The 72,089-nt window shown below is 43.5% G+C and overlaps 2 protein-coding genes across 4 annotated transcripts; both read left to right on the forward strand.

The window, feature by feature from the left end:
- The first annotated feature begins 10,515 nt into the window (after positions 1 to 10,515).
- Positions 10,516 to 22,850, forward strand: LOC126533762 (doenitin-1-like). Its single transcript, XM_050180956.3, has 5 exons — positions 10,516 to 10,699; positions 12,452 to 12,631; positions 16,412 to 16,543; positions 20,215 to 20,397; positions 22,730 to 22,850. The coding sequence occupies exons 1-5, from the start codon at positions 10,639 to 10,641 to the stop codon at positions 22,762 to 22,764; spliced, it is 591 nt and encodes a 196-aa protein (XP_050036913.3). The 5' UTR covers positions 10,516 to 10,638; the 3' UTR covers positions 22,765 to 22,850.
- A 5,363-nt stretch (positions 22,851 to 28,213) lies between these two features.
- Positions 28,214 to 58,646, forward strand: LOC126534904 (uncharacterized). Of its 3 annotated transcripts, none has more exons than XM_072289122.1 (11): positions 28,214 to 28,598; positions 32,951 to 33,136; positions 36,886 to 36,996; positions 38,106 to 38,216; positions 40,532 to 40,708; positions 42,847 to 43,026; positions 45,503 to 45,634; positions 48,326 to 48,454; positions 54,231 to 54,410; positions 56,387 to 56,566; positions 58,492 to 58,646. In XM_072289122.1, the coding sequence occupies exons 1-11, from the start codon at positions 28,538 to 28,540 to the stop codon at positions 58,524 to 58,526; spliced, it is 1,482 nt and encodes a 493-aa protein (XP_072145223.1). In that variant the 5' UTR covers positions 28,214 to 28,537; the 3' UTR covers positions 58,527 to 58,646. The 3 variants fall into 3 exon arrangements, with proteins under 3 accessions (XP_072145223.1, XP_072145222.1, XP_072145224.1); XM_072289121.1 differs by having other exon boundaries at positions 28,215 to 28,598; positions 54,225 to 54,410; XM_072289123.1 differs by having other exon boundaries at positions 28,215 to 28,598; positions 48,326 to 48,439; positions 54,225 to 54,410.
- Positions 58,647 to 72,089: the final 13,443 nt, after the last annotated feature.

Consider the following 72,089-nt stretch of genomic DNA (forward strand, 5'->3'; position numbering starts at 1 on the left):
CACGACAGAATATTCGTTAATGTTGCACCGAGACGGGGTAATAGCAATATTTACAGGGTATGCATATACAAGGAGAATGCGGAGCACGATACCACAGGACAGAGCAATACATCTGATAGGGGGCCAGCGTCACACTATCTTCCTCTTCTGCTCACAACGTCTTTTCATTTGGGCATAGACTAGTCTGGTGCAGAATCATTGTGATTTGTGATAGAGTCAAGTTATTCCTAAAGAAAAGTTTTCGTGGAACGAAAAACTCGCACAATAAAAAAATTACTTCTTTCCGCATATTGCGTCTCTAGTAAAAAAAAAAAAAATTCGCATCGCTTGGAGCCTACCGTAATACCCTTTTCTGATAGCGGTATATACTTATGAACACACCGGCCACGATGGCATCGTGGTTACCGCGTTGTGCTGCTGAATTCCATGTGAGCATCAAAGGTGCAGCGGTGGCGTAGAGGTAGAACACCCGCCTCGCGTGCAAGAGGTCCGTGGTTCGAATCCCGGTGCGGCGCAATTTTCCACCGGATAAAAAAAATCCGCGTGTTGATAAATTTGCATAAACAGGCCTGGAGTGTGGCCTGAACCCGGTGACCAGAACCGGTAACGCACTCCCTCACCAGAGCAGGATTGGCCACCCTGGTGCAGTACTTGGCCACAACCTCCTATATGAACACAACAATCAAACCCCGGCCCTCAGTCCCCAGCAGCTGCGAAGCAACTGACCACGCCGGCGGTCAGACCTGCGACGCTGCAGAGGGTGCTAAGAATCGCTGGCTCCGGACAGGCCGCCATTGGAATATGAACCTGGCAACGTTTAACGCTAGAACGTTATCTAGTGAGGCGAGTCTAGCAGTGCAGAGGGCAGTAAATGGGATATAATAGGGCTCAGTGAAGTTGGGAGGCCAAAAGAAGCATATACAGTGCTCAGAAGCGGGCACGTCCTGTGCTACCGGGGCTTAGCGGAGAGACGAGAACTAGGAGTCGGATTCCTGATTAATAAGAATATAGCTGGTAACATACAGGAACTCTATAGCATTAACGAGAGGGTGGCATGTCTTGTTCTGAAACCTAATAAGAGGTACAAAATGAAGGTTGTACAGGTCTACGCTCCTACATCCAGTCATGATGACCAGGAAGTCGAAAGCTTCTATGAAGACGTGGAATCGGCGATGGGTAGAGTGAAAACAAAATACACTATACTAAGAAACCAATCAATGAGTTAGCGGTAAGAGGTAAACTAGAGGAATTCCGGATCAAGCTACAGAACAGGTATTCGGCTTTAACCCAGGAAGAAGACCATAGTGTTGAAGCAATGAACGACAATCTTATGGGCATCATTAAGGAGTGTGCAATAGAAGTCGGCGGTAACTCTGTTAGACAGGATACCAGTAAGCTATCGCAGGAGACGAAAGATCTGATCAAGAAACGCCAATGTATCAAAGCCTCTAACCCTACAGCTAGAATAGAACTGGCAGAACTTTCGAAGTTAATCAAAAGGCGCAAGACAGCTCACATAAGGAAGTATAATATGGATAGAATTGAACAAGCTCTCAAGAACGGAGGAAGCCTAAAAGCAGAGAAGAAGAAACTAGGAATTGGCAAGAATCAGATGTATGCGTTAAGAGACAAAGCCGGCCATATCATTACTAATATGGATGAGATAGTTCAAGTGGCTGAAGAGTTCTATAGAGGTTTATACAGTACGAGTGGAACCCACGATCATAATGCAAGAGAGAATAGTCTAGAGGAATTAGAAATCCCACAAGTAACGCCGGAAGAAGTGAGGAAAGCCTTGGGAGCTATGCAAAGCGGGAAGGCAGCTGGGGAGGATCAGGTAACAGCAGATTTGTTGAAGGACGGTGGGCAGATTGTTCTAGAAAAACTGGCCACACTGTATACACAATGCCTCATGACCTCGAGCGTACCGGAATCTTGGAAGAACGCTAACATAATCCTAATCCATAAGAAAGGGGACGCCAAGGACTTGAAAAATTATAGACCGATCAGCTTACTGTCCGTTGCCTACAAAGAATTTACTAAGGTAATTGCAAATAGAATCAGGAACACCTTAGACTTCCGTCAACCAAAGGACCAGGCAGGATTCCGTAAAGGCTACTCAACAATAGATCATATTCACACTATCAATCAGGTGACAGAAAAATGTGCGGAATATAACCAACCATTATATATAGCTTTCATTGATTATGAGAAAGCGTTTGATTCAGTCGAATCAAACGCTTTCATCAAACGTTTTCAGCAGTCATGGAGGCATTGCGGAATCAGGGTGTAGACGAGCCATACGTAAAAATACTGAAAGATATCTATAGCGGCTCCACAGCCACTGTAGCCCTCCATAAAGAAAGCAACAAAATCCCTATAAAGAAAGGCGTCAGGCAGGGAGATACGATCTCTCCAATGCTATTCACAGCATGTTTACAGGAGGTATTCAGAGACCTGGATTGGGAGGAATTGGGGATAAGAGTAAATGGAGAATACCTTAGTAACTTGCGCTTCGCTGATGATATTGCCTTGCTTAGTAACTCAGGGGACCAACTGCAATGCATGCTCACTGACCTGGAGAGGCAGAGCAGAAGGGTGGGACTAAAAATTAATCTGCAGAAAACTAAAGTAATGTTTAACAGTCTCAGAAGGGAACAGCAGTTTACGATAGGTAGCGAGGCACTGGAAGTGGTAAGGGAATACATCTACTTAGGACAGGTAGTGACTGCTGATCCGGATCATGAGAGTGAAATAATCAGAAGAATAAGAATGGGCTGCGGTGCGTTTGGCAGGCATTCTGATATCAAGAACAGCAGGTTGCCATTATCCCTCAAGAGAAAAGTTTATAACAGCTGTGTCGTACCAGTACTCACGTACGGGGCAGAAACCTGGAGGCTTACGAAAAGGGTTCTACTTAAATTGAGGACGACGCAACGAGCTATGGAAAGAAGAATGATAGGTGTAACATTAAGGGATAAGAAAAGAGCAGATTGGGTGAGGGAACAAACGCGCGTTAATGACATCTTAGTTGAAATGAAGAAAAAGAAATTGGCATGGGCAGGACATGTAATGAGAAGGGAAGATAACCGATGGTCATTAAGGGTTACGGACTGGATTCCGAGGGAAGGGAACCGTAGCAGGGGGCGACAGAAAATTTGGTGGGCAGATGAGATTAGGAAGTTTGGAGGGTCAACATGGCCAATATTAGTACATGACCGGGGCAGTTGGAGAAGTATGGGAGAGGCATTTGCCCTGCAGTGGGCATAACCAGGCTGATGATGATGATGATGATGATCAAAGTCCTTATTTGGACGTCCAGCATACAAACGACAACGACCCTGAGTGGTGTAGGTGAAAAACCACACAAAGCGCTCCATTGCGTAAAACTATTCCCATCTGCTTTTATTCCAATGTGGCACCAAATTTACGCAATCGCCGACGGAAGCATCGGGTGGTGAGGCGACGCGTTGTTTGAGCACCTCAACGAAATCGCTTGAAGGTGGTCAATTTTCTGCGCTTTTAAAGCGAATAACATTGCCTACCCTGAGAGGTTGTTCTTATTTTATTGGTTTATAATAGGGAATGAATACTCTGAAATGGAGAGGGTATCGGTGGGGCTGAGTTAGTGCAGTGAAAGTGGATGACCGCGCGAGGTGGGTGGTGCAGGCGTCTGCGATTGGCCGGCTTCGCTTTACTCAGCTTGCCGTGGCTGGTGGAAAATCGCGGCGGCGTGCAACGGAAGTATAAGAGTGCCACTAAAATGGATCCTCAGCTAAGAACAGTTCTTAGTGTGATGTTGTATGCGTGTCCAAATGGCTTGACAACATTATACTGCTCCGGCAATGATGAGTAATACGCGAAAATAAATCCATTCGTCCCCGCAGCTACCAGTAGCCAGTGGCAGAATGATCAGAGCGCAGCGATCCTCTATGCACTTCAAAACGGGCAAGTCTTGGGCTATTCGGAATGAAAGCTCGTTGTTTTTTCGGCGTAATAATGCATCTTTAATGCGTTCACGTCACTTGGAGGTGGTGAGTTTTTGCGGGTTTGTGACGGCGTGTTAGCAACAGACAAAGTAGGCGCAACCTGAAAACACTTTAACCAATTGCCGAAGCGAATGGTGAGAAAGGCGTAGAACGGAAAGGATATGTTTTTTTAGTTTTATCTCTCCAATTGAGCATAATCAGTGTGCACACGTAATATAAGATGCGGAATTTTCCCGGTTTTCGTAAGGTTGAGTGACAGACAGGCTAAGTAGGGGTGCCCCCAAAATGCTTAACCAATCGTGGAGGGCTGATTGCAGAAACTGAATAAAAACAGTTTGAAATAGCTTGATGTTATAGCGCAAAAGGTCTGGCCGAGAGCTACACGCCTTTTGGAAGCAGAGACAGCAGCCTCCAGAAGGCTTTGGCTGCCGCTTCCTTGATAAATAAAGGTCTTGCAATGACTAATTTCACCATGGCCTTGCGCGAAAAAAAAAAGGTTAGAACTTCTAAGAAAACAGAAAAAGAAAGGAAAGGAAACAGTCGTGAGAACAGATGCGGGCATGATTCCGGTCACATTGGTTACATTTTGCTGGCAGCGAAATGAAGAAAGCTTGTGTACTTAGGTTTAAGTGTTCGTTAAACAAATTCGTAAACCCCCGAAGTCAAAATTTATCCGGAGTCCCACAGTGTGACGTGCATCATAATGAGGTTGAACTTTGTAAAGAAACGCAGCCCCCCCCCCCCCCCCCCCACGCCCCACTGTTCTAATAATTTCTCTTTCCCTCTTTATTTACTGTTAAAACTGTGCTCATTTTTGGTACTTTTATGTTTTAACGTTGAACTTCATACGTAATTTCAAAACATGTCTGTCGCAGCCTACCGCGACGCATAACTTTTGTCTAGGTTATTAGCGTTTTAAATGAAAGGATAACAAAAGTATCTATACCTTAAGTTTTTGACAACTCGTATGTGACACTTCCAATAAGCATGTACCTCAGGAAATATGTATGTAAGAAATAATTTTCTTATAAGTGGTGAGACAAAGAGAAAACCTAAATACTCAAAATTCTTCGTAGTTCGCATCTAAGGAAGTTTATATCACTCAGAAACGGTAAGTTTAGGGGCCTGAATATCAGCCATAGCAATGCCTATGCTATGTGGGAAATCTATGGCTCCACAAATGCGAAAACAGGTAAGCGCCTAGTGTGCATGGAATGTTTGCGTTTTATTTATTGCGGCAAGCACGTGGTCCTGTTCTTGCTGAATTGTTTAGGCTCTCAAAACAATTATTGTAGGGTTCTAGAGCATCCAGAACCTTCCTATTTAGTTATGCTGCTTCGTCAGCTTGTCGGTGGAAGCAATCTGATCTAGTCGTGCGTCTTGAACAGGTGCTGGTGATTTAACGTGCTTTCTACAGCGCTTGTACAATACTGTGGCGTTATGTGTTGTGCGCTGTTGGGCTGTTATGAATAAAAGCATTCGCTCCGGCGGTGCTAAAAAAAATAAAATATTACATTGCTAATCAAGTTTCAGCCAAAAGCCGGTTTCAGATCTATTTAATGTCCTTGTGCGAGTGAAAACTCGACACAATGTGAGTTGTGTGATTTTCGTCACCATCACTGCGCCCATTCAAGGCATACTAATGGTAGCGCAATTGCGCGCAAAGAGTCGGATGAAGGAACAGAGCCCGATGAAAGTGCATAGGGCCTTCAGTAACGTCGATTTTGGGAACTGACGACTGCGCAAAGTTCTGGGGGGTTGGGGAGGACACTGTCCTATGGATAGAACATGGCCTAAAAAGTGAATTTACGCGCAACAATATGGCACTTCTTGGCATCCGTGTGGAGGTCTGCATTCTTTAGGTACATTGAACTTGATGGAGACGGGTGAGAGGAGTCGCGAAATTCAAGAGAAAAGGCGACAATGTCATCAAGAAAACTAAAGCAGATGTTGCAATTTATACCACGAACGATATCGTCTCTCACGCGCTAAAATGGTAATTGCATTGCAGAGACGAAACCGCATGATGGTAAGCTCTTTTAACTCATCATGTTTCACGAGCAAAGTCCTAGGCAATCACCCAGCGACATAGTAGCATGTCTGTAGCCAGACCACAGCTCAAACGACGAGAGATGCTCAGCGGCTTGTAAGCGATCGACGGTACCAAGCGTACCTAGTAAGGGAAAGACAACCATCCACGTAGTTTGTGTAAAACGATGGTAACCAAAACAGAATCGATTGCAGATATGTTTGTTTCCCACCAGCACAAGTAGGGACCACAACGAAATATGGGACCGCTGAATGACATTCCTCCATCTGCTCATTGATAAACCGCCAATCTGCTCTTGTAACACGATACGGGCATTGTCCCAGCCGAAGCTGTGAACAGCATTGCATGATAGCCTCCACTACAGCGACAATATTGTGTCGGATGGTGTCAGCAGGGCCCAAGGTTTGTGCGGTACAACCGAAGGATCTGCGGAACTGTTCGTGAAAGAAAGGTGCTGCTCGCACTTTTCTGGGCAAAGGTTGGCATCAATGCAAGCATTATTGACTTCGGCTGCAACTGGTGGGAACATGCTTAGTGACGCAATGGCGTTTAGTGTGGGAGCTCTAAATGATCGAGGCACTCCCACTGACTGAGGAAAGCTTATTGACACAAATGAGGAACTCATGACGAAGGAGAGTGAGCGGGTAGGCAAACGAGCACGTAAACTAGCAATGCTATCGCACAAGAAGCTACGTCAAGAACGGCAAATGGAATTGTAAGTTTGCGCTCAATAAACAATGATAACGGAATCGACACAACAGGATTATTGACCACAGGTGGACAAGACAAAGCCACACGCGTCGCACTTTATGAAGGGATCTCAAAATCGGTGGCAACAACAATCTTTTGTGAGGCACCCGCGGTATCCGGCATTGTTTTGCAGAGGCGCGACAGTGTCAGTTATGCACTGACGCCGTCAATGATAGGGCTATGATCTAAAAGAAGTCCTACCGTAGTATTTCGCAGTGAAATTCAAAAGGCAGCGTAACAACTTTGATGGTGTAGCGAATGTTCTGGATAACGAATATAGAGGTGCGCGAAGCCTGCAGTTTGATCGAACTAGTGCTGGCAGACCAATGTGCAGGACAAGAAAGAGACGTGGGGACGTTCCTGAATTCTCAAAAATAGGCCTCACAATGCATGAAACTGCTGCGCCCATGTCAAAAAGTGGAAGTGTAGCAGCTCCTTCGACCTGTATGTCCCTATTGTTTCTACAGCTGGCACAGATGTCACAAGTTAGGCTTACTGGAAATTATTGCAGAATAAATCTGTTGGAAAGAAAGCTCCTAAATTGAATGAGCCCAACACGTCTTACATCTATTAATGCGACAGCGTTACGGGCCCCATGTCTCAAAAATCCAATGTTCACATGGGAAGTCGCGTGGTGAAATATTGTTCCGACCAACAGCCACGGAGGCTAGCCGAGTGGTGCAGAGGCGTTACTGAAATAATTGAATTTCTCGAAGTAGCATGCGTGAGAAAAATCGTGAAGTAATCTAAACACACTCTATAGACAGCTTAGTGTCGGATTATAATTTGAGTATGCGAGAAAGCAATCCTGTTTCGCGGAACCTCAAACAACAAACTGCTTTTCCACCATTTCAACCAATCATAGGGCAGCCATGCCCTCCATGATTTGCTGGCGCCAATCTCGGAGACCACGGAAAAGAAAAAAAGTGAAAGTGAACGTTAACTGGTTATCTGCAATACGTGAGAAAAAAAAAGCCCGCACCTATAATATTTTGGAGCCGCATAAAATTATTAGGCAGGAAGGCTGGAACAATACAACATAGCCTGTAGATGAAGATGCAAACAAACTGGAAGGGGACGCGGCACTAAATTACGATAAAAAAATAGCAGCCGAATCTTTGCAAGACAATGACGATGTTGTATTTGAGGAAAAACTGGGCATGAAAGAGCACCAGATGAAAAAGGAGCTGGTGCTGACAAATTTCAACTAGAAGAAAGCCGAACAGAAAATTCCGAAGACCACAGTCACAGGACTAGACGAGCTTCTCGTTAGGATGATTAACGAACTAGGACCAAAAGGTAAGGAAGCTCTGTGGAAAACAGTAGAAAGCAGTCCAAAAGATATACGAATACCATACAGATGGTGACAAAGTAGAATTAATTTATTTTACGAGGTAAGGCGTAGAAAGGTAGAATTCAGTCGTATAGACCGTTGACCAGCACATCGGTAATAAGCAGGTTAGCAATGCAGGCAATTAAGTTAAAGCTGCAAGCATGGGCAAAGAATAATGTAATCTTGGGAGAATTTCTGTATCACTTCAGAATAGGTAGGCGTTTGGATGATAGTATATTTCTCCTTACTCAGTCTATTTCAATATAACGAGTAGAAATATAGCCGTTATATGTGGCCGTTTTAGACATTTAGGAGCATATGACAACGTTGACCGCTACATATTGTGGGATATTCTGGAGAACGAAAGCTTAGGCGACGGTTGTCTGTAGCTTTTGAGAGAGATTTAGCTGGAAAATACCGTTTGCGTTGAATGGGAAGGTATGGGCAGCGAGGAGAAAGTTGATGTCAACAAGGAACTGAGGCAGGGGTGCCCTTGATCCCCACGGCTGTTAATGATGTATATGATGAGCATGAAAAGGGCGCTAGAAGGAAGCAATATTGGGTTTAATATATCAGACCGGCGCTTACAGTAGTAGAGCAGAACTTGGAGGTTTGTTATATGGGGATGACATTGTGTTGCTAGCTGACAAGCAAAGTGATATGCAACGTCTGGCTAATATCTGTGCAAAGAAAGGCGAGAATGTCGGTGTGAAAGTAAGCGTTAAAAAATCAGGTGTAATGATATTGAATGAAGTTACCGGATAGCGACAATACAGGCTCAGGAAATACATCGCGTCAAAGAATATAGATACCTTGGTATATGGATAAACGAAGGCAATAGATATATGGAAACACAGGAAGAAAAAACAATAACAGTAAAGGGGAAGAGAAATGTGTCATTAATAAAACCCAGATCGCTATTGGGATACAATAGATACAAGGTGCTCCGGAGTATTTGGAAAAGTGTAATGGTTCCATAACTAACATGTGGAAGTGCGGTTTTTTGCTTGAAATCAGGGGAACAATCAGGACTCGATGGCTACCAAAGGTAAGTGGGACGCCTTGTACTCGGCGCTCACAGGCAGACTACAAATGAAGCTCTGCAGGGTGAGATGGGCTGGACCAGTTGTGAAGTGAGGGAAGCTCACAGTAAAATTATTATGAAGTAGAACTGGGCACTATGGAAGAAAGTAAATGGGTTGGGAGAGTGTTCAGGTATTTGTACAGGAATAACATCGATTCACAGTGGAGGAAAAGAACTAGGAAGCTTACCAGCCAGTATGCGACCTGTGTGGTGAGCAACAGAGCATCAAAGAACGTCAAGCGGAAGGTCAGGGAGCCTGAGATAATCTCATGGGAGGCGGCAATAGAAAAGAAACCTGCCATGAATAACTACATAAGAAAAAATTCAGGAAAGAAATTATTTATGATTGATTGAGTAAAGCTTGTTACTTTTCGAGGCAAGATCAGGATGCATGAGAACACGCGCCTATAAAGCGAGATCTAAGAAGGAAGAAGAAGCATGTATTTGCGCCGGTAAAGTTAGGGAAGCAATAGAGAATGCTTCATTAGAATGTGAAGATATCTGCCCAGTGGTTGATTCCGGAATCACTGGCCACCTTGAAGCCCTTGTGTTCAGCGAGAGCCAGGGGAAAGTAAACAGGTCCTCAATAGATATTAGTAAGAGGTGGTATGAATATTGGTAGAAGAAAAGCAGGGAAACGACAAACTACGGAGGCGTAGAAAAACAAATTTCACAATAGGTGCTCACAAACTTTGGGTATGAAAATTAATCAAGGATTTCTTTTCCTTTTCTTATTTTCTTTATTTTCACACAGGTAGAACATTAGGTAATCAAATAGCAAGAGCTTGGCGGCACAACCCACCGCTCCGTTCCAAAGGGGACGCTCATAACATCCGTCCGTCCGTTTGTCCGTCCGTCCGTCCGTCCGTCCATCCGTCCGTCCGTCCGTCCGTCCGTCCGTCCGTCCGTCCGTCCGTCCGTCCGTCCGTCCGTCCATCCATCCAGCGTTTCTCTGCCAGCATTACGGTTACATAAGCTGCAGTTGCCGGGAGGCGTGAGAAGCAGTCAGAGATCTTTGAATTTTATCGGGTTCCAATCTTCAAGGCGAAGCTTAAGCGTCCACACAATTTTCTTAGTGACACGTTTAAGTCAGTGGTTTTCTTACTACTGTTGATTAACGACGTGTACATTATTAAATCAAGTTGAATAATATATGGTAGAACAATAGAACAAGCTGCGAGGGCTCTTCGTTCTAAACGTACTGTACGCGTTAGCCCATGCATCACTGCTTTCTTAGCTCTTAGTAATACACCTGGTTTAGGCTCTTCTATGAGTAAGCTGCGTTTCAGGGCTGCAAGGAAGAGGCGCACCGCGATAGTATTGTTTCGCTGCGAAACCTTCGAATACAATGCTTCTCGACTAACACACTCAAGTGTAAACCAGAGAGGAATCGGCTATTTTAGAGACCCCTGAGGGTGGCGAGTGGTCTGAAATGCGGGTTCTGCTGTGCCCTCTTGTGACCTGCATTAGCGTCTGCATCTTTCCTGCTGAAGGTAAGGTGTTGCACTTAAACTGCAAGAAAACCAAAACTTCCCGTCATTCATAGCGCTTTATTTCTTTTCCAGTGGGCCGTCCCAATATTCAGAATGCTTATTTGTAAGATTCTACCAAAATAAACTCTTTCATGCCCTAATGAAACTAAAAAAGTTGAATTGTGAAGTTTTACGTGCCAAAACCAAGATGATGATCATGAGGCACGTCGTAGTAGGGGACTTTGGAATAATTTCGACCACCTACATTTTTTAACTTGCGCGGAGTGCATGGAACACGGGCGCTTTTGCATTTGGCCTTCATCGAAATGCGACCGCCAAAGCCGGTGTTTGATTCTCCGTCCTCGTGCTTAGTAAGGCAACGCCAAATGCCATAGGGACCAACGGCGGGTCTAAAAAAACAGTCTATTTTCATCATAATAGCAAGGCAGCAGATTATGTAGGTGGATATTGAGCATACTTGAAACATCGCCTGCATTCTGGCATTTTTCATGAACTATATGACCTTATTGTATTACGCGCTATAATTTCGGTGTCAACGAGCTGCGAAAATACTGTCTAGCTGCGCTAAACTGCAAAATTCTGAATTTCAAAGGTGAATCATTTTCGTTTCAATACGGTGCCAAGGTGACCGCAAGGTCACGCTCAAGGGCGCGATGACGTTTTGTCTCCCAAAAATGTGGGCCGATAACGGAGATAGTGAGGTGTAAAAGGGGCGAACGCGGCCCGACTGGACGCTACCAGACATAATGCGAACTCCGCGTTTAGTGCGTAATAGGGCGACCCGCGGCGGCAGGCGATGCAAATGAGCGCACACATGAGCTCCAACACAAGCATGCCGTCGCTCTCACGCTGTCGTCGCCATTTCGGCATCGCTATTTTATTGCCTTCATGATATTGTTTTCATTCTTCCATTGCCATACCATCGTCATCTTTCCATCGTTTTTGTTCTGTTGCTGCCTCTGCGGTCTTCAATTGCCGACATCACGCAGCCTTCGAGCCGTCGTCCTCATGCTTTCGTTATTATTCCATCGTCCTTATGTTTTTTTCGTACATGTTGTCGTTATCGCAGAGTCACACATAGCCGAACCAACGCAAGTCTCAGGATTGCAACTACAGATGACAAGTAAACTAGACCTCCTAAATATGGCGTGTGGCTACATTGCTCGAATGGTAATCGCATTAGAATGGACTGTCATCGAGAGATCAGTTCTACCGTAACCTTTACTTCCCTTTTTTTTTACCCGCATTTACATCGCACTTTGTCAATTTTACATATACGTCTAATTTCTTAAAAAAAAATACTTTTTGTGTTAGGCACATCAAAGGCACATCATTACAGGCTTGACTGAAAGGCGCCTGATAAAGCTGCCAATTTGAATACTTAAACGTGCATATATTTCACGCTAAAGCAGTGCTTTGGGAACTTGCCACTATTGAAGGCACATTCTTTCAGGAAAAGATAACACAGAAATTAACTACGAGGAGTACGTCACAATATGGAAATTGTGGCTTTAAAAGACAGCAGTATGGGTTTTGAAACAAAGTCTGCATTGATTATAGCTAGTGAAAGCTTGTGAAGCCGACAGAATTGTAGTATTGCTGTATGGAGATGCTTATAGTGCAAGTGCGAGTTGCTTCGTAGAAGCCATGTTCCAAGCGCTTTTAGTCCTTCGTACCATGCTATTACTGTGTCAGTGGCAAGTTTGTCTGTAAGCTTGTACGCCATCAAAGTGCAACTTCTTTTTATTCTAGCCAGGAAAGGGTCAATCACGGATAGGTGCTCTAACCACCCGGAACCAGGCGATTGCACAAGCAGGCTGAAGTGGTACTTTGACACCTCCTTAAAGAGATGTGAGCCCTTCATGTATGGGGATTGTCCAGGGAACATGGAATTTTTCGCAAGTTTCAAAGAGTGCACGGATACGTGTAAAAGTAAGTTCAGTTTTAAATGTTTTTTGTGGCGTGGATATTGATCACGATTTGTGCTATTCATGAAGTATCCGTACTGCGCTAGTGAAAAGGGGGCTGGAACCAAATAAGCAATTACGTTTTGTCTACTTTCTCTGATGGCACGTCGTTTGAGAACGCCCCCTTCAATCGGCGGATGTATATTGCGTACTGCTTCAGCGAACATCAGACACATGCGATCACGAGTGCCAACGCATTAATTTACGCGCATGCAGACTTACGATTTTTATCTTACACATATTTCTCCTTTGTCATGGCTCAGGCACGCATATTCTGCGCCGCCTTTGCTCGATGCTTGAGCGCATGTGTGAGTTACAAGAGAAAACTATAGGGACATAGGGACTGTGTCTAGGTACCACGCAGGAGCATACGTTTTGTTCCGTTCATCCCTATCCGATGGCAATGCGCATGAGACGAGGACCAGCGCTTAACATCCGCCCAAACAGGACCACAGCGGCCGACACAAAGTCCATAATGTTGAAGCATCAAATGCAACAAATTCTATTAGCAACGTGCCATTATTCATTGGTCAGCGGCCGCTAAAGGGATTTTTACCTAATAAAACGGAAATGTGCATATTCTAATGAAGGGGCTAAGTGACGGAAATTTTAAGGGACACATTTTCATAATAAGAGTAGGCCGCATTATTTACACATTTGTATCTTTGATACCTGTATGCTTTCAATTATGAGGAACTCGCAGCCGCTTAAGCTGTGTAATGCTACAGGCGCATATTTAGAACGATGCCAATTATTTCAGCCCCCTCGATGCGTTTCCCATAAAACCAATGCTCGAATAAAGAAAAACGATGGCAGAAAAATTGCGTAAGCTGCGGTTCACCCCGCAATAGCTCATGCAACAAACGGACACTGTCATGAATTATTATATGCCAATCATATTTCGTCAGACTATAGCTACGCCTTAGCAGTAACCGAAGACAAGACAAAAAAATAGCACGTACACAGAAATATTGGAAAGCACAATCGCGTAATCGAAGTTACACGTCTTAAGTTCCTGCCCTTGCATTAGAATCGACGCTGACGATGAGCCACAAAACACATTATTCCATGGGACTTGCACAAACAAATACAAAGCCTATTTAAAACAGAGCTTCTATTTTGCCATATTTCTGTGTAGTATGAAGAGAAGTAGAATCGATTCCACAAAAAGAAATGTCCAAATTTTGTTCTTCTAACTGCGTTTCTTAGTGTGTACCTCGTATGTAGATAAAATGTGGTATCACTAAAAAAACGGTAAGAACATTCTGGGCTTTAAAGAGAACAGCTAGAGTACGTGATGGCTCGAGGGCTTTTACCAAGCAAGGTGAATTGCGACCCGACAGATACATCTCAAACAAGCGAGGCATGGTGCTAAATTATTATATGCACCACATTATTTTTAAAGATTTCATGCTGTAATCCCATGAATTTTACTGCAACTTGCAGTCTTCTAATTTGTGCTAACGTTGCTGTTGGCGCTGCTTAGTGGGCTGATGCGCCACTGCTTTTATTCCAACCTCAGTTATTCTTCGAATGACTGCAATCTTAACTAAGGAAATTTGTATGATTTGACTTCCAACAGAGGCTGTCGGCGCAAGTTTCATTATATCAAAGAGCATTTTCCGGCAAATTTCATGTTTTATGAAACCAAGTCACTATCTCCGTTTGTATTGCCGTAATGCTCTATAAGATACGTTCCATAAGACTACTGTATATGGCATGTAGGGTGCAACTGAACTGTAAGGATACTATTGTGGCGTAAAAAACTGTAGGGCTACGACGAAAGCGCTCCTTCCTCACTCAGCTTTGCGCCACCACCATAGCTTTCGAGGTTAGTCTCTATGCGGCTCAGCTGCGAGAGCGATCCCCCCGCCCTATGTCTGCCTGCGAGATGCCGAGGGCAAACCCACAATGTGAATTCATTTGCACCCTAACGGCTGGTTTGTGCCTATAACTCGCACTCTTACTTGCTGCGGTGCACTGGTGCGAGTTATAGGCAAAGTTCCACCCTGATGCGGCCTTGAAGGTGTAGATCGGTTTACAGTACTGGTGAAAGAGGCAAGCCAGCTAGGTGCGCAACCTACGTCTGTCCCACATACACCACAATATACCAGCTCTCACAGGGAGGGGTGCCAGCCTATATATATATATCAGGCGCTTTCCCGGGCACTGCCGCCTCACAAACAACAAGGAGGGTCATCAGCTCACGCAAGCAGCGTATTATTTCGTGGCGTCCAAATACCTCAGAGAAGCGGACGATGCCCGAGCCGCCTGATGTCCCAACCATTAGGCCACAATTACACCTGTTGTTCTACAGTGCCAAATCCATCTAAGTCGTTGGGATTATCAGCGCACGTTGATCATCATGACGGTTTTCATACTATGACATAAGCCCACAACCGGAGACCGACCACGAAGTGGCCGATACATTTGAAAACAAAATAATAGGAAGAAGCAAAGACATAAAATCAATATAATACTTGTAACAATGCGTAGCCCGGGCGCCCGAGAGCTCATACGCGCACGCGTGTTTCCTTTGCGGCAGAGACGTAGAACGGAAACGAGCTAATTTATCGCATTTCCTTACCCGCTCAACGAAAGTTTCGCTTTACGTAGAGTACTCAACGCACATTGGAAGTGCAGGTATTTTTTCGCTACAACTTTAGTCATGGCATATGAGCCACGGTTATGTGCTGCTCTACAAGAGAACCTCATTCACGCCTAATTCGGTTAATGAATATGTGCCACTGGGAATGTGGCTATGTTAATTCAGTCTATTTGACCTATTCATTTCTTGCTTTTCGCGTAATTTTCGATATATGAATAGAGAATCTTCATCCGATTAATAAGCCTGTTTTAATAACTAACATCACGTTCAACAGCATAGAAGCCCTATAAAGGTATGTGTTGAGTTTGAACTTCAAATGCATCACGTATTTCGTAACCAGTTCTGCAAAGAGGGCATGAGTCATATGTTCGATAGGCAACAACAACGACGCCAAGTTTGGTCGCAGGGTATGTTCAACTCGGCATGGGCCGGTCACTAGCGACAAAAAATGCCTTTAGAACTTCTTCGGTGCGGGACAGAATCGAACCCGTCTCATATATTAACGCAAACTTGCTTGAACAAATATCTAGACACGCGCCATTATCTCACATCGCGGCGGCTGCACTAAGTTGGCGCAGCTTGACCACAAAGAAGCGCTCCAGAAAAGTTCAACTGCACTACATGTCTCATGCATGATGCTATTCGATAGTAGCTGTACGGTGGGTTGCTGCGTTGCTTCACTGCTGATTGTACTAACACCGAAAGCCTTCCTCAGGAAATTGCTACTGTCTTCGTTATTAGTGATAGTTGTACGACTCCATCAGAAGACTCACCGAAAGGGAACTGTTCGACACTTGATTATTTCTATTCATTTTGAAAGAGGTCCTTTACATAGTGACAATGCTATTCATACTTTAGCTTAATCGTAGAAGAAGCTATGTTTAATTGTAGGTTTCCCCTTGTACAAGACTGCAGATACCCAACCCGAATCTCGGATAGTTCCCCACACTGGGTGTATGCATGCTTGTTCGTGTAAACACTACAATTAACATACGAAGAAGTTTTTGTATGTGTTTTTACGACTGAACGTAGATTAATTATTCTTATTGGCTTAGGAATGATGTAATTCATGCAGTGATTGATACTCGTATTTTTTTGAGGGACATTGATTCAGTTCTAGAATGAATTTTTTCGCAGGCAGACCTAAGGAGCCCGCCAGTACGGGGAAATACAAGGGCCACAAACATAGTTTACAACCGGATACGTCCAGCCGGCGCCAAAGACAACAAACTAATGGAGAAACAAATCAACGCAAAGAAGGTAGTACCAGTAAGTAACAGCTCAGATGCCAATGTCAGAAAGATGGGAGATAACTACCGTGAAAAAAAAATTAATTCGCTTATAATACCTCGAGCATTGCTGACCTTACAATTTTTGAAGTTGCAACACTATAGAAAGGAATTTTTTTTACATATACCTGTTATGTTGTTCGAAAATAAGAAAAGATTGTATTATAAGGAAACTTGGGGGGGGGGGGCAATAAAACGATCAGACTACGGATGGATATATGATGTTTAATGGCGCGAGGGCCAGGTGTGTCCAAACAGCGCCATGCTAGTGTTAATGAGTTGCAGTGGACTTATGTGTTCTGTGATCCTAGTGTGACGTGGCTGTAAAGGGGGTGAAAGAGTTGATGTAAATTCCGTAAAACCTACGTGTAGTAAAGTTATGGGAATGACTACTGACGTGTACTATGAACATTAGAATGCCGAGCTAAAGAATGATGCAATATATAAAATCTTTGGGGGGCTAAAATTGACTAGAGCACTACTGCCTCACCAGAGCCCTTGCAATCCAAGGGCCCAGATGCATGTGCTATACAAGGAAAACTATCGTAGCAGCATCCTCTGGAAAGAGGATGCGCAACGAAAGTAATGGGCTTGTGACATGGAGGACAACGTCTTTCAAAAGGGCGAGGACTGCTTCGGTCTTAAAAAGCGGTTCGTCACCAAGAAACATACCAGGATGCAGGGGAATACAATGGCGGTATGCAAAATTGAAATGTTTCCTCCTGTCTCTTTCGGCTTCCTGGCACTCCAGGAAGACATGAAGGGCGGTCAGCCGGTCGCCACATCTGCTACAGGTTGGAGGCTCGGTACCGGTCAAGAGAAAGTTATGAGTGCCATATGTGTGTCCTATTCTCAGTCTAGTGAATAGGACATCTGTTCATCGTGTTTTCATAGTTGGGTGCCAGAAACCTAGCTTCGGCTTAATTAGGTGAAGCTTATTACTCGTTTCAGCGTCCCACAAGCGTTGCCAGTGGCTTCGTAGTTTGTTTCTTAGGAAAGGCTTCATGTTTATGGCAGGGACAGCAGCAGAACGAATACCTTGCGATGCTGAAAAATATGATATAAAGAACCCAGGAAAGGGGAGATGCTGGAAGAGTAGGATGGTAGGAGAAGTGGGAAAGTCCAAATATTTTACGAGCGTCTCCGCAGTGCAGTAGAGCAAATCTGTCACAAGTAGAGCTGGACTACATGTAATTTCGATTTTAGTATTTGGCCACCTGTGAGATAATCCCTGATCCAAGCAGGCGAACAAGAGTAATGCACACAACATTTGTTTGAATGACTGTTAAAACATCCAACGCAACGCCGGCCTCTATTGGGATGACGGTTTATTTCGCGCATTCTTAAACTGTTACATATTTTGTTCGGTCACATTTATGTTGCAACTTTCGGACATATAAACATGGGCATGTCCCTGGTCCCTAAATATGGGTCACCCTATTATTATTGCATAGCTCATCTCACTTGGCCGAGGAATGTACATCGTTTTTGTAGTTTTCTTTCCCCGCTTACTTCTCGCTTTGCTAAAAATTTGCATGAGAGATCTTTATTCGCAAAAGGCTTTGATGAGATATCCACAATATATTACTTATCTAAAGTTTGTGTAACAGTGCTCGTTTCTTATTGAGTATCACTGTGATGTCATTACCATTGCATTTTAATTTTTGTCCGCGGCGAGACAGAGCTAGGAAAAAAAATCGTCAATGTTATTTGGATTGTTTTTCCTAGTAAAAGTATTGTAACCATCAAAAGATATTACATTAAAATAGAGGTAAAAGACCATGATATATCATGGACCATTATAGTTCACCTGCTTTCCTTTTTTCGCAAAACCACGAATAGGCATTGCATATGTGATGCCTTTTTCTAATAATAACGGTGTTACACTGCTAGAGAATGCCCTGAATATTAAGTCAAATGTTAACTCAAATGTTAAAAGACCAATGCTAGAGTATGTAAGTTTGCCTCGCTTTTGCTGGCTCCCTGTGTTTTTCCTGATGCCTGTGGTTTCTGTCTTGTAGTAGTTATATACGTGGTCTAATGTTCTTGTTTGTGACGTCATTGTTGTTACGTAAGTACTATAGGTGCGATTTCCCATTGCTCGTATAGTTGTAGGACTGTTGGTTTATGCAGGCAAATTTTTGCTGTTCCGTGTATATTTAAAATATTGCCCTAGCTTTCTGTGAGGCAGGGAAGCACAACACGGATAAAAGGCACCTAAAACACAACAAATAACCGTTTTAATAAAGACTGCCTGTTGTGAATTGAAATCTCCTTGCGACCGCAGAATAGTGCAGCTCAAGATGTGGTGATTATTTAAAAAGACAAAGCGCAGTCTCCCACTTTTGATTGTCGGTATCAAGGTCAGGTTCCTTTAAGCATAAAACACCAAGAAGGGAGTCATTTGAACTTTGACGCGTATACAGACGCACTGTTCCTGCAAATATCTCCAATCCTGAAAGAGTCACAGTTAGCACGCCAAGGGGGCTGGTATTACCAGGTCCGAAACAGTGGCGCATGACTGGTGTGCATAAAAGGATTGTTGCAGCAGCGCGTAGACGGAGGAAGTGGTGGAAAAAAATAAGCAAAAGCTAAACGCAAGCAACATGCCGGCGAGCATAGTAAACGATTGAGAGCGTCTTTTAGGGAAAATTTTTGTATCAGCATGAGACAAGAGGCTCATCTGGGCTTAAGCGAAACAAACAGAGTATCAATGGGCACTTACGGAATCACAGGCACATGGTGTTCGGTGACAAACATTTGCTTTATTTGCGGAAGTGGCGAGCCAGCGAATGTGGGAACAGATACTTCGAAGGATTTACGCGATGTTAAATATCTTTATTATGACGCAGCGAGGGTGTACTCTGTTACTATAGGCTGGTTTAAGATATGATATTGTTGAGGTCCATTATATCTAGACATGTCAAGCCACAAACAGACCTATCCCGTTGATATTTCTCGAATGCTGTGGAAGATACCTTGCCGTTGAATCGGTACAAATTTTAAATTTCAGAAATGCTGTCATCTGTTGAATAATGATCCCTGCAGTGTCTTTACGCAAGAGAGCTAAAGATAAGCTTTTGTGTTGCGAGCAAATACCCCGCATTTTTGGGACCTTCGCGGAGTGTACTCTGCTCTCACGCAGTAGTGAAGGTGAAGACCGCAGCAAAACTGTGAATGACCAAACATGCGTTTTTACTGCGCGAACCTGCGCTCTCAAAAGCAAGTTACTCTCAAGGAACAACGGTAGCGGTGAACACTGTCGGCGATCGTCGACAATCTGGACTGCCGGTCAAGCCCAGCTGCTTTTATGCCCGAGTCACTGAAGTTTGCAGCGTTATAGCTGGTGACCCCGTGTCTTCCAGAAAGTACCAAACAATTCAAGTCGCGCACTCGATCAAATTACACAAGCTTCGGTGATAACAGACAACGCACAGAACCATCGATAAGATTCCAGTAAGTCCCAATCATGCAGGTACGTCTTGCGCTGAGCGACAAATTGAAGTTGTTAGTCGGTGAAATGCAGTGCCCGAGAAAAGGATAAACAAGCGCACGTGTCACTACATTACTGTTGCTTTGCGAGAAGGTTTGTGTACAGTATATTAGAAGTAAAAGTGGGTGCTTGTTTTCTTTTTATTTATTGCATCTTAGGCAGACATCCTCCAGTCAGAGGGACCTGCTTCACGAGACCACGAAAAGGGAGGTGCAATGATAATAGCGAGAAGTGGTGGTACAATGGCGGCTTCTGGACATGCCAGCCAGTGAAAAAGGGACACTGCCCAAACCATGGAACATTTTTTAACAGCTGCGAGGAATGCATGCAGAAGTGCAGAAGTAAGTGCGGGTGATGCCCATTTGGCACTCTAGCCATGCAGATAACTGTTGTGTACAAGTATATCAAGATTTACACCAAGAAAATTGCCCGTGCTGCCCACCTGTGCTCTAACTTCGTTGTCACCTGCCAACTTTTGAGTAAACCGGTTCTTATTTGGTATAGCGAGGCAGCCTCAAGCTGTCTTCAGTACCTTTGTGGCGCTCGTGATTTCAAACATGGTCATCGTCATTTGAAGCGGCTGCTACAGCTGCTGCTGTTGCTTCATATTATTTATGTTTTTCTTTAAATTTGGGAGCAATAGTAAACTCGAATGAAGCAGAGGCAGGACTTTTACAGCGCTGTGCATGAGGAACTATAAAATACAACTAATTTGGCCAATTTAAGCTATTGACATAGTTAGAGCAATCACAATTTAATTAAAATCAACCAACTTTTGAAACACAGCTATCTATGATTACGGCTTTTGCTAAATTGTCATGCCCTTGTTATAAATCCACGTGACCTTTATGTTAATATATTGAAATTGTACACTTCATATGCACTGATAGATTCATTTCTGATACACTAGAATTATTGTATAAGCCGCAGAGTGGCGGCATTTGTAAAATTCGTGCTACACTATATTTGGCCAGCAATACTCGAAACTTCTAGTAAAGCGTCGACGCGCGATATCAAAACGATGCCTTTGTATGTATAATACTTCACTTCTTTTCTGTGAGCAACACAATTTTATTAAGTCACTTCTGCCTTGGTCTGTAATAGAGAATTTCTGTGTATCACATTTGCAATAATTACTAACTCCATGTTGGACTCGTAATAAATCTTATTCTTTAGCACGCTTGTGCTTTATATATTGTATTTTAGCCACCTGTTAGACACTAAAGCAGTGTGTGAATTCATGGCGTAACTCGGACGTTTGGAAGCAGTGCGGCTGGATTATTACGTTATGTCGTGCGAAGGCACAATAGGTGGGCTGTTCTTTTTTTCAGAGACTAGAGGAAACCTAGATGGTACTTGCAGTCGAGACGTAGGAGCAAACGCTCGTTATACACTCACGCGCTGAAAAGAAAAGGAAGCGAACATTGTAGCGTTCTTTTTCCTAGAAGGTATATACATCCTGCCCTATTTGACTGCAACGAGTTTCGACGACATCGACGCCAATGAAAGCTGGCTGAGCAGGTGTTTTAGGCATTTTCAGCGCACAAAACACACTCAATCGAGCATGTGCCACAGCAGACGTGTGTAATCGTACACTGCAGGCACACGGGCGAAATCTTTCGCGAGACGAATCCACTGTGGTTGAACAAGGAATGCCGCTGTGGCAAGCATTTAGATAATGAAATAAGTTGTTTTGCATTTTGTGCAAAGACGGGTCCTCCGAAATGCCAATTCCTTTTTGCACGCTTCATCCATTTCTGATTTATTCAGCCCTTTTTAGCCAATAGCAGGTTTCCCACAAGTTTCCTTTTCATAACAAAATACAGCGGCCTCCCTCTGTAGATTCCCCCCACCCTTCACTTTTATTTTGAACAGTCTGACCGCCTCCTAATTGGCACTCTGACTTACTCTCATCCCCAACACCGCGTGGAGAGTGAGGGAGGGTTAGCTACCTGTAGGCAAAAACACCGTTATAGACAGTGCATGTCTGCTTATTCTTTTACGTTTCTACCTTAGGTGTTAGGTCGCACTGCTTACACAGAATCAGAAATTCAACTCACATTCCCATCAAAAGGAGTTTCTACCGTGACGAAGACAGTTCCCTTCTCGAAACATTCCCTACTGTGACATTCCTTGTTCGACCACAGTTATTCAATCTTCCTGTGAATATATTTCGTTTCGTGTAGCAAAACCTTCATTTTCAGACTTAGTATGCCACCTTTCCATGTATATATATATACATATACCAACATGGGAATTTTCTCACATTGGTTTCTTCAATTTTCAGGAATGCACTAAAATTGCTTAGAATTACAGAAAGCTGAGACAGTTGGTAAGGATTCATTATGCAAAAAAGAAGTGAGGCGTGCAGACAGGACACAAGAGTAGAGAAGTGGACAACACGAACGCCGACTATCAACTGAAGGGAGCACTGAGGCGAAAAAAGAAAGAAGACACAAAACTCATCTACGCGTGCCAGATGAGTTTTGTGTCTTCTTTCTTTTTTCGCCTCAGTGCTCCCTTCAGTTGATAGTCGGCGTTCGTGTTGTCCACTTCTCTACTCTTGTGTCCTGTCTGCGCGCCTCACTTCTTTTTTTGCAGAATGAAATTGCTTCTCAGTTGAGTTTGTCTATTATCGCCATACCTTTCATTTCAAGTATACCAAATTTACAGGAACCATGGCCCACATCTGCAAGCACCGGACCTGAATCTGCGCTGCACGACAAAAATTTCGGTGTGGTTTACCCTGCACTGAACTGCGTAGTGTGCGAAATAAAGAAAACAATCGAAATTATGTACATGGTAAAGGAAAAGTGGGTGCACCTAAATATTTGTCATTTTGTCGAGCCTATTAATGAACCAACAAACGTGAATTAAAAAGGAAAGTCTCATTGCAGCAACGCTTCTGAAGACCGCATTTGAAATTACACATCATTCCAGGGACATGGAACTGGAATTCGTTCTCCACATGGGAACAGAGGATGCCTATATTTATATATTTATTACAGGGCAAAATTATCTCACGGTAAGCTTATTTGAAACATTCATGAGGAATTCGTTGCTTACCTTCTGATGTGGCATTGATGCTATTTTCAAGAACTTTATAACTGATGTCTTTTGTCGTTACGAGCCTGTTAGAAAATCATCATCATCATCATCATCAGCCTGGTTACGCCCACTGCAGGGCAAAGGCCTCTCCCATATTTCTCCAACAACCCCGGTCATGTACTAATTGCGGCCATGCCGTCCCTGCAAACTTCTTAATCTCATCCGCCCACCTAACTTTCTGCCGCCCCCTGCTACGCTTCCCTTCCCTTGGGATCCAGTCCGTAACCCTTAATGACCATCGGTTATCTTCCCTCCTCATTACATGTCCTGCCCATGCCCATTTCTTTTTCTTGATTTCAACTAAGATGTCATTAACTCGCGTTTGTTCCCTCACCCAATCTGCTCTTTTCTTATCCCTTAACGTTACACCTATCATATTGCGCGTTAAACGCACTCACTCTTACGCTGGGTCGATCTTACACTGACAAGTAGCCTTTTCTCACTTCATTCATTGAGCGCAACAGTGTTCTACGTATTCGAACAAAATATCATGACGTAAAATCTGTATAATAATTATAGCCCAGAGGCATAGCTACCGTCCACAGACCTCTTAAAGGAGTAGCGCATAATATTTAGCCCCTTCCGTGATATATTGTCTAGTATAGCGGCGCATGTGCCGCCGGATTCTCCGGGTGATAAAACACAATATTTGCAGCGACTTAGTATACCAGGACAGAGCACCTTCGCCACCTTCGTCCCTATCAATGAAATATTTAATCACAACATAAAATTCGTACGTATGGTGTAAGTCACAAATATTTCCAGCGCGTACCAACCATGGTTACGGAATCCATACATGTATTTAGATTAGTTTCGTGCTTAGAGCTCTTAGCGTGTAAAACTCTTATAGCCGTCATCTCCCTCACTTAACTTGTTTTCATTGTGCGTTATTTAATCACCATCATGCCTGACCACTTCATTTTCCTACTGCAAATTGCAGATTACGCTGACCACAATTAATTGCCGATACTAAAAACCGCTGTTAAACGCTCGTCATATTTCTCTAGTGGGAAAACTGGCATATCATACGAACCTGCAGGGAAGGTAGAATAACCTGCAACTCTTATCTAACGTTACAATATCTTTCACTGGGTGCACAAATTCTTTGATGGAGCAGCGACTGTGAGCAGGAAAATTAAAAGAAAATTGCCTGAATAATTTTTAAAGGAGAGTCATAACTCCAAAGTGGCAGGTTTAATCCAAGGAGCAGCGGCAGTTTTCTTGCACATTCACAAACGTAAGCCCACAAATAGGCACCATTCCATTATAAATTACACTTTTGTTCGAAAGGCGAATTATTTACATGCATAGCATTGCACGCGAGACATTTAGAGCTCAACAAGCTAACCAGAACCCGAAAGGCAACCGGCTTCATAGGCACATCATCTGCAGGGTAAGTGTGCATTTGTCGAAAAGCGAGCTCCTGCAGCGTTGCGCCCCCACCCCCATACATTTGTGCGAAGGTGAGCAGACGCGCATTCCGCTGGTGCGCACACATCGAGTGGCATCTCTTGGATGAAACAAAATTCACCGAAGATTACGGTACTGCGGAATGCGAAATCCGAACGCAGATCTATACGCATTTTTGTTTCACGATATATTGGCTGGCGCGGACAATGTGCCTCGTGCGGCTCGTTGCAAACGAAGCGAAGTGTGGCGCCACTGCCTCGCTAATCGGGAGATCGCGAAGCAGTGGGTGACGCGTGGGCGCGTTTCACAGCACCCGCCTCAGACAGACCTCCGCTCGTGCATGGCTTTGTTTTCATACATGGTACCAGTGGCGTCATCGGTGAACAGACGATACGCGCTACTCTGGCGCCATCTCGTAGTCATCGTCGCCGCAGAACCCGTCTTGCGCGGCACTGCGATTTTCTTTTCACGCCTTCGGCATACCCTCGTCCTCTTTCCGCCTCGTCATTCAGCTGCACTCTCCTCCTGCACTTTCCTCCTCGCGCTCTCTTCGCTATCACCGTCTTTCATTCCTCGCTGTGCTCTGCCCTCGCTGTTTAATCCTATGCTCTGCTCGTTCGCTCGGCTACACCGAGGACGCCAAGGGATAACGACACTCGCTGCAGGAACAGGCGCCTAAGAGCTGCGCGCTAAAAACGGACCGGTATACCCACCGTTCTTCTTCACTTTCTCTTTCCACCTTGCCCTGGCAATTATCCCCCTTCGCCCTTCCGCAGGCGACCCTTAAGCCTCGCATCTGTGTCTACCGTTTTCCTAATGCCCCTCTTTCCCCGGCGACCGTATTTCAAAACGGCAAAGCAGTACCATCTCCGAGGGGTGCCAGAAATTTGCGCGACCATGATGGCGTGTTGTACGCACTGAGAAGGATTTTCCTTGGAGCGCGGCGTACAATATTTTCATCTCAAAAGTACTGGTGTATGTTGCATTTCGGCATGTTGATGGCCGACCGGAGCGTGGCTCGCTATCCACCGATGTGCGGCCGTCTTTGAACCAGTTGTACAACTATTTAATCTGCGTGTTGCTCATAGCATCGTCACCGAAAGCCTTCTGAATCTTCCGTATGGTTTCCAGTTGGCTGTCGCCCAGTTTGTGCGAAAATTCTATGCAGTAGCACTGACACAGCCACTCCACCATTTTCCTTGCAATAAAAACCGACAAGAGCACTGCTCACTACCTCGCTCAAACGCCGCGTCCAAGTGACTGACGCTATCGGAAGGCGGGAAAAAATTCGCCCATGCGCACGAATACTCAAGGTCGGCTGATGCAGCCGCGCTTGTTTCATATCTATCAGGTGTTCGCAAAAAAAATAAGGTCGGATACTTTTCTAACAGACGTCGTATATCACTCACTAATGTCACCTGGCCCGATTTGTTGAACTAATTAATATAGCATCTAATCAAATGAATCATTTATTTTTAACTCTCCCATTACTACTATTACATTCTTTAACTTTCCTATTATTACTAAGCTACTCCAAGCCTCCTCTTCTTGCCTTCCCATGTGCCGCTAATCCATAAATGTTCGTTACATTTCTATTTTACCCATAGCCACTTCATACATTGCCTAATCAGCATGTCTATGCTGATTAGCTATTAGCCTTTCCTTTACCTAGACATTCTGTTTCATCCCTCCAAGCCAAAGTTATCAATAGCAGGCGCTTGCTCAAAATATCGTAGACGCGCATCAGCCAAGGCATACACGCTAACAGCTTCTACATTCAGCTGCACTTCGATTTCCAGCCATATTTTTCTACTTGCTCACACCTTGCATGTTTACGTAACAAGTTTCACCGATTCTGTTCTTATCCTTTGGGCGCCTTTTTAACTCCTTGGGGTCTAACTCTGCCCTTTGCTTTGATGTGTCGCTGCTTTCAATACTGAATCTTGCTGACTGCCTGTGGCCCACCTAAAAAAGCTACTGCCCGTGCCGCGATTCGACATCCAACAGGTATCGCTAGAGAATATCCGACAAATACAGAAAAGCTTCGCTTTATCAGAAGATAAATGATCTTCCTAGATAATTAGGCGCAGGACAAGGATGTTCTAATATGCTGCTTCTGTAACAGAGAGAAATGTCATTTCCATTGTGACCCCGGCTCCAAAGTACAAATAAATAAATGAGTGGTTCTATTTAATGGGCACGCCTACAATACTTCGCAATGGATATAATATTATAATCTTTGAGTAGTATGCATTAATTTCCGCGTGTAATCGAACGTAAGTATGCTTACGCGCTTATTCTGAAACATTTTATAATTGCGTATTCACGCACTATTTCCACTAATTTGAAGGTACACCGAAGTACTGAAAATCTGGAGAAATAAAAAGAAAGGATAGTATATCAACAAGATGCTGACAGACACACCAACGGAACACATGTAAAAAAATTGCAGCTTAGCCCAACGGGCGGAGCACTGCGTGTGACGCCAAGGTTTAGCCTAGTGCTTGAACCTCTCTGACGGTGTCCTCACTATACGAGGTTAGGACTGACTCGGATGCGCCATACGCGGGAGCGCCAATATTCCTGGCACCTACAAAAAGCATTACCACGCCGCGGAAGGCCACTTATGGCATTGCACTTGCGCCATTACGCTGCCTAAGAGCCCCGGCAATAAACTTACTTAATTTTCCGGTTAGAGCACTGGTGTTGCTGTGTACTTTTATTATATAATAGTCCAAGAAGATTTAAGGTAAAAGTCAAGCGCTATCAATGTTCTGTTTCGTAGCATTTATCGTGCGCTGCCAATCCCGAAATTCTCAAAATAATTTAGCCAAGAACGTAGGACCACGTCTAAATAGTTTAGCTATAGAAGCCCCATATAGGAATGGATAATAATATAGCACACATATATCCTAATGTATGCAGATCCCCACGGTGACGCCAGTGGCAACGACGACGTTGGCGAAAATTTGTTTGGAGTGTCCATGCTATCGGTATTTCAATGTAATGTCTCGCCGCTCGACAGGTGCCCTCCCCCCCCCCCCCCCCCATAACAGCTGTGAAGATCCTTCGCGGACTTCATCCAAATATTTCCCAAAGAAGACTAAGAAGGCAACGCTGGTACATTTGGGACCAGCAATAAACGTTTACTCTCTCTTTCCTTCCTAATAAGATTATACCTTATTGCGCTAATAGCAACTTTATGTTCAATAGCAATTTCGCGGTCACCTCTGGTGTCGCACGTCAGGTATAACGTCTTAAATATAACGGAATGATTACGCTAGTCGTTGGTCATTCCTAACGTTGAAATTCTTCTTGTAAATAAGTGGAATGCCACGTCTCATCTGCAAAATGTTAGCCGTTAGAAAAATTTATTCTGCCATGTTCTTGCATTACTTCCTAGGGGACCACGTCAACACAGTGCCGAAGCAGTGAAGCACGGCACAGCTGACAAACAGGGCAAAGGAACAATTGCTTTCTTTTAATAGAATGCTGCACAGAATTCTTTATTGTGTCGGGAAGACGTCATAGACGCACCTGCAGTGAGAGACCCTTGTTATGGAAGTGTTGTTGGCAGAGTTTGAACAAGGTGTGCATACTTTTATCGAGTGTTTTCCGGCACACAATGCTAAAATAAATTCTTGGCGTCATACCTAGCTATTGGATATGCTCAAATGCGCAACCGGATATATAATAATCCATTTGATGGTTGCGTGAAGCTGTAGAACAAATCTCTACGTGTTTTTTTCAAGAAACCAATCTTGGCTGTCGAAGAAAAATAAACCTGGTCCCGGAAGTTTTCTACTATGAAGGTTCTTTCTTAGTAACCCTATTGACTTCTTTTAGAGATTCGGGCCACTGTTAACTGGAACGCAGCTTGTTGTCTCCTGAATATCGCCCCAGCATGCTGATTGCTCAAAACTGATCTCTCTTGAAGGGGCATGCTTCAAGCCGCAAGTGGCGATGAAGATTCTGATATCTACATTCTTGACCTACTATACAATTTGCTTCACACCAAGTAATGGTAAGTTCTGGCCACAATAGTGGACATAAATTATATGCATGTCCTATATTTCAATATTCTGTTAAACACTCTCCTACAATACCATATATCTTGAAGTCTTTAGTACTACTGCAACCTACAACGTCCAAATATCCTGCAAGGAGTATATAAGAGACATGCACTGATAGGCCTGTTTACTGAGAGATAGCAATGTGTTTGTGATCAATGTACAGTGACGGCGACTACAAAATGACTGGGCTGGATTAGTGGCCAGGTATCTTGCATGCCTAAACGGCGCAGTATCTCAAAGACTTCGGACACTGAAGCAATATATCTGGTTGTATTACAATGGCGCTTTGAGAAGTGCTGCTATGTTCGTTGGAATTCGAATATGGTTTTAGGTCGCATCGTTCAACTAAGTCATTTTAGATTCGACAATGCGGAGCGTATTTTCAACACTTCTTTTGTTCTCCTCTTCCCAAGCTACTCCACGGTGGTAATTAAGGTAAATACTGTGCCAGTTGCAGTCCCTCGATTGCTGAATCCATCTATTCTAGATGACAGAATGTTTCTCGTAGTTGTGATGGCAGCTTATGAACTAAGTCTATATTTAGAATCTCGTCCGCCAACAAGGCCTATTCTAATAGCTTCTCAGGAGCTGTTTCGGACTGCACAAAGTCCGTGATGTCGAAGACATTGCGTACGAGATCTGCGGTGGCGAGTTGTCTTTACGTTGAGTCAGCCATTCGAAAGCAGCGCACGTCGTATGTCGAAGCGTATATAACAGTGTGGCGCCTCGTGCAATTCCGCTGCCGTTAGTGCCCCTTGTATCTTTCATAGCCACTCATGGTTTATTCTAGACTAATAGGTTTTTCGGTCCTCTCACCCAATCTCTGTGGTGTTGATGGCTGGTGGGAATTGTTCGGAATTTCCCCAGCAATAGAAAGGCGGCGCGGTTTCGTGCAACCACGTTGTTAGGCGCGTCCTTCGCTGAATGCCAACTGTAATACCCAGGAATAAAACCTCCATGATAAATTTAGATCGCACGTGCGCATGAGTTCAGATATGGCATATGCAGATATGACATTTTCAACAGTAAAATATTCGTTTTTTTATCAAATTTTCTTACATAGCCATAGGCGGGTTGCAACCAAGCTGGGTTCCCCCACAATCAAGGAGGTCATGAATATAGGCAATATAAGACAATGCATATGTTATCGCATCGTTCATCAAGCAGAATAGATTTACACATGTAATGAATAGCCGGGTTAGTCTGCACGTGCAGTCACGCCTCAGCTCAAGGCTTTTGAATGTTGAGGTGCTGTGTTGATGCTCCTTCGAATGATGTAATTCTTCTTCTTCATCCCACGGATCCACCACCGTCATACATTTAGAGCCCCAGTGCAAAGTCCATCCCAAGCTGATTCCTACTACTTGTCCTAAGCTCGCGAAGCTGCATTCCCTCGAAGCGGCCTTCCATTGTCTAGGGCCTAATTTCTCACTACCTTTGATCATCTCGTCCAATTCCATGGACGCTTTTCGTGAATTGTTACATTGTTCAATTGCTGCGACATCTTGTATTTCTCATTACATGATCTTCACGAACACCGGGGTTGAAGTTGCGTGGACAGCTGGTCATGTGGGATGTGTCGGGGAACAAGCCGGCTTATCAGCCCGTTAGTAGAACTTCAGACTACATTCTCAACATCCTGGTGCCATCTGGAGATATCTTACACTGCACTCCCTACAGTCTGCATTCCTTTGATGGCAAACGACTGAATATCTGGAGCTCTTCAAAGTCCTCAATAGCATGGGATTTGTTGTCAAGTTTCAATTTATATCTTGGCATATTGAATTTTGTTGGAAAAAAAAGTTGACTGACAAACACGTCGCTTTATCATGCCTATAAAAAATGAGAGTGCCTAAAATTCCCAACCGAAAAAGGAGGACATTCGTCGTCATTCTAAAAAAAAAAACGGTGCCGTATGAGCCCTACACGATCAAAACGCTAACACGCTGACACGCTCGGAGGCCACACGAGTTTCCGAATCCCAACAGGTTTGGCGTATACGGCAGTATGGACATTTAAAACTGGGTGCCCGTCTTACAAGCTCTGTAGAGACTACGGAGATATGTGCGGCGCGGAACACTTCATAGTCTTGCCGAGTGAGAGAATAAGCATTTTTATTGGGTGAATGCAGCTTTGCAGAGGCGTCCTCATTCCAGGATGCCTTGAGCTCGGGCCGCGTCCTGGGCCCTCGCAATCAGCCGTTGCTGATCCTCGTGGTCGGAGCTGGCCAAGGCTCTCTCCCAAAGCTCTTCAGTGGGGTAAGGGTTCGGAGGATTTAACGGTGCCGCTCTGCAACCGTTACACTGGAGAGCGAAACATTATTTTGACGCCGTGATAAGAAGAGGCTTCCCGCACGACTGCACACAACTTCTTATGTTTCCAGAAAGTTAATAGATTACCTAAATGGAGATATTACGCCTGCTTCTAGCGTTCCTTAGAGGCAGTGTACATTCGGACATGCGGGGACAGACTGTATATCAAGAAAGAGTTGCTGCAGTTGGAGCCGACCCTTGTCTTCCTGGCTAAAACCACTAGTAACAACATAAACGCTACACTACGTCCTACCATCATACAGGCTTCTTAAGCGTGCGTTCGCCTGTCCCATCCAGCCTTCGCTTCTCCAGCCCCTCCCTCGGTCTGGGGTGGCTGCAGGAGAAGGTTCCGTTCCCACTACAGATGTACTCGTTAACGACGTGTTTCTCTATGGAACTGCGCAGTGAAATAACATACGTTACCTAAATGTATATTAACAACAGCTATCGTTGTTCGAGCGTATCAAACTTTTCATAGAGGAAATAGCTTTCCAGAAGCGTTAGTCTATTCGCTTACATTAATATTAATCAAGAATGGCTTCTGCATGAATTAGTTTCCTGCTTATTGATTTACTTTCCCGCAGGCTCAAGAGATGGCTGGAGTCTCTACAGTTTTGAGTTAGGCACTCGTGTCAACTCATTACAAAATATGTGTGCACATCCATAATTTGAGGACATTTGGAGCCACTGGGCGGATGTCCAGTGGCTCGTAAATATTTGCTTACTGTCTAAATTTAAAAGTGTGGCGTGATACGCGAACAAGCAATCATGAATACATTCCAGTCGATGATCACGGACGCTCGCAAAAAAAAAAAGGCTGGCCTAAGGAAGTGCAGCAATTGTGAGGGAATTAATTTCCTGTTGCTTTTTGTTTCAGCACGAACAAGCGTCGAGAACATAGCGTACACGAATCTATCAGCACTCAGCGCAATCTGTCCCCACCGCAGATTGCTTTAGACATAGGTGTTTGGATAATTGGTAACACTGAAACAGCTTGTACTGTTGGCAGGTTCACGTGCATACTCCAGGAATATGTGAAGCAGGACACAATTAAATAGTTGAATGCTGGCTAGCCTACCGGGTGGCATACTCACGCTCATGAACTCCGAAGACACCTAAGCACATTTTAGGAGCTCTGAATGTGAAAGGATTAATGTCGAATTGCACGCCGCTGTGCAGTTCTTCGAGTTTAAACTCCTCCCGTGCAAGCGAGCACGCTGAAATACTTGGCGAACGCCTTCTAGATAGCACACGGTCGGTGGACTCCGATCCGTGACGCGTTGCTATCTTGCCGGAATGCCTTAGAATCTACTGGGGATTCTGCCGAGTAAGCAGCGGTGATTTCGACATCACCGTTTTCTTTACGCCGGGCTTGGCAATGAAAACTTCGGTTCAAGTTGCACGATGTCTTAAAGCAGAGCGCACAGCTATTTATGAGGCGCTTGTTTAGCCAAGCGAGTAAGACCCTCGGCATCTGATCCTGTGGGCGTTGGTTCGTAACTCCCCATCGCCAACGTTTTTTTTTCCTTTCGAGTTTATTTTCTGTTTTAATTTATGCCATAATTTCTTCTTTTCTTTAGCGATTGCCGAGGCAAAGCGAGTACGCGGGCCACCACTTGCGGGGTCAACGAACGCGCCCATAACAGAGGATTCCGAGGCTGACGTGGATATTGCGGCGATGCCATCTTCCCTCACGCCTTCCCTAGCATCCCTAGCATTCTTCCCTGACGCATTCCCTTACGCCCGCTCTGCTCCGTCAAGACACGCACGTGACGTGGCGTTGCAGCCAATGGGAACTTACGTGCAGTTCCGCTGCTACAGGCGCCTGTTTCTTTTTTAAGTGAATGAGGCGTTTAATGCTTTCCCATCAATAATAGCACATTTCTAAATACACACTTTATTACTTTTCTACATTTATTTATGAACCACAATTAGTTTCGGAAAATTAAGCTTCCCTTCAAGGTACAACCAATGCAGTTTCTCTATTGCAGCTGAGGCAACACCACAAAACCAACGCTGCTTGGCGATGCCCCAAGAAGGGGAAGATTGCAATGTTTCTCTCACTCAGTGGTATTATGACAATAAAGAAGGAAAATGTAAGACTTTCCAGTACGGAGATTGTCCACAAAGTAACAATACCTTTAACAGCGAGGGAGAATGCAACAAGACTTGCATGAGTAAGCACAAGTTTCCTTCCGGGTACAGGGGTGGTGTGTATAACGTTCTTCTTTACGTGCGTGTTAATCTATCTGTGATTGTGTTTCTCAAATTATGAACGCTGTATTACGAAATTTGTGTCACTTTTCACAATACGTTTTAATGCCAACAGGCGGCACATGCGCGATTCTTGCAACGTCACGGAGTGAACTGTTAAAGCTCTTTCTTTCCTTAATCTTAACTTTCTATGAAGCTAACCATTCGGGAATACTTCTGGGAACATCTGGCTTACTGTTCTTTTTTTCTTTTTTGTACTAACCTGCTGGTCTGTACCAGAAGGTTGATTTGAATATATTCGTGATTTTGATGGCATCTCTAATGAAATCCATTGTCTCTGCCTCAGTTGTGTAGTCCTCCTGGTCTGGGATGTTCCGGAGTTTACATACTAGCACATTTTCGCTATCTCTATTCACGGGCTTAAGGCAGACTTCGACTCTGCTACAGAATTGCCTAAATACAACAAAGATAAATATCCGGCATTTTAATAAATTTTGACTGCTTCTCTCAAACGTTTGGAAAGTATTCGAACTGCTTCCTCAAACTTACTTGTTAAACTCTCATCTTTCCCTATCTAGCACCATAGTGGACCTTTGAATACAAAACAGCCAGCATGTTCAAAGACCCGATGTTCTCAAAGATTCCAACCGAATCAATCATAGCAACGTCTATCTAGCCACAGTATCGAGTAAAGAAAAATTTATTACTTCCGCACGCAAGCATCAGATCCTGCCAGCACAACAGGGTGCAATTATTAGAGGGCGCAACAGCGTAAACACGTGCAATAATTAGATGTTGCTACAGGAGCTAATTTGCCCAGAAACAATTCAGTGATATCTATAAACTATGCCGCGTTTCGGTGGACTGAGTAGCCTCTTAACTAGTATCTCTTCATAGTGCTATAATGAGAGGGGCCTGCCTATAAGGAAAGAACTAAGGGAGTGGTGATCTGCCCTCGCATTACAGGTTATTGTGATAATGTTTCGCGGGGAAACGTTATGCACAAAGTATTGGTTTCAGAATCAATTGCGCGCTTCGGGTAAAGCTACTTTACACTTTTCCCTTAAAAAAGTGCGTTCTTTACCCTGACTTATGGTGCGCTAATAGAAAACTAGGTCACGAAGCTCACCTATATACAGAGGCGAGCAAAGACCCCTGTAATCGATCATTTCAATTGAGCAAATGGTTAGCGCGAAGACAGTGGTCGCTACCAAAAAAAAAGTAGACGAATTGTAATAAAAAATCCAACTGCAAAGTATCATATGTCAGTACGAATTCCAAGACTAAATTAATTCAGGCAAATATGCGCAGTATGGGATAGTAGATGAGGCAAGTCAGAACTATATTGTTTGGTATATTCTTTTAACGTGTCGCTTCTGTATGGCGAGACATATGTTTGCTCTGATGTGCACCCGAGAGAGAGAGAGAGAGAGAAAATGATAAATGAAAGGTAGGGAGGTTAACCAGGACTGAGCCCGGTTGGCTACCCTACACTGGGGAAAGGGAAAGGGGGACGGAAAGATAAAAAAAAAGAGAGAGAGAAAGTCCACTGGAGATATCAGTCGGTCACTCCGTCCGGATCACAGACGTGCACCCGAGGAGTTCTTCAAAACCATATGTTGCAGGAGGGATATAGAGATGTAGCAAAGAGAGGAAAGGCAGAGAGGTCAGCCAGACGAGCGTCCGATTGGCTACCCTACAGTGAAGGTGAGGGAGAGCGCTAGAACGACGTAGGCGTGTGTAAATGACCTCCGGTGGTTTCACTGTGGAAAGCGAAAGGCACGCAACTGGTGATGTCGCTGTTGTATTATATTGAGCGGACGCTGGTACCACCGCGCTAGCTTAGTGGCTATAGTGTTTATCTGCTGAGCTCCGGTCTGCGGGTTAAATGCTGGCCACATTGACCTTCTTTCGTTGCTTGCCAAATGCAAAAGTGTTCGTGTGTTTGGATTTCAGTGCACATAAAAAAATATCCTCAGGTGGCCTCATCCTCAGGATGTCATGTGGCGACGCCACCGCGCACCTCGCCATGCGATTGTGGTTTTCGCCTGTCATGCACCGAGGATTGGTAAAACCTAGGAAGATGTAACTTAGATTCTTTGTGCCGACCTTCAATGTGTGGAAGATTGAAGATTTTAACCCCAGAATAACAATGTAATGGTTTAGTGATGACAGGGTACGTCAACCAGGTGATGCAGAAGTCGCCCAGCTCAACCGCCTGCTTACGCGACAATTTGATCAACCGACCAAATAATGACGAACATGCCGCTATGTGCAATCAGTGCCTTTGCATGACCTCAGAGATCACGCGATCTCCGTGGTGACCACCTTTCTTGCTTGCTTTTTTTATACACGGCAGAGCGATGCCATGCAGGCGATGCAGCCACCTCCCTACTCCATCAGCCACGGGACGCCACCCTTCCGCCCACGTTATATTTTACGTAAACAGGCAACGATGTTACTAGATTACCAGTACTGACGTACGGGGCAGAAACCTGAAGGCTTACGGAAAGGGTTCTACTTAAATTGAGGACGACGCACCGAGCTATGGAAAGAAGAATGATGGGTGTAACGTTAAGAGATAAGGAAAGAGCTGATTTGGTGAGAGAACAAACACGAGTTCATGACATCTTAGTAGAAATCAAGAAAACGAAATGGGCATGGGCAGGACATCTAATGAGGAGGGAAGATAAGCGATGGTGATTAAGGGTTACCGACTGGATTCCAAGGGAAGGGAAGCGTACTCGGGGGCGGCAGAAAGTTAGATGGGCGGATGAGATTAAGAAGTTTGCAGGGAGGACATGGCCACAATTAGCACATGACTGGTGTAGTTGGAGAAGTATGGGAGAGGCCTTTGCCCTGCATTGGGCATTACCAGGATGATTATTATTATTATTATTATTATTATTATTATTATTATTATTATTATTATTATTATTATTATTATTATTATGTCACTGGGTGCAAAGCGCGCCTTTCCATGACGGGCTGTAGTACGCGCGCACTTCTCATATTCCAAACCTGCCATGGCCCTTTGTGCCTCCTTTTCATAGTCACGATATAGCAGCCTCCCATTACGAGTGACCGATCGCCTGACCGAACCAGGCCAAACAACCGAATGGTAGGTAAGTCAATTAGGCAAGTGAATTAGCAATTACAGAGCCGTTTCTATTGTTTTAGTTTTTTTCTCGCTTGGTTTTTCAGCTTTCAACACTCATGAACTGGCGTAGCAGTCCATTGGTAAAATAAAAGAAGAAATAGAGAAATGGCAACATGGCGCGAATGGCATTATTACGACGAATATTTAAGCAAGTGAATTGCATACAACATAAACAGCTTTAGAAAAAGTTCACTAAGGAAACAATGGTATAGTTTATTATGCAGATCACGTGAGTGTTTACTTGCTTTTTATTTCATTCTATCTCACTGCATTTGCAATTGGTTGCCCATAATAGTCCACTGGTAGCGGTAAGAAATTTTTAAACATTTCACTTTGCCCAACTAATCGCTGAACCAGCTGAGTGTGATCCATTCTGCAAAGGTGGCGGTTTGGTACATAGTGCTAAGGTAAAAAAATTTACTTGTTTCTGGTCTGTTGCGTCGAGAACAAAAAGAAAGGAGGTTACATACACATATAATGAAACGTATTTGTTATATAATATTTCTTCTCACTTGTGCTTTAACTCAGTACTAGTCTAATATTGTTCTACAGCGGCGACGGCGCAGCCCACTGGCACCGGACATATCAAAGGGCAAGGAGACGAAGAAGAGAGCGGGAAGACAGGCCAACAAAGTGGAGAAGGGATCCCGCTAAAACCTAAAGGTGGGTAATGGCCAATATGCACACTCGAGCAACGTAAGAAGCAGTGAGAGCGGAATACCAGCCGAAGTTATAACGCAGCATATTGAGCATAGCTGAACTGAAAGTTTTGCAGTATGGCTCAACAGCCTGAAATGTATTCCCCAATACGTGTCACCTAGCGGACTTCTGCAGCCGCCTTCTTGTGCACGTAGTTTAAACACATGCCTAGGCTGCAACGCACCTACGCAAGCTGCTGTTCGAGCTGTTGAAGACGGCACCGACTCTGCGTGATTTCAAAGCTCCAGCACGTGTACGAGTGCCATGTTGAGGGGATGTTGTACGCCTTCGCCTGATCCTTTTTACGCGGATTTTATTAGGAAACAAGAAAATTCGTTTGTCCAAAAAGGGGCAGTGTCGATTGGTTCCTTTCTTGCGTCAGTGATGAGTGATTTTTACTTCGCCATAATAAAGACGATTGACTTAGTCGGCATCAACGCCTGTTAAAGGTATGCGAATAGCGATTTATGTTTGGGCCAATAAAATAGAACCGACGTCAAATCAAGGCGTGGAGGTTACCGTTATAGCCAGGAGCATTAAAGGGGCTTGGCTTCACTCCCGACTTTACACTCCACACTTTCCGGAGTGAGGCAAACTGCAGTAGCTATATTTGGAGATACGAAAGTAATACCGTCACTTGCGCAGGTCGCAAAGAGTAGGAGGAGGGCGTAGGCGGCTACGCTTTCATCATGATGTATAAAAGAGGCTTTTCAATTAAAAAAAATAATAGGCTGCTGTTAATACTTCACCCGGAAGGTGAATCATGACCAGCGATGGCAAGGTTTAGAGTTGCGTCTGTACTGTTCGGTGGGTGTTCTAAAATACAAGGCCCTGACATATCAGTGCGCTGCAGCACTCAAGGCACCTGCCGCTGGATGGAGAGAATAGCACCCCTTGCAGCTACTATGCGCTGCACAAAGCTGTAGGGATGAATTTTTTTGTAATATCTTAACCTCGGGTGAATGCTCACGTGTGCATTAGGCTTTGTTGAGATAAATGTAATCCTCACTTATTACCCCAGCTCACTTGTATTGATGAATGCAGCGCTAAATTTTTACTTTCTTTTTTTACAGAGGTACCCAAAAAGCTCGAACCTACCGGCAGTTCAACTGGGATAGGAGGTGGGGAAGCGGGTAGCAAGAAAGGACCAGGAACTGGAGAAGGAAGCCACCCCAAAAACGGAAGTGAGCAACGGGAGACAGACACATGCGATTGAGCAGGCAGAAAGCTTGCACGCACACTCCCATTACGCGTGGCTTCAGCTTTGCTTGCCCTAAAGTTTATGCAGATAGAGCTAACGATTCAAAGGAATTCGCAATAGCACCAAGATCCCAACAGTGTTACCTAAAGAAAGTTCAAGTGCTTCAAGATGTTCACTATTAGCCCTCGGTCAAATGCCCAGATGACTGAAGGACCGCCACGGAAAGGCATAGAAGACTCGTTGGATATTCCGATCAAGGCGAATTTTTCTTCATCTACCGAGCTTCAGTTTCTTAAAAATCCGTGTATGCTTCCTTTGTAGGTACAGATAGTGTAGAGTGGTTGAAAAAAGTACTGATTTCATGAGTTCTCCTGAACCTTGTGGGCTTCACAGATGTAATTTTCAATATTCGGTGTGCGTTTGTTTCGAGCTTTATGAGTAATACAGCCTCGCTCGGCGTTCCCCTCAATCCCTGGTTAGCCCAGATCATAGAGCGACCGCTCTGGCAAGGTGTTCTTTATGGCTTTGATCGCCAAAGTAGGACAAATAACGCTGTGTCTGTAAAGCTTTAAATTCGGGCGAAACCGTGTCGGCATCCTTTGTTGCTTGCCATGCTCTCATGTGAATTAGCGCCCCTTTTTTCTCCAGATCTAAATAAATTCATCAAATCATCTCTCCCATCTGAAAACAGACTTTTTGGAGGGACCTTATTCACCTTCATATTTCAGTTTTCTTTTCTTTTGGGGGGGGGGGGGGGAGGAAGGGGCGGTATGTTACAGCGCTCTAAACGATAACGTGTTTAAAAAACCAAGAAATAATTATAAAGACCATTGTAATTTCTTGTGCACTATCGTCACTGTTTTTACTTTAAAGCTGAAAAAAAATGTTATTCTTACTTGAATTTGCAGCCCTAACCCAATTGATGTGTGATTTTACTGCTGAGCAGGAATTTCTAGGTATGATAGCCGGCTGCGATAGCCGTATACCCAGGGCGTGAACTGGAAGAACGTTTGTGAACTGCTGCTAGGACGGACGGGGAAGAAAATTAGGTGCTAAAAGTATATTGCGAGACTTTCCCTTCTTCATCTCTCCTAGCCCCAGTAGCGCTTTAGCGCAACAACTACCTGAATCTATAATTACTTCTACTGTATCGACGCACAACCACCATTTTCATAGAGTCACTGCGGCCAGGTTTGGTTAAATGGTTACATCCTGACTCGATCACGATCTCATTCGCAACACACGTCACTTGGAATGCCATTGGTTCCTTTAAATTTTGCCCATTTTTAGGAACTCAGTTTCTTTGCCTTTTGGAAGTACACGTGCGCTTTAATTATAGCTATACCGTGATAAATTAAAATTTCACCGAAAAAGCTACAACAGCATTAGGTCTGCATAAAACTGCTCCGGCACTGGCTCGTTCTTGTCCTTCATCTTTAGCAGAAAGTGAGCAGAAGAGATTTGGTTTAGACGCACATACCATAGTTTTTTTTTTTTGCTGATTTAATGTGTTTGTCTGATTTTCACTTTATTAATTACTTCCATCCACCTGGCGGGTTTCCGCATAACTATTACGTCATGCATATTCATGTTTAATTTATCTTTTCCAAAAGAATGGGAATTTCAACAAGTCAAAAGGAGAACAACAAGGGAAGCAAAAAGGGAAAGCTTGTTTTTTTTTTTTTTGAACAGTTGAGGCATCAAGCAGCGTCATGTGGTTTTGCAACCTTCCTCAATAACGCCATCTGTGACCCCCTGGTAGCTTGGTAGCAGGACAGAAGTCGAGCGGAATTTCATAAGAAGGGAACCTCAATATTCAGAACTGCCTGTGACATTGCGAAAGGCATAGAGCTGGCACACAAAGAAACCCAGGAATTGCAACCATGCCACGTTCAAACAGTCAGCGCAGTTAACGCATGCCGTACATGGGTAACATGCACAACAGAACAAACAAGCTTGCGTGCCAAAACTAGGAGTAAATGCGAACAGCAATAAAGATGACACACAGGCTATCAATCGGAGTGGTCAAAGCAGTGTAAGCACTCCTTCTATCGACCTGCTATATGAAGAATCAGCCCGCGCATGACGTGTAAAGGTGCTTGCTTTTTCTCGGAATAAACTCTTGAAGTTAGCGTCATGTGTTTCAAGGACACGTGACCTTGCTCCTACTAACTTGCTGAGCAGTCTTGTAAACAATCTTCTTGCGGTTTTAAATATTTTATGACAAGAAATTACAATGAGCAAGCAAAGATTGCACAGAAAATAACATATTAAACAGATGCTTTATTCACGATACAGGTAAAGAAGGGTTGCGAAAAAGCTGTTCTGTGATACCAGAAGAAGGAAATTGCGAAGGTTTGAAGCTATGGTATTACAACAAACGAAGAGCCAGGTGCAGAAAGTTCAGAAGTGGAGACTGTGAAGGGAACCACAAGTTTTTTACAACTAAGGATGAATGTTTGGACACATGTCAAGGTAGGACTGATCTGAGTTACTTGTCTGCTTCCAATCCTGATACAGCTGTCTTCGCGACCCCTAAGTGCTCAAAATAATGACCACCATAAAAGCCTCGAAAAGATAATACTGAATTTAACGAAACATTAAATACACTTGGAAATGTAAGTGGCAATAAGACCTATATATATATATATATATATATATATATATATATATATATATATATATATATACTTATATATATTAGTCATATCATGAGAAGCCAACAAACACTGACACCAAGGACAACATAGGGGAAATTACTTGTGTTTAATAAAGGAAATAAAGAAACAATAAATTAATGGAAATTAAAGTGGATGAAAAAACAACTTGCCGCAGGTGGGAACCGAACCCACAACCTTCGCATTTCGCGTGCGATGCTCTACCAATTGAGCTACCGCGGCGCTGTTTCCCCATCCACTTTCTTGGGTATTCATGTGTCCTAGTATATATATATATGTTAGACTGTTACACGGAATTTAAAAGGCGCATCATATATATATATATATATATATATATATATATATATACGATGCGCCTTTTAAATTCCGTTTAACAGTCTAACATAGCGTTTTGAGGCACCCTTCCGCAAATCTGAGCTAATCACAACTGACTGAACTGACATTTCAGTGTAAGAGATAACCTTGCATTCAATGTCTAATCGAACGGCTGATGTTACTAAGTACATCAAATAGGGAACCGCTTCATGATAGGGTGCATAATGTGTAACAAGAAAGCTGTTTTCTTTTTTCCCAGAAAATTAGACCGACATTCGACAATGCTTGTTTTGCTAACCTTTCAGCAAGCCAATTCCTGTTTTTTTTTTTCCTTAAAAGACTAGGTGACACAATTTCTGAATATTTAACAAATCTGGTCTCCATGTACAAGTAGGGCAGATTGTTAGGCGTTTAGTCGCAATTTTTCAGAAAATGAAATGAAAATTCCAAAACATGGCGCATATTGAGTAATTAAGTCATTTGTCTAACGTTGTTTTACCTCTGGTATGGTCGTTTAATGAAGCGTTAGACAAAACTTAGAAAAGTTATCAATTTAGGCCACTAATGACTCATACAGACTATAATGACGTTGTTAACATGAACATTTATTATTGGCTTGTAACTTACGCTGACGATACAACATTGATCCTCCCTGAAAATTCTGGCAGCGACCTAATTAGTATTGCAAATATTTTGCTAGATTAGCTAGAAGTTTGGCCGCATGAAAATGCCCGCTCTGGTAATGTCGATCAATTTAAGGCCATGTATATTTCCCCCCAAAAAACTAGCGGCATGACGCTCGTTCCTTACCTTCTAATCACAAAAAATAAATGCGTAAAATTGTTTAAATCACTCGGGTAATATTCCAAGAATAATTGCAAAAGAATCACCAGATAAACCACAGAGAACTCAAATATTCTTCACCCATAGGTTTTGTGTCACGTTGTACATGTATGTCCCCCCGAAAACAAAGTTGTTACTGGATCAGACATCAGGTCGCATATAAATTACTGTACACTCGTAAAGAGAGGTCTAGTACACAAACTCGCCTTCAAAAAATATCCATGCTTGAGAAACGCACTATTCGCGTTATCTTTAATTTACCGTGAAGACATTCGACACAACAAATATAGTTAGAGACCAAAGAATGACAACCGTATTTACTTTTTATATATGTAAGCTATTGCGAAAGTAAAGTAACGAACAAAAATACACTCGGAAAATATTTGTCTTAGCTCTGCTACGTTTGCATGAATCGCGATGCCCACACCGCTGCATACCAGACTGATTCTTACCAGCATTGAGAACAAACAATGAATACCACATATCAGCATATCAGTTAGCACTAGCAATAACCACATTATCTGACGCACATATTAATATAGACAACGTCAGGAACTCGGCCATGCATGAATTCGTTATTTTATAATTTTAGCCGTCTCGGTGGCACTCTGTAATAACAAGTTCAATATGTTAATAATCTATTCTATAAACAGTGTTCTTATCAATGTCAATCATGTCAATCAACGTCAATGTCAATCATATCAATGTTCGTCAACTGCAAGCTTGGTTGCGTACGAAAGAAAGCAAGATAAAGCACATTCTTTTTTCTCGCTCAAGGTAAACAAGGCACGCCAAGGCGAACGTGCTTTGCGATGCCAGAAGAAGGAGACTGCGACTATGTGGATAGATGGTATTATAATACGAAAAGGAATGTGTGCAAACGGTTCGCGGACGGAGACTGCGAAGGGGACAATGCTTTCTTTAAAACGAAAGCTGAATGTGTGCAGATATGTCAAGGTAATTATGATTTTATTTCACCTATCTCACTTTATGTGTTCAAATCAAATACTCTCATCGTTAAAAGCGGTAGTTGCATTGACATATGGTCTCTAAAAAAGACGCTATTGAAACTCGAGAACAATCCTAAATCAATATTGAAATGTCTTCTGCACCCTCCCCCTTCAGAAGAAATAAAGGAAGGACAAGGAATGCGCTTTTCTCTGCCCATACCACCATTCTTTTCTTCATGCGTCTTAGTATTATCCTACATAGAGAAGTTAATGATGAATGATTGAACCAGGAATTTTGTCGCAGCAGATATCATCGCACTCAATGAATTGTGAACTTGGTCACGTCTCTAAATTCGAGTAACGAGCAACAAATTTTAGAAGCGGCATAGTTTCTGTGCCTAATGACTAATTATTAGCGGCAGATTTGGTGGTTAATTTAAACAGTAACGATCAGGCCGATTGCATGTAAGCAGATCGCATGTAAGCAGGAGCGTACTAAATGAGAAATTACGAGTACGAATTTGCTGTGGCATGACAACCGGCTAACCAACCGGTTGTCACCGTCTGTCGCACTGCGGGACAGTAAAACGGAAATCCCGGCTGATGGAGCATGCACCACACGATCGCGTTTCACTTTTGAGTAAATCAACCGCATTGAAAGAGTGTCGTCTTTGTCAACAGTAATTGAGATAGGCACGGTCAAGTTATTGATATGCTCCCTTAACATAGCCAGGTCCACCTTGAGCTCATAGAAGCCGAGAGAGACAGCGGTGCTCGGTTATCACGGTGCATGACAACAGCTGCAAACACGCTGCAAAATTTATAATCTTGGTAAAATACCGAACGTTCCGCGAATACGTACACCTACAGTAAATTTGTCCACGCGCAAATAGGAAAGAGAACGTGAGGCAAAGTAGCCGACGCCCCGCAGGAGGCGCTTCTGATGCAATTCGCAACGCATCAGCAAAATTAGGCTTATCAGAAGTCAGGCCGCTCACTTTCAAATTTGACACTAGGTGTTGTTAGTTTGCTGGACTGCAAAATGCGCACTCATGTAATGGTGGCGTATGAGTATATATGAAACGATAAATTGATGCGATACGCTTCTACCGTATTTGTGTAAACGTGGCTTGTGTTAATGTGGTATGAGCAGAGCGACTCCGCATTTACCGCTACTTTGTGACATTTAGGCTCAAGAACTTATGTTAGCACAAGTTAGTTATCTCAGATAATTCTCCATTATAGGTCTTTCAGTTATACAGATAACTTATATAACCCTGTAACTGACAGTTCTACAATATTGTTGACCGTACAATAGATGTACAAACACAGGACAACACCAAACGTCAGTCGCTGGCTTTCAATTTACGTTATGTACCTGCTCCACAGTGGTATTCACAAAAATGTTGACCGTGAATAGCAGCAGATGTTTTGATAACACACTCTGAAGACCTCCTCGTCGTCGTCGTCTTCCTAGACAACGTGGGGGTCGTGTTATCGGTAAGGCGAATTCTTTTTTCCTTTGTTAAAGAAAGCTTTTATTTTTCTTCTCCATTTAAGTGCATCTCAGGAAAACAGATTTACCTTGTTAAAGGAACTACCAAACACAAGTTTCCGACTATATATTTGCCTTTAGCCCACTGGTCAACAATATTTTGGTCCACTGTATGTGAATTAGTTTTAAACCAGTTCATATTTCAATTGGTGTGTATTTGAATAACTTGAAGACATAAAGCAATAAAGACATACAAGATCAGGTATTTCTTGCCAGTTAAAGGGTTAATGAGAAAGGTAAAACGTGCTGCGTAATGTAATTAGCAGCGCACAGCAGCTTTTGATGCAGAATAAGCGTACGCAGCATTCAAATGTACAGTAATTTATTTGACAGCAATTGGGCCTTTGTAGTTCCAATTCACTATGGGCGTTTTTGTGATTAACTTATTGAACTTTGTTAACCACCAGATGTTTCGCGTTAAGAGCATCATGTAATAAGTAAATACGATGACACAATTTCACACAGCTTGTATGGTGCTTTAAAGAAATATTAAGGCTTTCCGTTGTGTCTGGGCATTTCGGCCTTATTTTCCTGCGCGGCACTCGAAATTGCGGGCAATATATTTAGAGCGCACGTTTTAACTATAGATTTTCTGTCCGAGTTATGAAATACCAAGACAAAGCAGCAGAAGCTTGATGTGCGCGAGTTGGTACAACATACTTGAAGCAAAAACTGCGCAAAAATGACGAGGACAAGAAAGAAGACAAGTACAACGGACGGTATAGTGTGTGTCAGGTATAGAAAGTTATAGCGCCCATCCATTGTACGTGTCTTCGTACTCGTCTGTTTTGCCCTGTTTTTTCTTCAAGCAAGACAAAGCAGGCTGCTTAGTCACGACTCATCATTTTTCTGTACCAATATGCTGTTGTAGACACACATACTTTCTTCTGCTCAATGAATCAGTTCAAGGGGAACTACATATTCGCAGATGCATCGAATGAACCAGAAAGTACAGTGCATACAAAGGGAGGTGAAGAAGAGGCACCAGCGCCAAGCACTTCTGGCCACGGAAAAAAACAGAAACAGGAAAAGGGTGAAGTGGGCAGCAAGCAAACCGAAGGTAAGTGGAGCGACAGAGGAGACGCGCATATATCAGGTAATAGGGGGAGAAAAAGCCAATCGCCATAATAACGGGAAAACAGCAGTTCTCGCTTGAAGTTTTACAAACTAGAAAGAAAGCTTTAACAATATTAGGTGGCCAGCGCACTTTCTCAAGAGTGCAACGGCAGTGACGGTGAAGTTATTCGTATGAAGCACAATATCACTGTAGAGGAAAATATTTAAAAGCTGTTTCCTTTCAAACTTTTAAGGTAGTAAGTGACATTGGGGGCGCAGGTAATCATGCAAGGTAATGAAACGTTCCCACGAACACCGCACCAAGGAGGCACAATAAAGCACCTTTTTACAATATATTCGTAAAAGATTAGGAAAAAAATTTAATTTTTTTAAAGAAAATGCTAACCTGTATGAATTATCAACCAGACAGAAAAGAGACATTTCTCAAGTCGTCGAGAGTATGCTACAGCATTTCTATAATCTTTGCATTCTTACCAAAGTGAGGACCGATATGTAACAAACAGCTGATACGTGTTGTTATCTACTATGCTCGACCTACAAATATACAGATGTTCCTAGCTTTTACGATCAACGATTTCAAAAGTATATGAGGAACCAACCGTGCTTGCTATCAAAGAATCTGTTAGGCGCATACAGAGAGACAAGAAGCGCACAAGACAATGCCGAACTATCAGCTGACTATTATTTACCGATAACCGCATGGTTTTCACCAAGCGCATTTTTTTCTACATGTAGTTGAAACATGCTAACGACATCACACTTCTAGGTATGAACACTCCTTTTCAGTCTGGGTGAATGACGGAGCACTAATTCAAAGGTCTTTGTGCTTTCTAATATGAAAACCTCCAAAAATCTCCTTCGTGGTTAGCATGTTTCGCAAGTCAAGAATCGTTACCGAGCTAAATATAGAAACACAACCACATCTACTCCAATGGTAGGTCACATTGACCATCCTCACCAGCGCCTACTTTGTTTTTCTGTTCCTTCAGCCTGTTGTTGATACAATGCCCGGTTTGGTCTATACACACCTTTTCACACGTCACCTGTACCTTGTATATCACTTGCAAGGAAATCTTCAATTTGTTTCTGTGATTAGTGGATTACTCAAAGGTACTTTTTCTTCTCAACCGAAGTGCGCACACGCAAAGAATGTTAATCTTGATGGTGCCGCAAATACAACGTTCACGCCTTGCCGCTCAGCCACTTTCTCGAAACAGTGGGTCAAAGTTGGCTAGTTAAATACGGTAACAAGCTTTAACGAAAATTAGGAATCACAGCCGCATCTTGTTAGTCTCTTTCAGCGTCACTAACACTCACCCTATATACGCAACTGCCAACTACACTGTGCCTGTACCGTCCAAACCTATATAAAATACATCGCTGTACTACTGGTTTTTAATACACCACGTAGAGCATGGCGTCGCCCCGCTGGCCAGCTGGATAGCATAACCACTACATAAGCCGCACTTTCACTTTAGCTTTAAGACTGGCTGGAACGCCCACAATAACTATCTCCTATGCAAAAGTACAAAGAAGACGCTACGCACACATGGTCAGAATTTGGTTCGGCGCAATCAAATGTTCTGAAATACGAACACGATGAACCCATAGCTTTATATTTTGACTCATTTAATAGCCAAGTATAGCTCCTTCGGGGCCATAAGTGGTCCACCTGCCTATGTTATCTGGATGATATCATCATATTTCCCCCTACGTCTGATAGCGGTCTCAGCCGCTTGGACGCTATTCTTGAAGTCATTAGGCAGGCTTTCCTTCAACTTAATTAACTCTTCTAAGTGCCATTTTGGACACCACGAAGTCAAAGTTATTTGCTCTATTGCGAGTGCTGCAGCTATACATCCATATACTGATAAGATTCACGCAGTCAAGAACTTTCCTGTACCCTGCTCAGCAAAAGATTTGCGCAGCTTCGTGGACTCATGCTCCTATTTTCGTCGGTTTGTTAAAATTCGACGAACTCGTTCCTGTTTAAGACACGCCGCCTTCGTCTTAGCTACCAATTGACGTAGTCCACGTGTTCCGTTTAAAACCGTACTGCTTATCTAGTTGGCTATCCTTTTAACAAGCACCGGGATGGTGCTCCGTCCACCGGGGTTCTTGTGTTATGGTGTATTTGGACAGGATCGGGCGCGCGAGAGGGAGACGTAAATGATTGTACATAGATTTGTGCATTGGGCTTCCTCTTCGTGACAGTGTTTTTGCTTTGTAGACTTCTTTTCTGGGAAGTCTGAAAAAATTCACCGAACAGTGGGAGTGGTGTTGTGACAGCAGTTAGGCGTGGAAAATACATGCCTAAGGGGTTAAAAACATAGAAATCGAAAGTTTTATGCTACAATACCAGATTTCTCACTGAAATTCATGGCCATAGTAGAATAACTAAAGTTTAGTTACTCTTTGTGATAAAATTCAGTGTAAATATTAAGAAAACAATTGTTGCAATGGAAGAGGACTGATTACTCAACATCCCAGGTCAGCATAAGCGTCTATTGCAGGAGTTTCCTAACAGCTTAGCTAACGTTAGATGGAGTTTCCTAACAGCTTAGCATTTTCTTATCAACAGTGCCGTTTGAAACGCAGGCGGTTACGTACACGGTTATATGTACATGGTAATTCCGCTTACTGAACGATTTCTGTCGCCAATACTTACTGGAAGGTGCATCGAATGGAAAGGGGAAGACCGGACACGTCAGTGGAGGCGAAGGAGAGGCGCCGCTGTCAAACACTACCGGACAGGGAGGAAAGGAGGACAAGAAGGGTGAATTGAAGGGTACGCCTAACGAGGGTAAGCATTGAGACTTTCGTTGCCATGGAGAAATCGTAGGCATGCGCCATACTGTGTATTTTTAATAGCATCCGTGGTTTTCTGTCCTCCTTCTTCCATGTTTCTTTGTGCTACAATTGCTTCAGTGTTGAAATGAGCCACACCTGCTGATGTGATTTTCTCAGTGAAAGAAAGGCTAGGTGCCTTAATGATGAGAGTCTACTTAAACTGTGCATTGTAGGACTAGGTAGTAGTTGGTAGTATAGAGGCTTCCTCTTCGTGACAGTGTTTTTGCTTTATAGACTTCTTTTCTGGGAAGTCTACGAGGTAAATGAACTTAAAGATAAGTAGAACGATTTTGGTTCACCGGTACCAATGCGTACACCCCTTTGTTCTTCCCCATAAACATTTTGAATTGGGCAATACGGCTTTAGGAAGAAAGACACTGAACATTAATTTTCAAACAGTTTAAACATTATGTAAAAACGTTTCAGTTTAATAATGTCATTACTTATTAATAAATATGCTCCATGCACTGCAATCCTGGTAGAAAGGAAAGTGATTTTTATCCATGTATTGACTTTTGTTACGGTTCAAGTCTGCCACATGTATAATTCATGCGAATGATTTTTAACATGAGAGGTACAAGAAAAATGTATGTCACAAAATTTGCGAACGATGCATGTAAACATACCTGTATTAATTGCACCTGTATGCCGAACGTCCACAGGAGCAAGAGCCTATGTCAGGCCACATGGCCTTTAGCTCTTGGTACTCTTTCTTCTATAAGAAAGAAATAAACCGAACTAAATTTAAAAAAAGTATACACAGAAACAGCCTCACATACTTTAATATATAACGTACTGCACTGCACATAAATATGATTTTTACGCGATAGGCCTCTTCTCAAGCGCATTCGAGTCTCCCAGTCACGACAATTTGGCAGGCTCCTAGTTCTCCTAGTGTGGTATTCATTAAATGCCGTTCTATTTGCTGAAATCCTAATGTTCCGCCCTTCTTTGTTTTTCCGGCAATCTGTACTTTTCATTCCAGAAATCCGAGTTGTCATTCTTTTCATTCTCAGAAAGTTCGTCTAAGTTAAGAACTTCTCATACCATTTTTTATTGTTTTTATAAATGAGTCAGTAAATAATGATAAGCAGAGTTTAATTATTGTGTACGCCCACGATGGCAGCGTAATTTTTCACACCTGATCTCATAGTTAGGCTTTTTCGGGATCGAGTAGGACTTCTTAACACAATTTCAGGTCCTAAATGCCATCCAGATTTTCCGAAATCGTACAGTTTGAACTACAAATAATTTACAAATGTTCTTCTCAATTATGACTAATGTTTTCGCCTGCTTTTTTTTTCTTGATTATCAAAATGTTTACAACACATTTAAGGCACTGTTGGCCTTAGTTCCTGCGTTTGCTTTTGGTCTTTCCCGTCATCCTTATCCATTCCTCTAATTAAGGTAGTATTTCCCAATTTTTTCCACGGGACAATCTGTCTCTGGTGGCTTTTTCTTGCAGCTGTTTCGTACGAAGACCTCATCTTTCAGTAACTTATGATGATGATGCGTCTGTCTATTGGTATTCCCTTTGAAACAGGGCGGCGACAAATATTCATCATGCCTGCTTGCGCTAATCCACTGTTACCTATACTTAGACTATCGCTATTCATGAAATATTTTCTCTTTCACACTATCCCCTGATCAGCATTTTCTAGCATCCTGTCTGCGTAGATTTTACGTTGTCTCATCAGCTGGCGTTTCGCAGCCCTTCTGACAATTCTCTGATCACAAAGAAGGGTTTCCGATCTTGTGGCACCTTTCATGTGGCACCTTTGAAAAAATTGTTAACAATAAGCATTTCTTTAACATTAAAGTTTGTTGCTTTATAAAACGATTTTTTTTGAAGTTAGATAGCTATGTTCTGGTCACGCACTTTTCCAAGCGTCTTCAAAGACGTGATAAATTGAAGTACACGTCCTACAGCATAAATTCCGGGTGGTCTAGCCATGGAACACTAACGCATGCAAAATTATCTCGTGCCAAGACCTACTAGAAGTTTGGGGCTATTGGCGTGTGGTTCCCATCGCAGAAGGTAGAATTTTCCTAAAACGCGATGGCAGTAGCATGCTCCACTTTTAATTTCGCCACATACGGTAGAATGGAACGTACGAATTCGTCTTAACCGCATTTGCTTAAGCGTGCGAGGCATAGTATTGAAAGGAATGACGCACAAACGCGATGGCGTGGCAGTATTCCTTTTTTTTTGTCGTTGTAGCTAGCCTTTATTAGATGCTAAGCGACCTTCTACAGCTTTCGGGATCACTCCAAGCCAAAACTGAATGGGTTTTGACATTTTCATGCCATCGCCGTCACGAACATATAGTCGTCGTCCATGGAGTCTGGGTACTGTTATTAAACTCAAAATTGCTCACTAAACACAAAATACGTTGGTACACCGGTTGAATTATTGACCAATTCCAAGCGACGCTTGGAAGCCTGCTGTATACTTGTACAATGTTTCACGTAACATTGATTTCCAGAGTGTGAGTGATGTGCATATTTTTTTTTTTAGCCACCGCTGCTTCTGATTAATTTCTGTACATTCTGTGTCGCCGGTTCAGCACATCAAACGTCCTTCACCACATCATCATGAACCAGTCAGGTCAATTTGACTGCTGGCTTTCCTCCACCTAGACCCCCCCCCCCTTTTTTTTTATCGACTTGTTATTTATTTGCTCCAACCGACCTCTCTGCGTTCTGGAATACGAAGTACATTCCGTGTACCTTTCCGACCATTGCAGCGTTTCTTTTGTGTTCTTCATAATAGTCCCCATATCCGTTATTATTTTTCTGACCCACCGTCACCACTGCGCGATGTCACTTGTCTGACTATTAACGCTCCCGCGCCATAGACAACAAGGCTGCCTATGACAAACAGAGGTCAGGTTTTCAAAATGTCTTCCGGAGTGTCTTGAAACTTTTTGATCCAGCACCACAAATACTTATCACATAAAACAGTATCGGTAGTTTTGTAGGAAGTGATGGTGTTGTACTTTAGCACAGCTGTGTCTCATTGTTTTCGTATCGGATTTGTGAATAATAATTGTAGACTTGAATATGTACTTTATGCTGAAGTGTGGAATTTCATCTAAAGCATACAAAAATGATCAGAGATATGCAAGCCGAAGAATACGAATGTTGACACAAGGACTAAATTTCATAATATTATGCTTGTGTTTGCGTGTAATACTGCTAAACTGTACCTTTAGAATTTGTTTTCATACTGCTAGTTCTCTAACGTGTGCCCCAATGTTATGTATGGACTCGCCTTTCTGTATTGATGTTTTTTGTAGCCTATAGAACAGAATAATGTGCTTGTTTTATCACGTTTTTTTTTTCTGCTACTATACTATAACTTCCTTGCTGTGAAGTGTCGCTAGCAAGCCACGCATTTCGCCAGCCTTTAGTCGTTTCTCCCAAGGCAATATTGAACCGAATTCGCTCTGTAGAAGCAAAAAAAAAAGAACTAAAGAAAGAAAAGCACAAAGAAGCCGAATTCACACTACTGGGTATGGCCTGTGGTCAACGCGCCACCAAGATTAAGGAGCAAAAGCGCGGTTTTGGGGACAAGATACATCCATTTCAAGGCAATATATTTTTGAGCTTCAGAATCGTTTACTTCTCAACAGACGCGTTACTTGTTTACTTCCTTAGTAATTTTGCGTAAGGCCATTGGGCAGGACTTCTGAGAACGAGAAAGGCAATGGGAACGGGGGGGGGGGGGGGGGGGGGTACAACGTCGGCGGGAAAAATAAATTAGCACGAACTGCAGTTAGCTATAGCGTACGTTCTTTGAAGTGGGGCCCAGGAACGACGAACACAGAAAGCAGCAATAACATCATATATATATGGGAATATTGTATACCGGTGGCTTCTCTCACGGCAATTGTCATATCGCGTCATCACATCTAGACAGCGTATATTCCCCTGTGTATACGGATCTACAGCAACATCACTGCTCGGGCACTAGCCGAAATGTGTGTAGTTGGAATAGCTCACAGGCGTTACTGCGAGGCTTGGCACTAATGGTAGCCGTACGTACGCTTTCGTTGTTGATTGTAGGAAATTGTATGCTGTGGTGTTCCTTAAGAAAATTATAATTAAAGGTTATATATCAAAGGTCTTGACCGTTTCGTGCACACTGAAATTGTTATTCTATTACACATCCGATTAGTGCAACACAAAGAGACAGGTCTTGTGAGTCAGTATAGAGCCCTCTCTTTTTTTTTCGCAACATTCTTGTTCGACTCCAGACAGTTTTTCTTTTTTTTATTGGAAGTGCGTCCCACGGCGTACGTATCTCAGGGTTTTCGTGAGTCAACGAGCAGCTCTATACTGCCATTTGCAGTGAAGTATGGGAAGCAGCTGAGGGTTCAATTGGTGACTGCGAGGGGGCGATGAAAGCGAGCCAGCCAAGCGCGTTGAACGTGGGCTCATCAAGCACGTGAGAACCATTCTGCGACCGTCTCCTCTTTCGACGCGCCCTATTGGCCCGTTGTCGTTTTACTTCGAGCGAGCGACAATAGCTGAGGCTTCGGCTGGCGGCCACTAAGACGGAGCACATAGAAAAATGTGCGCCATGCTCTCAAACCTCCTGCTTTTTTGACGTGCCTTCTGTGCCGCTATCGCATTTTCTGGAGTAAGAGACATGAATAAGCGCTGCGCTCGTTTAGTTGGCTTGACTTACCCTCGAAGATTTAAAACGCTACCTTCGGTGACAACCTAAATAGGCAACGTACACCAACAGTAACGCCGTGCATCTGCGCTCGACCTCTGATGAGAGTGCCAACTCAGAATTATTCACCAATGATGTACAACCAATTCTTCTTGCTTGTTCTTGTGTCGTCAAGCTGTACCGCGTGTTTAGAACAGCCACATTTTCCTTACAGATGTGTCTTTGCGTAACGGGTTTGAAGATGAACTTGGAATGCTTAAGCAAATTTTAGGAGTGATCCTGATATCACCGCTAAGCCAAAGCTAGCCTCAAACAACGAGCTTCTATATTTTAGTTAGCCAAACATTTACATTAGACGAGCAAAGTCACTAAGCTATGAGAAGGCTACAGCCCTTTAATGTCTCTTGCCGATGTGAAGGGCAAGTGCGCAACGTTTTTGTGGGTCGAGAAAGAGAGAGAGAGACTAACAAAGAGGGAGAAGCAGGAACGCTAAGCAAGGACATGCCTGTTCGTCTACCCTACACTTGGACAGGCGTAAATCGGGAATAAGAAAGAATGAAAAAGAAGAAGAACATTGAGGCCCTCATTGTGAACACGTTCGCAGAGGTGCATTGGCTGCAACAAGTGTTTGGACAATACAGGGCGGACTTTGTTTGCAATTAGGTTTTTACCGACTATAGGAAACAAAGAGCGTGTCGCGCGCCACCAGTTCGACGCCCGTCTACGTCTCGTGCTGCAACAAATCGCGCTACGCTGCGCACTACGTAGATGTCAACTACAGTAGAGTGAGCTAAATTACTTTTTTTTCCATTTTGTATGGCCATATCCTCCAATATTAAAATATATAATAGAAACCAAAATTACCTTACAAGGTTAATTCACTTTCTCTAACGACAGAAAAGATCTCTGTATGAGCCATTGAAGATGTCCACAGCGGGCAATCACGTGTTCATCTTTTTGAGCGTCGCGAGAGGGTGCACGTATTGTCACCTGCACGGAGCCATAATGCTATGACGTCAGTCATTTAAGCTTTAATTCAAAGGCGCAGGTGTGGTTACGACCAAACGCCCCGAGAATATCACATTGCCTGGCCCTATAGAAACACCCCCAATGTCAACGACATCGAAAGGCCAGACTATGACCGAGGCAAAGGGAACAGTTGCTGAGGCGAAGCGTCGACAGGAGCAGCGAAGGAAAGAATTAGAAGCTAAACGCAAGCACCGCTCACGTGAGTATAAGTTGCGCGATTGGTATTCTTAAGCGCCGATAAATCGTGCGTGAGCAATTTCGTCGTGTATGACAAATTACGTTCGCCAGGGTTTGAACGAAACAAAGAATGCAACACGTGTCTGCCAATGAACCTGGGGGGCATGTAATTTTTTCTTATCTTTTATATTAAAAATAAGCGAAAAGAATGCCGTTTAGCGCAAGATACATACTTGCGAGGCAATGAATGTGGTAAGGGAATACATCTACTTAGGGCACGTAGTCACCGCGGGTCCGAATCATGAGACTGAAATAATCAGAAGAATAAGAATGGACTGGGGTGCGCTTGGCAGGCATTCTCAGATCATGAACAGCAGGTTGCCATTATCCATGAAGAGAAAAGTTTATAACATCTGTGTCTTACCAGTATTCACATACGGGGCAGAAACCTGGAGGCTTACGAAAAGGGTTCTTAAATTGAGGACGACGCAACGAGCTATGGAAAGAAGAATGATGGGTGTAACGTTAAGGGATAAGGAAAGAGCAGATTGGGTGAGGGAGTGAACGTGAGTTAATGACATCTTAGTTGAAATCAAGAAAAAGAAATGGGCATGGGCAGGACATGTCATGAGGAGGGAAGATAACTGATGGCCGTTAAGGGTTACAAACTGGATTCCAAGGGAAGGGGAGCGTAGCAGGTGGTGGCAGAAAGCTAGGTGTGGGCGGATGAGATTAAGAAGTTTGCAGGCACAACATGGCCACAATTAGTACATGACCGGAGTAGTTGGAGTAGTTGGAGAAGTATGGGAGAGGCCTTTGCACTGCAGTGGGTGTAACCGGGCTGATGATGATGACATACTTGCAGACATCTACAACAGTTACAACCTCACTTGTTAAACATTCCTTATACGTATACGACGATTCTTGATTTATTTGATCCAGTGCAACTGTTGTTAGGTAAGTGTTGATCGCTTTAGCAAGTGGCCATCAAAAGGGGATATGCATACTCAAGGAAGGAAATCCCAAAATGAGCAAGGCCATTTTTAGGAGTTCTCATTTGACTTTACACATCCCGGACGAGAATAAAGCGCTTGGTCCTAGTCTATAACTACGTAATGCCAAATTGAAAAATCGAAAATACAAGGTAGTCGGGGACGGGCTGAGACCACGCCAATTTTTGTGTCTATCTTCGCCAACAGCACATTTCGCAGCTTGGCTTGCCGCTTATGTGGAGCAAGATGCCCTTTGCAATGTATGATTTTCATCGGCACCGTGTTGCGCTCAGGTGCTTTGAGTGCGGAAAGATGCGCGCTTCATTTCGTTTGTATTGAGGTACGCCTTTCTGGCTACTCATATGTACATTCCATGTGAGCCATTATGGGTACACACAAACACATGTGTCCTAGTAAGCGTGAACATTACTGGGAAGTTTGCGCAGCACCGACTAATCATAGCATTTGTATTAAAGGCATAAGCAGTACGTGAATGTCAGTTGGCCTAATCAAATAATCACAAGCGTGCAAATGAAAGACCAAAACAGAGGGTGCTGAGATCACTCTGCGAAGGCAGTTGATATGGAAGCTTGTTCCAGAGAGCTTCGCATTTCAAAAAAGATTGTTCCATAAAAAGGCCTAATTATTGCAGCGCTTTTAATCCAATGAAGTAACTTCTAGAAGAATTAAAGTTTGGACAATTTGTTAGCACATGTTGAACGATTGCAGTGCTCTACTGGCTACTGCGAAATAAGACACTCGGAGACAGAGAAAGTACGAACACGACACTTCGTCCTTTCTTTGTGCCCGTGCATCTAGCTTCACACTTCCACCAAAGAAGTAGCAAATTTACACTCTCATAACGTAGTACAGTCTTGCAGTTAATGCAGACTTCCTGTTTTGAAGTGCCTTCAAAACGTACGCTCAACTTGTCTCTTATTGTAGTAGATGGTTTCTGTGGGATGTATAAGGAAACGAAGGATATGCCATTTGTGTTGTTTTCCAGGCAAACCTCAAATCAAGGGAAGTTGCGGGTCGAGACCACGAAAGGGGACATGTGACGGTGATGCAGAGAAATGGTGGTTCGACGGAACATTTCGAGTGTGCAACAAAGTCACACAAGGACAATGCACAAACCATGCCACATTCTTTGATACCTGCAGGGACTGCATGAACAGGTGCTTTCGTAAGTGGCACAGACACCCACTTAGCAACGTTGTCATTCACGCCCTTCTTTAGTGTACAAGAAGCGGTCGTCATTTGTGGCGCGTGGTCGTATAGTATTACTCCGCGCATACGTTATTATCAAGGGGCCCTCGCTTTTTGGACACTACCGCTACGTATCATATGTTGACTGCATGAAGTCCTGACCAACGTTGGAGTTGGTCACTGCCCATCACTGAAGCTTTTATAATTTCTTACTGCTGTAACCAAACACTGTAACATTCTATATATGCATCTCATAACATTCATGAGTATTACCTTGTGATGAGCTGCGCTTGAGAATGCAAACAGTAGCGTTTGCGGCACCTGCTGAAGTGACACAACGATGAGAGTGCCAATCAGATGAGCAACCTCCACCAACAAAAGCAAAACAATGTGCGCGCGATAATTAACAAGGCCATAAACAGGACACCTATTTTAAAGGTAACAAGTGAGGAAAGTGGATTCACACTTTCACAATCTCAAAAGCTACGCGTATGTGGATAAGCTAGTATTTGTTAGGTAGAAACTTGTCAACCCAGTTTCGCAAATCTGGGCGGCATATATTCATTACCATCTTCATCAACGTCTTCGGATCATTATCATCCGTAGGCCACCGATTCATCATAATTTATGTTCACTTCAGGACCAAGCCCTGTCGAAATGATCTCCACTAACACAGTTTTGCATCAACTGCAACCAAGACATGCTTTAAGCTGTCCTATAGCCTCACCTAAAAAAAAATCTCCAAATATTCTTTAAATGGTTTCGATCCGATGCGGCAGGATTACCAAGCCATGAAGAGTTCCTTTCCCTTGCCCTTAAAAAGAAAGTTCAGTCGTTGCATTTCACTGGTATTTTGCGGATAAAGTTTGAGGTTACCGAGTAACCTTGTGAAAAAAGTAAGGAGCGCGAAACGAGCGACGGAACAAAAAATCCTTGCCCTAATGTTCAGACACCTGTAGAGGCAGCCGATATTCCAGTTGAAGTTCCAAGAAAAAAAAAATATTGAGCTGTGCAGGATACCGAATACCGGATAACCACTAGATAGATGTAATATCGGCGCTAAGGTTAGGTGGTGTGATAAATATCAGTCAGTATATGCCAGTCAGTATATCAGTCAGTAAATATCAGTATATGCAGTGCAGGCACGTGATACTTTCGTCCAAGTTATCAAGATGCTTATTTTGATCTCACAGTGTTCGGTAGCATGATATTCAGGTGGAATTGCATAAATAATTGTAGAGCTGCTTACGTAACACCGTAGTGCATGTATCTTACAACCAAAGAACGCCGTTCTGCAGTGAAGTGTCCTTCATGTCCACTTGGAGATCTTCACGGTTACTACCTGCACATATCATATCTTGAACTGCGTCAACTATTGACAAAAGGGCGAACTTCAATATCTTGAACTGCATCAAATATTGACAAACGGCGTAGGTAAATATCTTGAACTGCATTATGTATTCACAAACGGCGCAGTTAAATATCTTGAACTGCACCATGTATTGACAAAGGCGCAGTTAAATACAACCTAATGCCCATGGCATTAGGTTGTATTTACACACCCTCAGTCAACTGTACGTACCAGCACACACGAGCAATTGTGTTGCATATGCAGCGAGTCCAATAAAAGCTCATTCATTTTTCAAAGCACACCAAAATATGCTAGAGTGCAAACGTAATTTCTATTAAAAAATTGTAGGAATTTCTAAGGGATTGTAGTGCATCACAAGCATCAATTTGTAGGCCACGTTTGCAATTTCAGTTTAAATGAAGAAAAAAAAACTTGGCTAAGTGTCGTTCAATAGGTAATGTTTTGCAGCATGTAGTGATCATTCTGGTGCTTTAAACACATACTGCTCTTTTATCCTTTGATTGGGTCACTTCAAGCATACCTCTTTACAGGTCGCCAAGCGTTCCGGTGCAAATACTGGGAGTGAATGGACGCTACAAGACAACAACCGACCTGGGAGCAGTGTTAACTTCAGACGTAAGCTGCACTACAAGCGGACTGTAAAATACTGAAATAAAATGCTTACAATGAAATAAATGAGAGAAACGGGGGAACCATGGTGTATCGTAATTCAGTCGACGTGGTATTGCCGCACGCTCACAGTATAACCAAACTGACATAAAAGTTTACGCTAGTCATGGCCGCAGGGTCCACGAAGATGCATGACGAAAATTGCAAAATACGGACCTGCGATTATGAAACGTGCTGCATATATATGGTAAAATAGAAATACGAGAAAATCAGCAAGGAAAACTACAAATCTCAAGGAAGCTTATTGCTGCTTATGCAGAGTGGACAGGAAATTTGAGAAATTGGCGAAGTGCGTCGACAATTTATCAGCTGCACGTATAACGGTGCTGACCTTTGTAGGAATAGCTCAACGCTAAGCATCATTTGTTCTATATCGCTTTGGAATTCACCCAAATCCTCGTAATTTTGGTAGCGAACGACAGTATTACACCGGGAAGCTTTAGTTGCATGCGAGTAAAACGGTGTCAGCCTCTCTAATCTGAGGTTGTCCGATGCCAAAATATACTATACACTACCACACAAGGATTTATTTCCTACCTTGCTCCATATCTAGAATGACACGCAAAAGAACTTGGCAGTCAGTGGAAATACGAATAAGCAACGTATGTTCATTCGGTAAGTAAAACATATCCGTGCTATACGAAGGCAAGTGCGTACAAGCAAACACGAACGAATCTGAGTCGATAACCACGGAAACTGGCTGTCAAAACTCTGGTCTGAGGAAATGCGACAGCACCAGCGAACAAAGAAAGATTCGTGCTTTCTATCGCTTCAACGCAAACTGAGCGCCGAGAACGCACAGCACACTGGAAGCTAAGAGTCGTTGAGGCACCTAGATTCTGCCCGCACGCAGATCGCTTTCAAGATACGGCCCTGTGACCACGCGTAGCCGCCACATGGGCAGTTGCTGCCGCAGTAGAAGACCCACCATCCAGTTCTTCCCCAGCCCCCGGTGCATCGGAACGTCAAGCGCCTGCCGCACGATGGAAGGCGGCGCGCTTTCTCAGCGATTTCGTCTCCTTCGAGCGGGCGAGTTGGTGCCGCGATCGTCGGCTCCCATCGCGCGCTTTCACTCGCACATACAGCGTAGGCCGCGTGGCGACGGTGTTATGGCCATTGGACTTTCTAAAGATACCTCAGGGCGATGGCGACGCTGACGACGCGAGTGCGCTTGGTGTGTCCATATAATTGATATGGCAGTAAAAAAATCCAACACCAAGCTTTCTGTATTTCTAATTATGCCATTTCGCTAAGAAAGGTCTTGCCAAGAAGACCATGTTGCGCTTATTTCTCAGATGCCCGATGATAATCTATTCATCGTCAAAACTGGGGAAGTTCTGGGCATACTAAGTTCTGTGGCACCTGCAGCTTCTTTATTACTGCGATTAGCGTTATAGGCATTTCGGAGTCGTCCACTATGGCGCGGCTCATAATCAGAAAGTGGTTTTGGCACTTAGAACCCGATAATTATTATTACAAAAAGTTTATTTCGACAAGAGAATGTACGAACACGGAGTCACATTCACGGCACCATTCCACCAAGACGATAACAACAAAAACAAAACACGGCACGTTTTCAAAGTAGTGTCCGAGTCCTCACTCACTAACATATAATCACATAGAGCCATGGAGAGGCCCAGTGATACATAAACTAAATGTCACATGTATAAAATGATGTTCTATATATACAGTGTACACACTGGTTATGTACAATGATGATGTGACAAAACAGTTTACGCAATTTTGAAGTGATGTACACGAGTTGTGTATACGCAAAAATGATCATTTATACGAGAGCACACGCACAGAAATCACGGGCACCTACATCCTATTTGCATTAAATGAATACTTCTGATGACCTGGCTACAAGAACCAGGCTGGTCGAAAATTAAGCGATGCCCGTCCATCAGCCACCGACAGGAAACGGCATGAACACTGTCGAAGGAACTCTTCTTCAAGGAAGATCAACCCCTCTTACAGAAACGACAGTTGCTCAGAGTAGAGCCTCTCCAGAAGTGGAACCAGAGCACGGCGACAATGTCCCGCGGCAACTGCCTCGCACCGGTTACGCCATAGACAAAAGGCCCCCGCAGCAATTAAAAGCCGCGTGAAGCGGCCACATGAGCAGCGACAAGATGTAGTAAAGCCGTGAAGTCCAAGGCCGCGGAAAGCAGTATACACGGCTCTCCAAACTATTCTGGCAACGACGCATTGCAGCAGCACATGTTTATTGGATTCTTGAAGGGGGAAATTGAGACACAGCGAAGATGGGACAACGCCCCACCACTCTAGGCTGTAACATGTTGGATGCACTTGCCACTATAGACGTCACATGAAGTTGCGTAGGTGGCTAGGCCACGCCATTATCGCATTCCCCGACACATTCTTGGAACGTGCGAGGTGCGCTGGGAGAACTAGAGGAAGCAGTTAGGCTGACATAGTACTTACTACATGGTTTTCGAGAACGTCTAAATCAGGATATACCTGTTGTACGTAGGGATAAAATGCCGCAGCCGCACAGCATTTTAAAAAGTAGTTGCGTTTAAAAGTTGTCGTCTACAAGTGCACGCCCTATAACGTGCACTTTTTCGGGCTAAGGTAATGTTAGGCGAGTTCAAGATCGCAGACCACATACGCCACAATAATTCGAAGGAAATGTAATAAGCAACGGATCAGCCGAGCATTTTCGAACCCCACATACTCAGGCCGTTCACGTGATGCAAGAACTTTATCGAACTAATTGAATTTCTCAAGGTAAAATACGCAAGAAAATTGTAAAATACAAACTACCCACAACCTACAGGCACGATGGCTCTCGGATTGTAATTTTAATATGCGATAAAATATAAATCTGTTATGCGAAAACTCAACCAAACCCCTTTCTGGCGTGTCTACAATGCACATAGTCGAGATGGCGTCCGCCATTTGGGCGCGCCGGCGAGTAGGTATCTCGGAGTCCACGGAGCAGCGCGCTCATTTGCTTCAGAGACGTCCAGATGGCGCTCGCCTCTCGCGCTTCGCGGCCCCTGCGGGAGGTCGCGTTTCGACCAGAAAGCCTGCCTTTGTGCGCAGCGTTCGCCGACAGCGTTTCCCGGTAAATATTACCGTTACATACGCTACAGTTGGCGTGAAGCGTGAGAAGCAGTCAGGGATCTATGAATGCTATCGCGTTCCACTCATAAAGGCGAAGCTTAAGCGTCCCACAATTTTTTACTGCTAAGCAGTAAGCGGGTAGGGTTTCGTGTTTTTCGTGTCCGTGCGTCAACAATTAAAAAGTGAGCGTGGGCTGATCCCAGCCACTGTGAAATACGAGGCCAACCCATGGCGGAGGTTGGTCAGGCGTCAGGCACTCCGCCGCTATTAATAATAATAATAATAATAATAATAATAATAATAATAATAATAATAATAATAATAAAGTTTATTGCAACAAAAAATAGAAAACAACACAAACCGGCCAGTCTAAGCCTCAGTCGGCTTGAAGGACCTTGCCTATGAATATGATAGACAGGGAACGAAAAGAATACATAAATTGATGAGACACCTAGCATAAAGAAATAAAAGGAATGATAAATTTAATTGAATCGAACAATACAACACTTGGTTTATCTACTTAAATAAAAAAGGTTGAAGAAGGAAATAATGTGATGCAAAAAATGTTCTGAAGATTAATTTTAACATACCTGCTTTAATAATTCTTTCGGCGTGCTTTTCGATGTCGCGTTAAAAATTTCGTCAGGCAATTTGTTAAAAATGTCCGGCAAATATGCATAGCGTGTGGCCCCGCCATACCTTGTGGCTGAACGAGGAACTTCGTAACGGACGTGTTTTCTTATTTCTCTTGTGTCGGCACTTTTTTTATTTGAACGGAATTCCAAAAATTTTTCACGACAACTGTTTCTATAAGCAAAGAGTGAAAATTCGGTAGACCAAGTTCACGGAAGATATTTGCAGCTGTTACTATTTGGTAATTGTAGGCAACATTTTTAAGAATATTTGCTAATCCTGTCTACCCTGCATCTCCAACGATCCGAACAGAAACCGTAGATTGTAATGCCGTATCTCAACACACTGCAGCCCAGTGCATGTACTATAACCTTTTTTACAGACTAGGGTGCAATACTTTTGATATTAAGCTGCAGCCAAGCTACTGACCTCAGTTTAGAACAAATAAGCGATAAGTGACGTTGACACGAACAGTTATTATCGAACCGAGATATTTGACACAATCCACGTATGGAATAGGCGCAGATATACAAGGAACACAGTCCAATTTATGTAAGTATAGAGGCATGTTAATTACATTAGTCTCGAGTGGAGAACGAAAACAAACAAGTTCTGTTTTTTGGGCATTAACGACAATTCCATTATTAGTGAACCAAAGCATTGCCTTGTACACGTCTCTTTGCAACATTTCAGTGGACATTTTGTAAGAAAGATGTTTCGCCAGTAACCCAGTGGGGTCATCATACGGGAACACGGAACATTTGGAAATTGTCAAACGAAAGTCCTTAACGAAGACATTAAACAACACTGGCGATAAAATGGAACTCTGAGGAACTCCAGCTTTCAGTGACAGCTTAGAACTAAAAAAGCCCTTATCAGTAGCGGCCATCCGAAATCTGTTGCTCAAGTAATTTTCGAGAATGCTGTAGAAAGGCCCACGAAATCCCCCCCAACACAGTTTACTTAACAAGATTTGATGATGCAGGGTGTCAAACAATTTCGCTACATCTAAGAAGAGCGCACACGTGAAAAGATTCTGATCGAATGCCGAGAACAGTTCAACTGAAGATTCTTCAAGCAATGCCACCGTACCACGCCCTGAAACACAGCCAAACTGTCGATCAGTCAGGATAGAAAATTGCTTAAGAAAAGAAGACATAGTGCGAAAAAGAAATTTTTCTAACACCTGAGTGTTAACAACCTAACACCAAACTACCGGCAATAGAGAAATTGGCCGATAGTTTTCAATACCATCTTTCTTCCCTGACTTCTGTAGTGGCAAAACAACTGCAGTTTTAAAGCATTCTGAAATTTCGTCACCTCCCAAAAAAAGATTCAGAACTCACTCCTGGAATTCACTCCCCTGAGATGATTTACCAAAGACCATGTTTTGCTTGGTCTTTGGGAGATACGATCTCTCCAATGATATTCACAGCGTGTTTACAGGAGGTATTCAGAGACCTGGACTGGGAAGAATTGGGGATAAAAGTTAAAGAAGAATACCTTAGTAACTTGCGATTCGCTGATGATATTGCCTTGCTCAGTAACTCAGGGGAACAATTGCAATGCATGCTCACTGACCTGGAGAGGCAAAGCAGAAGAGTGGGTCTAAAAATTAATCTGCGGAAAATTAAAGTAATGTTTAACAGTCTCAGAAGAGAACAGCAATTTACAATAGGCAGCGATGCACTGGAAGTGGTAAGGGAGTACATCTACTTAGGGCAGGTAATGACGGCGGATCCGGATCATGAGACGGAAATAATCAGAAGAATAAGAATGGGCTGGAGTGCCTTTGGCAGGCATTCTCAGATCATGAACAGAAGGTTGCCATTATCCCTCAAGAGAAAAGTGTATAATAGCTGTGTCCTACCAGTACTCACCTACGGGGCAGAAACCTGGAGGCTTATGAAAAGGATTCTACTTAGATTGAGGACGACGCAATGACCTATGGAAAGAAGAATGATGGGTGTAACGTTAAGGGATAAGAAAAGAGCAGATTGGCTGAGGGAACAAACGCGAGTTAATGACATCTTAGTTGAAATCAAGAAAAAGAAATGGCCATGGGCACGACATGTAATGAGGAGGGAAGATAACCGATGGTCATTAAGGGTTACAGACTGGATTCCAAGGCAAGGGAAGCGTAGCAGGGGGCGGTAGAAAGTTAGGTGGGCGGATGAGATTAAGAAGTTTGCAGGGACGACATGGCCACAATTAGTACATGACCGGGGTTGTTGGAGAAGTATGAGAGAGGCCTTTGCCCTGCAGTGGGCGTAACCAGGCTGATGATGATGAAATACCAGCTGCTAGCAAACACTAACAAATTTTACTTTGCCTTTATCATCCTAAAGGGATAAAATTGCACTCGTAAGCACCAATTCGCACCAATTGATCTCCTTATTGCAGCTGCACTATTTAGAATGGAATAAGAAAACAAGACTCCGCGTGATCTGATAAGTCTTTCGTTTACTACAAGGAGTAAATGGAAGTATTGCTTAGAACGTATTGCACCACCCTAAAACATAAAAAAATTGATTGTAGGGTCCATAAATGATACTGACAAGTGCCTTTACTGAAAGGCACGCAGCCAATCTCCGCCTAACCATTATGTTATGTATATTGCGCCTAGAGGTGTTGTAGTCCATTACCCGTGAAGTAATATTGAATATAAGTGGCAGAGCCCGATTGCCGCAGTGCGGCGCATGTGAAGCGGAGTTCACGACCATCTAAGGTGAATTCGTGTCACTTTGGCACGCCGTTAGCTTATTTTGTCAAGCTTTCTTAGGCCAGCGATTCTGAATCCATCGCTAGTTAACCGCATAAAATATGCCAAAGTCTTCTTAAGTACGTTCGAGAAAGTATATGTAGCCTATCTCTCAGAAGTTATAACCCACTACACTAAAGATAGCTGAGATGTCCATCGACGTTAGCGTCATGTGCAGCGCCGTTGAACTCGTTCGGAGGCGTTTATTGCAATTCTCGTATAGCCTGATCCATAGAATTGACGCTTGTACAGATTTGAACACGTGAACAGCTGATGCCTGTCGAGAGAAAAACAAAGGTTAAAAATAGGCGAGATGTTAAGCTACAATTTGCTTTGTACTCTTTGACAACCAGAATAAAGAGCTATAGATATGAAATAGGTAAATTGTCTCGGAACGTTAAGCTAACATCATCGGAAAATTACATTTCGGAAATGGTACTGCCTTATTTCAAAAGTCTGTGGAATATTTGACAAACCGTACACCAACGAATACCTTGAATGACTTATTTTGCATGGGCTCCTAAGAAGGTAGATGGTGATGACTGCTCAAGTTTCTTTAGATAGCAATGCCTTGGAGAAATTGCTATGAGGGACTCGGCAACACCAAATATTACTGTTGGGCGAAGGGTTTGTGGTGGTCCTCGTTTTGTGAGTCCTGTATTTGACTAACTAATTGCTTACCACCAAATTGCTGCACCAAATGATGCAGGCTTAGGAAGAACGTTTACAGTATGCAAACAAATTCGCATGGTAAATTACTGAAGGTACAGTAGCATTCTTATGGGATCACTTTTCCGCCCAGAATTTATAACTACTCTCCAGCAACCAAGGCATCATGCTCATCTAACTAGACTTTGGCACGCAAAGGTTCCCGGCTAATTAGTGTCGCTGTTCCCGAGTACATACTGTAATACGTTTTCAGTTTTGTTGTTATTATCGTTCGCCTAATATAATTTGCGGGACTGGGTCGGTTAGGATATCATTCGGGCGAGAACAAATAGCGCTAGGACGGCAAGAGGGCCCCAGAAAAAGTAGAAAGGTGGAACGGAAGGAAGGCCCAAGAAAGAAAATTTGTGAGAAAAAGCACAGAAAACGTTTTGTTTATTTGCGCCTACACTGATGTTTACAAAATTCAGTTCACCTGCAAGCGTTGCAAGATTGGCCAAACAGGCGGATGTTTCATCGACGGGTTGAGAAAGCATGCGTGCTCATTACAAGGGTCAGCACCCAGTCATTTAGCTAAGCAGTACAAAAAATGCGGCTGCCAGCCTATCTTTCATAAATACACATTAGGTAGATATAATGAGCAAAGAGTACGTGACATCTGCGAAGCGTTTTGTATCCAATCACATGAAATTTCCTGCGTGAGTGTTCCCACTGTTTTCCTGCATGGCTCTGAGGTTAGCTATTTCTCTAAAATCTTACAGTCTGCTATGAGGACGTACGTGATATCATGATTTCTGTCCTCTTCCTGCGCGGCGTACACCGTACTTTTGTTGACCTCCTGCATTGAGCCTGTGTATTGTATATGTTGCATTCCCCGCAATAAACCAGTGGTTATTCAGTGCCTTCTAAGTCGTCCTCCATTCATGCCGTCCTAGCGTTGTGTGCTCTAGCCCTAATTATTAGCCTACTTTCTCGGCTGGTATTTTGGTGTCCAGTTCAATAGTATTCAGAGTACATGGCGATCGCAAAAATGTCTACGGCTATATTTTTGTCCTTCCTTATTAATGCAAGAAACACAGGCCACTTTAGAGGCGCTCGCCAAAATAGCTACCATTGTCGCCATTAGGTCATGCTGCACTTTGCAACCGCTGATATAAGTTTATATACGACGCCATTCTTGGCAAATTACCTCTGCTTTTCTGTATGGGATATGTGCGTTCTCAACTTTATTGAGGGGTGATGCCGGAGATAGTGCAGTTTAAATAATAGCATCACGTAGGCCTCTTGGTATGGGCCACTGTGTAACTGTCCTTGGCGCTGCGGGTATGTACCCTTGGTGACACTGGGTATGTGCTGACCATGACTTTGATAATGAGGATAATGACGACGATTACTTCTGCTGAGTGAGTGAGTGAGTGATGGAACTTTGTTGTGAACCTATGGGCAGGTCGCGGGGCCCGACTGAAGCGCAGAAGCACGGTATCGGATTACTTCTGCTAAAAAATTTGGAAGGCGATTTACCCTCTAGGTGATTTCGATCAAGCATTGTCGCTCGAGGAATGGTCTCGTAACAAATTACATGGTTCATGCATCCCATAGTTTACATTTTAAGTCACTCATAATCGAGTCACTCATTATCGAGGTTGAGCAGCTTCCGAATTGTTCGAAGATAATAGCAGGTTTCTTTAAATGCTCGACAATACTCTGGACATTCTGGGCAATACACACGCTGATGCATACGGATGGTGTCAATGACATCCCAATTAAGTATATGTATCAAGTGGTAACAAAGTAGTAAGGAGTTAACAGGGTCGTCAATAGTGATAGTAACCGTTCGAGCAGTGTCACTTCATTGAAGATTTTTTGAAGTTCTCAAACTCTTGCTGAACGCTAAATCACCATTCTTAAACCTATTTTACAATTTCTGATGATGTTTCCTCCATAGAAAAGACAAAGTCAACTTTTCAGGCTTTGCAGCTTTATTCTAATAATTGCATGCGTATTAGAATATTTTTTGTGTAAGCAATACCAAAACTTCATTGGTAACCTAGCTGCCTTCTTGTACGGTGACATATAGTATGCATACTCATTCTAGATGATGAACCTTAAAGTTCTAGAAGTAGACAGACAGACAGACAAATAACTTTAATTACAAGGTCCTGAGAAGCTTTGCCCTAGGACAGAGCTGCGGGCCGCTCTCACGTGGGGACTGGCAGGCCGAGCCTAACCGCCGCATCGTGGGCTCTCTGGACAGCCCAGGTTTGACGTCAAAGTTCTGAGCTCTGGATGGCAGAGCTCCATTCTTCTTCTGTGATGCGATAGGGTCCCTGTAACGAGGGGCATCGCCAGAGCATGTGTGCGAGATTGCAAACAGCCCCACAGTCGGGGCAAGTAGAGCTAAAAGCCTCTGGAGTCATCGTGTGGAAAAGGGCCAGGTTTCGATAACAGTTTGCGGTGAGGCGGACGATAAGTCCTACTACACAGATGATAGTGCGTAGTAATTTCGCTGAAAGTAGTGAGAGTGTCCCGAAACTCGAGAACCTCGGAGTCTGAGCTCTATCCTGCTCCCGCGCGGTGGGTTAGTGCGCGCGCTTGGGAGTGGGCGATGTCATTGAGATTGGGAAACGAGTCAAGCTGGGGTTCGAGGTGAGCCGGAAACCACGTGATGGTGTGCGGAGAGATGATCTTGTTCTTGAGAATATTGTGAGCCTCCTCAGCGATGGATCCTGAAGCGAAATCTCTGACCGTCGGTATCGAATCACTGAAGATTTATGATCTGCTGTTGTCTAGGAGTGCTATAGCAACTGCGACCTGCTCCGCTCTGGTTGGTGTTGAGCACTTCAGGAAAGCCGCATTCACTATCTGTCCGTTGTGATCAACGAGGGCAATGGCGAAGTTAGACGACTGTCCATATTGGGCTGCGTTGACAAAACTTGCCGAGTAGGGATCGTCTTTGATACGCTTGAGGAGGGCGAGAGCTCTTGCCTTGCGTCTGCCTACGTTGTGTTGAGGATTAACATTACGAGGAAACGGTGCAACTCGTATGTCGTTCCTTTGATCTTCTAAAATTTCATATTTCCACTCTTCCATGAGGATAGGGCTGATCCCAAGAAGCGCCACGGTCTTCTTTCCAGCCGGGGTACAGGATAGACGGGCCAGTTGGGCTGACTCCTCGGCCTCCATTCTCTCGTCAAATGTGTTGTGCACTCCTAGTTGCATAAGGAGATCCGTACTCGCCCGTAACGGAATGCCTAGTACTTTTTTTTTACTTTTTCTGTTGAGCGCGTTTAATCGTTTCTTCTCGGAGTTATACCAGTTGTGCATGGCTGCCACATAAACTATATGACTCATGAGGAAGGCGTGGAACAACCTGAGGAGGTTGTCTTCCTTTAAGCCTCCACGCCTATTCGAGACTCTGTTGATGAGTCTGATAATGTTCTCAGTCTTGGCTGTGAGCTTGTTGAGCGTCGTATTGTTACTGCTATTGGATTCGACGAACATGCCAAGCACCCGAATGGTGTCTACTCTGGGGATGGTACGTTCACATTATTTTAGCCTGTAACACATATTAGTTTGCAACAAAACATCTATTTCAGTTTCTCAGCTGCATGGAGTTGATCTGAAGAAAAGGTGGCGGAAAATTGTCCGTTGAATGCAATAGTCTTGATAGATAGCGGGGGGAATATGCAGCATAAAACAGAGCGCACCGATGGCACAATCATGAGTAACACTAAGTTGCACTTCGAGAGAGTGCTCTTCAACCCAGTGGATCATAAGCTTTGTGTTTATGAGATCGTTTTCTTAAGCACAGTTGTAATGTGGTACAATATTCTTATGTTATTCTTAACTGCTATGCACGTGAAACTCAATGCACGCGTTTTTAAAGTGATGGAAAATGTGTGCAAAATTTAGGATTGAAGACTGTGCATGTTGATTTAGCATATTTTGTTGTCAAATGCTCATAGACGACGACACACAAGAGAGATACACACAAAAGGCGCCACTTGCAACAAAATTTACTCCAAGTAACCGACTGCACTTATACACAGCGCACTCCGTATAAACCACTGCTACCTGTTAGCTCTTCTCATTGAAAGCATTCAAATGTAGCATTGCCAATATGTGCCTGCTGGATGTTTTTCAGAAGCCCTGTCCAGCTGAAGCACATGGTAGTTGTTTTTAATAGACTGACCATTCAGAGGACGCGGGATACCCAGAGCATGTTCTTGTTTCTGTGGCCGAAATAAACTATGAAGAAGTCGCGAATTCGCCCACCTAATCAGGAGGAGCCTCAAGGAAAATAAAAAAAAAAGTATCCGTGACACTACATATGCATCTCGTGTCACACGATATGAAAACGATCACTAAGCGAGCTAATGTAAATGTGGTCTTTTCTGCACTGCTTAAGATTCCTAGGCTCCGCAGAATGTCAAACCCTGGTCTCTCCAAAGCACTGTGTCTCGTGGTAAACGACGAAAGCAAATACGTCAAGTGGAGTAGTTGGAGTGGTATATGAAACACCTTTGTCGTGCGGTAGAGAACCCGTGGGCCAAACTGAACAATGTTTAGTGAATGATTGACTGAGACATCACAAGAAGACTAGAAATGGCAGGGAGGGCCACAATACGATTTATTGTAGCGATTCTAAGTGTACGCTAAATATTGACACATTCTCTGAAGTTGCGGGAAGCCATAACTATTGCGTAAGTTTAATAATTCAGGGAAAACAAATCATTAAAGCAGGCAATTACTGCGCGAGTGTGGCATCGGTTTTCTTATGACGAAAAGAGCGGCTTCGCTTAAACATGAATGCGCACTGACGAACTGTGACAGCTCTGTATGCATAAAGGGAGTTTCTGTCTCGAAATAAATTTTGGTGAGATTCGCGCCTTCTGTGAGAATCTATTTTATGTATGTCGTGTTAAACGCGCCTTTGACCTCAGAGAATGTACAAGAGTACCTGAAATAAAAAAGAGTTGCTTTAAATGTCAAATGACTTGTAGAGCTTTGGCCACAATTTGCCACGAAAAAAAAGGAGATTTGCTCTCTATCACACGTCTAACATAGTATTGGACCTTCTTAGTAAACGAATAGATCTACAAGGCACAATGCAACGTTATGCTTCAGCCAACGTAAACATATGTAGGAACTTTTTCTCGACGACCTTCGCAGGATTTCTCGTTTTTCATTTTCGCTTTAAACGAACTAAACTCCTTTATTGAACGTTTCCACTTCGGGACGTTCATGCAGCACGAGGAAGTTCTCACAAGCTTTAACGTTTCCTTTGCTCCTTATTTTTTACATGAGTAATTATTGTTTGCAGACAAAGAGACGTGATGCTGTTGAAGATATCTTTCAACAGTTTGGTTTTTTTCTAGGTAGTGGCGTAGCTTTGAAGAGAAGTTTTCAATCTTGGTGCGAATTTGTTTTGTCCAATTCTGTGGCCCCACCATTATTCACAATGCTGATGCCGTTGTAAATCCACACACTACGAAATGACATGGCTTGGTCTTGTATAGAACAGCTCTTAACGTTGATTTGTAGTTTCAGTGGCGCTGTCTCCGGGACAGCTGCACAAAAAAACATGCTGCAGACTGCTCTCATATATACACTACATTTACCCACAAGGTAAATGGGCTCACAGGAACCCGGAATCTTGATGAGATTAACCGTGGCTGACTAAGCGGGGGGAGAAAGGGGGGCTAGAACTGCGCTGGAGCTTCATCATAGGGGTTTGTCTTCGTATGGTGTGACACGAACTACGAGCCGAAAACATATCAAGCTTTTGCAGGGATATAACGAACGCCTTGTGTCATTTTTACCGCCAAGAAATTTCAACTGCCGATTGGGCGAAAGCTTGGAAAGCGCTTCATCTCGTCTATAAAAAGAGTGCAGTGAACACTGTCGCTGGCACAAAAAACAAAACAAAAAAAGGTTAGTATCAGCTAGAATGTTATTATGCTTCCCTTTGCTGGCTGATGGTTATGACAAGGTCGGCGATGACGAATAACCTTTTTCAGGTTTCTCGACTTCCGAAGGAGCACAGTTGGCCGTTGTGCGTCCGTTTTTTCAGGCTGTACTCTTCCCGACCTTTACAGCAGGCGGTGCGCCCGCACTTCTGCCTCCCTTTAGCACTGTGTATCGTGTCCGAATTCTTCGCCGACTTTCTTGCCTACTGTAGGTATATGGAGTTTCAGGTTGATAGTTTAAGGTCAAAAGTTGAACTTATATTGAGCTTGACATAGAACTGACGTCAGTTGATTTGCACTAAATGCGTCAGTACGAGCTAGGTCACAGCAGGGACAT

The sequence above is a fragment of the Dermacentor andersoni genome, chromosome 7 (assembly GCF_023375885.2).
Source record: "Dermacentor andersoni chromosome 7, qqDerAnde1_hic_scaffold, whole genome shotgun sequence".
In the NCBI taxonomy this organism is placed as follows: Eukaryota; Metazoa; Arthropoda; class Arachnida; order Ixodida; family Ixodidae; genus Dermacentor; species Dermacentor andersoni.

Coding starts and splice junctions, on each gene's coding strand:
- LOC126533762 (XM_050180956.3), top strand. CDS start 10,639: ATGCGGGTTCTGCTGTGCCCTCTTGTGACCTGCATTAGCGTCTGCATC. Junction 10,700..12,451: donor CTGCATCTTTCCTGCTGAAG/GTAAGGTGTTGC, acceptor TTTTTATTCTAG/CCAGGAAAGGGTCAATCACG. Junction 20,398..22,729: donor ATGCATGCAGAAGTGCAGAA/GTAAGTGCGGGT, acceptor CCAAATTTACAG/GAACCATGGCCCACATCTGC.
- LOC126534904 (XM_072289121.1), top strand. CDS start 28,538: ATGAAGATTCTGATATCTACATTCTTGACCTACTATACAATTTGCTTC. Junction 43,027..45,502: donor ATGTGTGCAGATATGTCAAG/GTAATTATGATT, acceptor ACATATTCGCAG/ATGCATCGAATGAACCAGAA. Junction 48,455..54,224: donor GAAGGGTACGCCTAACGAGG/GTAAGCATTGAG, acceptor TTTAATTCAAAG/GCGCAGGTGTGGTTACGACC.